We start from the raw sequence: 63,312 nt of genomic DNA, 5'->3' as shown, positions 1-63,312 counted from the left end.
GAACTGGTTGATGTGCAGTCCTCATTTACTTTAAAACAGCACTTGGGACTTCCTCTAAGATGGCTTATGGATAGGTTTAGTTTTTGGGCCACCCAAGTCTGTAAAAATAAACCCACCCGAGTTGAGAAACTCGACATACAAAGAATATAAACTTGGAACTGAGTGGATATCAAAGCGGTAAAAACACTAAAAACTGAAAGAAAAATCTGAACAGCCTACAATGTAGGAGGTCTCTGACCGTTGAGAAGGTAAGCATGAGACTATGGATCAGAATCAAACACTAAGAGCAGGGCTAGCTAGCATCAGCAATGACATACGAGACTTCAAGAAGGAGCTCCGCATTGGGTTGACAAAATTCAAGGATGAAATTAAAAGTGATACGAGTCAAGAGGTCGCTACTCTGTGGCAAGATATTGACCACAAACTCATAGAAAGTAACAAAGAACAGCAGGAGCAGAAGACGGCCATAACCAAAGCCCATGCCCGCATAGCGGAGTTTGAGGAATGCAACGCTGAGGCAAGCGACCTGCTCATGAACTGAACTAAACAGACACAGAATAAATGAACTGACCTTCAAGCGAGGTTCCGGATAGATAATGCCCGAGGACACAAAGGGAGGCTCCATTACAGGCTACCTGGACCAACTTCTTAAAATAGAGCTGGAATTACCTGAAGGAGCTGATCTATACATCCAACGTGCCAACAGAGCTCTAACAAGAAAATCAGGCCTAGGCGGTGCTCCGAGATCAATAGTGAATCTTCACAAGTTTGAAACCAAGGAAATGGTTTTACAAAGTCTGGCAGAAGAAGACGATACAGGTCGGTAACAAGAAAAATCTAATTTGACTATGACTATCCAAAAACATACCTTGATACCAAGAAGACGCTAAAAAGAAGGATTCATTTTCAGAGCCCTTACACGAAAATATGGATCCACTCGGGTGACGGCGGTAAGAGCTACGACAACACGAGGGATGCTACCCGGGATAAGAAAACAAGGGGATTAACCGTGGATGAACCGAGTGAGGACGCGGAGGTAGTGGAGGAGAGGATCTGCAGTGCACAGGGATGGCAGCGAGTGGCAGATCAAGGTATGAGCGTCTTGGTCAGAGCATAAAAATTTAAAAAGCTTGGTTTTAGAAATTCATATAACAGTACATACACACAAGGACGAAGAATGGGATCATATTAATTCCAAATTTAGCTACATTTGTTTGTGAAAAAGAAATTAGCGGTAAAGAGCGAAGATGCGTATTGAGGGGAAAATTGGAAAATGAATCTGTTATGTTGATAAATGTCTAAGATAAACCTTTAATACGTACCCCCAGAAAGTAATAAACACTTTAAAACGTTGTTTAATGTTATAGCAGCAGAGACAGGGTATTTTAAATTGTGGGGGGGGGGTTGAAGTTGTTCGAGGAAAGGTAAATGCTAAAACCACACAATTTAAAAATATAAGCTTATCTGAACCACTCTGCAATATTGCAAGAATTAGAGCAACAATACCAGAAGACAAACAATAGTAAATGAAGATAAATGAGATATTGGATGAATATGGAAAGACAAGTATTTGAAACAAAATTACTATGAGATTGGCCTCAGAGCAACAAAACTCTTAGCAAAACAGCAAGTAATAAGTACCATACAGAAAATCAGGGATCCACATACCAATTAAATAATACATGAACCGGATGGTATAGAGAAAAAATTTCAGAAGTTCTATGAAAATGTATACACACACACACACAACCGCTTTCTGCAAATGAGAAAGTAGTGAGAACTTTTTTTAAATCAACTACATTTACCACAAATTGGCATATCGCAAAATGAAAGACTGACGGCAGAAATTACAAGGGAGGAGATTATCAAAGCAATAAATTCATTTAAAAATCTCCAGGGAGCAATGGCTATCCTGCAGAATGGTACAAGGTGTTTAAGGAAGAGTTGTTACCAGTACTTCAGGCCTCTTAAAGAAAATCAGAAACCACCAATGTGGGCAGAAACTATTTTAATCACACCAAAACCAAGCAAAGATGTTAGGTATAGGCATATCTCGATAAATAGATTATAAAAAAAAAATTGTATACATCAATCATCTCCAAATGAATAAATACCTTTATAGCAAATGTAATAGATGAAGACCAAACTAGGTTCATATTGGGTCATAAAACAAAATAGTCGAATAACTCTACAAATAACTGGACAAGCGCGAACAGAGAAACATAGCACTATATTGGTATATTATGTTATACAGGCTGGGTTTTTCAGATACCCTGGTATTTTGGATTTCGAGTCGATTCTCTCCCAGACGAGGGGGATGGTGAGCAACCCATGTGAGTGTCTGTATTGAGGGGCCTTGCCATTCTTCATCTATCATCCTTACAGTGTGGTAAGACATTGGCCAAGGACTTCCAAGGACCATTGAAGTTGAATTATTTTTGGGGAAGCATTTTACTTTATTTTCGGGTGCACCCATCTTAAAAGACACGTACCTAGAACAAAACTGAATGCCGGCAGTATTTGTAAACAGTTTATTTTCTGTGTGTTTAATACAGTTGATTTGCTAAAACTTACCTGTGTGTTCTTTTTACTCATTGTGGTGTCCAATCCCTTCTCATTACTCCTACTTGTGAATCAAGGAAGTTCTGGTACAGTGCGCACTTACCTGCCAGGTTGGTTACATAAACGTCAAACATTAAATCGCTGCAAATGTGAAACTTTTTATGAACATTGTTCAGAATGATCTGACCTCCAGCACCGGTGGGTGTCTGGGCGGAGGAGTCTGTCACAGGTGACTGAAAAGAGAAGCAGGTTACACACAATATGACAAACCATCTAAAACTGAATGTAATATCTTCAGATATTTTTTTTATACCTTTATAAATGTGATGTGTCAACATCCACCTTCTTCCTCTTGGCAGCCTCAGCATGCCGTCCCTTACGAGGCATCCTGGCAGGTCCCAGCTTGCTGGAAAAAAGACAGGAACGTAAGTCATAAAAGCCCTAACCCCAACCCAGCCAAAAGTATGACCTACCTTTCTGCTGAATCAAAGTTGTCAGTGGTGTGTGTTAGTGTTAAAGAATGAATGAAGGCAGTCAGGTGATGTTACCTGTCAATGTGGTGTACAGATGAATATAAATCCTCAGGGTTGGGTCTCTCTGGATCAAAGTTTGCAGGAAAAACTGGAAACCAAAATCGCATAACATGATGCTAGGTGAAGTAGCTAAAGCTAGCTGCTTCTTGTTGAACACTGCCGATTAAAATCACCAAAAGTCGATGAAACCTCAGAAACCAAACGGTACGGTTATACCAGAGGATAAAAGGAGTTGGATAAAACAATAAGAAATAAACTTAACAGAATAAAGTAGGTCTGCTCACCTCAACCGGGAGTTCAGAGTGATGCTAGGATGGGGCGGGGGAAAGGTGCAGCGGACCAATCAGATGTCAGGGTGGGGGCGGGGACAGGTGCAGCGGACCAATCAGATGTTAGGATGAGTTTCCAGGTAATGACAGGTGGATTCATGTGATGGGGTGTCACTCCCGCATCAGCACCACCGGTGCCGGATGCATTTAAAATAAGACGGGAGTGAGCCCTCTTCTCAGTCATGCAGCCGCTTCCTTTGAGTGCAGCCACAGATTTAATAGTTATCAGGATCACCATTAGCTGGTACTAACATACCTCACTGATTCCTCCTGGGGTCCACACAAAAACATAAGTGAATGGAAATGAATGCATGTTAAGGTTTTTGGTATTCTTAACTGTAACTTTCAAAGTAAAACACCCAGTGGGAGGCGGTGCATTTCACACTTAGGCCTTCAGTGATGTCCAACTTAGTCAATAAATACCTTTCATTATGGAGCATTCATCACACCAGGACTGAAGTTAGAAACACACTTAAGCACTACTAGGCATTGCATCACCTCAGTTGTGTACAAAATGGGCTATTATCCTGCACATTTTAAAAATCGACAAACCTGCGTCAGCAATTAAAACATACCTGGTCAAACCTTAATAAAAGGGTCTTTAAAATGATCTTCCCAAAAAGTTTTAATGACTCAAGAATAAGCAAGCTTCAACAAGACTGTACTTTGTGAAAAGACTTTTTCATGCCAAACCGTGACGTATCACGGCTTTCTGCGAGATGTTGCTCGTGAGTGCAAACACACTGCTGCGCCAATTATTTACTTACACTGCAGAAGGGCAAGATTTGTTGTTCCATTTTCAGTACATTTGTCATTTCAGTTTGTTATTACTGATTTGATAACAAAATTAAACGTGAAAAAAAAAAGTGTTTGCATTTTTCAGAGAACTAAGGTATTTTGATTTGAAATTACTGAACTATTTGTGTGGAAATTGTCGACCACCATCTAGAGTAAAAGTAGACATTACTTTTTGAGCGTGTCTGGAGGTGAAGATGGGAAATCCCAAGTCCCTCCAGGCTGGAGGGTCTAGTGCAGTGGGATGTGCTGGTACCTGGTCCGGTGAGAGGAGGCTCGTCCTGGGTCTCTGCTGGTACCCGGTCCAGTGAGAGGAGGCTCGTCCCGGGTCTCTGCTGGTACCTGGTCCGGTGAGAGGAGGCTCGTCCCGGGTCTCTGGTGGAGGCTGGATCCAGCAGGCCGGACCGGGAGTCCGAGTCTACGGGGGAACAGTGTCTCCACCGGCTGCTCACACACTCCGGACGCATGCGCACCACGGGGGCTCCGTCTATTTATCCATTCTAAATAAAATGTAATAAAAAAATGGAGGTAAATGATTTCTCGTTGCATTTGATATTTCCTGAAAATTGTCTCCAAACCCCTCCGAGACTAAGCGTCTTTCTGCACTGGACCCTCTGCTGCCGTCACAGGTGTGGGAAGTTGGTCTGATGAGGGGGCGTGGTTAACAGGTAGAGCAGAGCAGTGATGACCAGACTGACAGCTGCCTCACCATCACATCTCAACGCTCATCTGAACGGATCCTTCTCAGCTCAGTTTAATGTCCCGCATCTCGAGCTGCTGGATCGGAGGAATGAGTGATGAATGTGGCAGTTAAAGAGTAACGTTGAACGTTTATGTTGGTAGCTGCAAAGTCAGACTAGATATCCCGGATATCTATAAACAGGAGATGGTTAGTAGCTGTGAACATGTTAGCAGCAATATTCTGATACCTATAAACAGGAGATGGTTAGTAACTGAACATGTTAGCAGCAATATTCTGATACCTATAAACAGGGTTAGGGTTAGTAGCTGTGAACATGTAAGCAGCAATATTCTGATACCTATAAACAGGAGATGGTTAGTAGCTGTGAACATGTAAGCAGCAATATTCTGATACCTATAAACAGGAGATGGTTAGTAACTGAACATGTAAGCAGCAATATTCTGATACCTATAAACAGGGTTAGGGTTAGTAGCTGTGAACATGTAAGCAGCAATATTCTGATCTCTATAAACAGGGTTAGTAGCTGTGAACATGTAAGCAGCATTATTCTGATACCTATAAACAGGAGATGGTTAGTAGCTGTGAACATGTAAGCAGCAATATTCTGATACCTATAAACAGGAGATGGTTAGTAGCTGTGAACATGTAAGCAGTAATATTCTGATACCTATAAACAGGGGAAGGTTAGTAGCTGTGAACATGTAAGGAGCAATATTCTGATCTCTCCAGGACTCTTACGCCCACAGCCTGTCCACACTGGCCAGGAAGAGAAGTTTGTTCTCTGGCTGACTGGAGCGACTGAGGCCATCACGTGAAGCTAAATATTGATCAGAAACTGCTGCTGTCCGCGGTGACCGTCTATTGTTCCCTTCCTGGATCCAAGTTGGAACTTCTTAAAGTCCTCCATCACCAGCTCTGGAGGAGGGAGAGAGGATTGAACATTGATTAAAGGGGCAAATGGGTTGTGCAAACAGAATAACCTACACTGAGAAATATTTAGGACCAATTTATTGGATTTATGCATTTCAAGTGCACATAAAATTTCCTTCCATGTGAATTACATAAAATCGTAAACAGGCTAATAAACTCAATGCGGTACATATTTATCATTTGAATGCAAATGAAACATGAGCTTTATGTAATGCCAATAAACTCAACGTTTTAAGTACAAAATGACAAAGTATTTTTCATTACATCCAATTTGTTCCGAACGCTTAAGAACCAGTCTGTTTTAATACGAATTATTCCTGTGTGTTTGAAATGCTTAAATACAGGTCTACGCACCAGTTCAAATTTAAATGAGTAAAATATATGTATTTGAAATGATAAACCCAATGCAATTTTTAGTCAGATATTTTTTCCCCAATCAGGCTGCACCTATATCTACAATTAAGCTACAGTATTTAAAATAATCATACCATTTTGTTTAACATTTTATTTATTAGGCTTCACACGGCAAGTTAAGGCATCGCAAAACTCAAAGACAGCGTCACATCACCACCTACATTCAGCAAAACTACAGCTAATTCACATGTTCAAAAGAAAAGGAAACAACCACATCTTGGCATGCAAAACGGATATAAATTTACTAATTTGTGCAAGTCAACATTGAGGAAGTCCTTTATTGTTAAATGGAACCCTTGCCAGAAAAATGGATAGCCTAATAAATGCAGACATTTAAACTCATTCAAGGGAACGTGGAACTTTGATGAACTATATTCTGAAGGCAACGTCAGTGCATCAGGCACGTTAGTCACATCTTAATGTTTAGTTTTTGGACTTTGGTCAAAGTGAGGTCCTTAAAATGACACAAATCAGTCCCAAGAACAACATCTTCACGTGCAGCACAAACATCTGCAGTAATCTTGTCTTTAGGACAGGCTCCCTCAACCCGAACGATGTCGATTCTCATTGAAATCCCTGAAACAGTCCAGGCACATTTGCTTTTATCATTTTAAATATTAAACATTTGCACACAAGACCTTGCTGGGGCAAAAACGAACTCTGTTTAACTGTGTGAATCTTTAGAAAGACGGGTAAACTAACAGGAATGACTGTAATGCTTACCGCCGCCACTGTCTCCCACCTGTACTGACCCTGAACGCTCCTGGGTTCAACTCCAGCCGGGTACCTTCCCCAGAAGGGGGGACTCCTCACCTCCAGCCAGGAACCTTCCCCAGAAGGGGGGACTCCTCACCTCCAGCCAGGAACCAGAAGGGGGACTCCTCACCTCCAGACAGGAACCTTCCCCAGAAGGGGGACTCCTCACCTCCAGACAGGAACCTTCCCCAGAAGGGGGACTCCTCACCTCCAGCCGGGAAACTTCCCCAGAAGGTCCCATACAGGACATAGTCTTCTCTGCCTCTCAGTGGGAGTTTTCCCAGAGAGTGGTGTGTTCCTCTGCTGGTCCATGCTGGTCTGCTCTGTCATCAGTGTGGAGGACAGGACCCAGATGCAGGAGACCAGGAGACAGGACTTCCATAAACACATGTTTATCTCCAACTTCATCAAAAAGCACTGCTGAGCAGGATTGCAAAAACCAGAACATGACAAAATCCAAAAACCAGACCTGAAACATGGAGGCAGGAACAGTACGCACCAGCAGGGATCAAGGGAAAGACAAGGGGGAAAGACCACACAGATATACACAGAAGGCCTGATGAGACACAGGTGTCGACAATCAGGGCAGATGGAACAAAGGAAGTCAAGACAGAACTGAAACACAAGGACACAGACTTTCAAAATAAAACAGGAACTAAACACCAAAACTATGACAGATGGTCCCGCCCATTTTATAAAGGATGCATCAAGCAGAGTCATTTATAAACTTCAGATGGCAAAGTAACCCATAATGCATTTCCTGCCCAACAAGGGAAAGTAATTGAGGAGGCAAGAGGAGTGAATATAAAGTTATAACTTTATTTTTGAGGACAAATCCGTGGATTTCTTCTTTATACATATATATATATATACACATACATACATATATATATATATATATATATATATATATATATATATATATATATATATATATATATATATATATATATATATACATACACATACATACATATATATATATATATATATATATATATATATATATATATATATATATATATATATATATATATATATATATATATATATATATATATATATATATACATACACAGTACGAACCAAAAGTTTGGACACGCCATCTCATTTATCTGTACTGTGTGTATGTGTATGTGTATGTGTATGTGTATGTGTGTATGTGTGTGTGTGTGTGTGTGTGTGTGTGTGTGTGTGTGTGTGTGTGTGTGTGTGTGTGTGTGTGTGTGTGTGTGTGTGTGTGTGTGTGTGTGTGTGTGTGTGTGTGTGTGTGTATATATATATATATATATATATATATATATATATATATATATATATATACATACACAGGGCTGCACATAATCATTTATTCTGGTCTGGTGCTCAGAGGAACCCTTGGATATGTGACTTGGGGCTCCAAAAACGCCGTGACCCGTCTCGCCGGATCGATAAAAGAGGGATGCAGGAATAAGTTATAGGCAAAACGATATTTATTCACTTATAAAGATGACGTGTTAGTCTGTAGAATCAGTAGTGTAGGACTGTAGGTGAGTGGATGTGTGTTAAGATGTGTCTGAGAGGGTGTTGGATGCAAAACAAAAAAACAAGAGCAAAATCAAATTACTGCTTTTCTCTTTAAGCCCCTATAGCAGGGGTAGGCAATTCCGGTCCTCGAGGGCCGGTGTCCTGCATGTCTTAGATGTTACCCTGCTTCAGCACACCGTGATAAAAGTACCTGTGTCACTAACAGAATTGTGCAGCCCTGGATGACAAGCTGATGAACATGATTAATTAGAATCAGGTGTGTTAAAGCAGGGAAACATCTAAAACATGCAGGACACCGGCCCTCGAGGACCGGAATTGCCTACCCCTGCCCTATAGAGTCTGTTCTTTAAACACCTGACCCGACTGCTCTTTAAGCTCAGTCTTTGGCTACAAGCTGTACATCATCATCACTGCTCTCCTGGCTACTGTCACCATGGCAGAAGATGCTGCAGGCCGACTCCTCTTCCCATGGTGGAGCTGCGATCAGCTGTTTGATCACAGTTCATCAGCTGTTTGCATCCACAGTTCATCAGCTGGCTTTGGGTCAAAAGTCTCTGTTGTCTTCTTAGACAGGTGGATGCGCATCAGGAATGACAGGCGAGAATCTCACAGGCTGGATCTGTACTGTTTTTTTATTATGTTGAGGTGTGAAAATCCTCTCTCGCATGCCGCACTTCTCAAGGGCAGTGTAAGGGACAACACAATGACTTTCTGAATGTTCGAGTACATCTCTGGATTGTTTGTTTTCACTATTTTGACCAAGTCATACACAGAGGAGGCTACTAAACGTTTTCCTGCTTGCTTTAAACGCATCCATTCTCTCAGAGTTAACTCTTTGTCGACAGACATGCTGCCCTCATAATTCTGTAGAATGCTACTGAGTGTTGTGTTGCCAAAACTGTGGATGTCTTTCATTTCCTGAGGCCAAGTTGAAAGGTCAAAAATTAGAAATGGGTTACATGCCTTTAGGGATTCAGAAACAGAAAGAAATAATCAGAAAGGGGGTTTATTGCCAAGTTTGTTAACACACACAAGGAATTTGTTGTGGTGATTGGTGCAATACAGTAAAAATAGAAATATAAAAGCAAACAAATATATGGAGATAAAATAAGAGATAGAATAAAGTAAAATGTATAAACAGAAATAAACAGAAATGTACAATATGAGGATTAAGAATTGCCAGATATGAGTCTTTACAAAAAGTGACGTAGGATGACAGATGACAGATAAAATGTATAAACAGAAATGAACAATATAAACAGAATTCATATCTGGCTTCAAACTCCTGCCTCCCCCCCTTCTGCAAATAAAAGCTTAGCAGCCTGACAACAGAACGATTAAAAGTCTCACAGTGCAGTACCATGTGATCAGCTGACTTGGCGCAGTTCTCCAGCGTGTGTGCTGTACACACAATGTGCACAAGGGAATCCCCGACGACCACCTTCTGACATAGTTTAGGAATGACGCCGTTGTATACTCCCACGTTGACAGCTGCCCCGTCTGCACACCGAGACAAACTTCCACTCATCCGCTAAACCACATTGCTGGAATAGCTGTACAAGTCCATCCACAATGTCCTGTGCTGATCAATTTGCCCCCAGATTAATTAACCCAAGGAAATCCGAGTTAAACTCTCCATTGCTAGACAGACACAATGTACACAATCTCTTGCTCCATTTTGTTTATGTCTTCTGATCCGTCAAACATCAGTCCCCAAAATTCAGCTGCTTTTAACTTTTCACACAGTTGAGAGCTGATTGTCTGTGCAATGGTCTGCATGATGCAGGACCCCCTTGGCGTGAATGATCGGCACTTCCAACATCAACTCCGAGTCTCTTGAACAGCGGAATGTCCTCTTCAAATCAACTCATAGGCCGTGCATGTTTCGCTTTATGAAAGGCCAACAGAAATAAATGACACAGTGCTTCACGCTGCTCTTCGTTTATTTTGTCCTTCCACCTGTCAAGTGGGCGACTCCGATCCTTATTTATTGTTTCAACTATGTTGACATGCTCTTTGCTTTTCTCGTGCTTATCAAATGTGGGTGACTGAAATTCCTTGTCCCTGTATAAAAGTTGCAGTTTTTGTCGGGCAGATTGGGATGCTTACGGCATATTTTGCACCACATCTTGCTGCGTTCATCATTAGTTTCTCGGCAAACACACGTTTTCTGTTCGGTTCGGGTAGTGGTTCAGTTATTCTCTGTAGTTGGTGGCGGTGGAACGCCAAAATAATTACTTAATGGCGCTTGCTTTTTGGACATTTTGACGAGACGTGTCGGGTTTGTTCAGTAAAGCTGCTTGTGATGATCGATCCTTACAATGAAACACTCTATCACACACTATCTCTTCCTGCCCAACCCACCGCAGCAACGAGCATGGAGGGGGAGTAAGGACGCGCTGTGATTGGCCAGTAGCAACTTTGAGTGGCAGTTCTGGGGAAATGCTCTCGCAATACATTTTTTAATACTATTATTCCGCTCTGGCCACAACCAATAATATGAGCCCCAGCTGTTGGTACGCAAAAGCGCTTCGCAGCACAAGATTGACAGCGCACTGTGGATTTTGACGGCACATGCACACTGGCGGCCCACTTATGTGCAGCCCTGATTATAATGTAAACTGTAATGTAAATGTTACCTGCGTGAGGAGTTGTATTATGGCTGCCAGTCTGCTTAATTATTTAATTATGTTTGTTTGTTTACTCTGCTGAAAGTAAGCGTTCATTTACTCATGAATTAATTCCTTTGTTTTGATTTAGTAGAACAAACTGCTTATTGAACTACAATGAGTAAAATGCTTGGTTTGTGTTAAAATTATTATGCATTGAAAAGGATTAACATGATGATGAAATGATTATGACTGGTGGACCCTAGTGGTCTGTAGAGGACCTGCAGGTCTGGATCTGGACCCTAGTGGTCTGTAGAGGACCTGCAGGTCTGGATCTGGACCCTAGTGGTCTGTAGAGGACCTGCAGGTCTGGATCTGGACCCTAGTGGTCTGTAGAGGACCTGCAGGTCTGGATCTGGACCCTAGTGGTCTGTAGAGGACCTGCAGGTCTGGATCTGGACCCTAGTGGTCTGTAGAGGACCTGCAGGTCTGGATCTGGACCCTAGTGGTCTGTAGAGGACCTGCAGGTCTGGATCTGGACCCTAGTGGTCTGTAGAGGACCTGCAGGTCTGGATCTGGACCCTAGTGGTCTGTAGAGGACCTGCAGGTCTGGATCTGGACCCTAGTGGTCTGTAGAGGACCTGCAGGTCTGGATCTGGACCCTAGTGGTCTGTAGAGGACCTGCAGGTCTGGATCTGGACCCTAGTGGTCTGTAGAGGACCTGCAGGTCTGGATCTGGACCCTAGTGGTCTGTAGAGGACCTGCAGGTCTGGATCTGGACCTGCAGGTTTCTGTAACCCCCCCCCAAATAAATAAATAAATAAAAACCAAAGGTCAGTTCTACATATGGTGCCTTTATTTATAAAATCTGGCTGTTACAAGAGCGACATCGTGGTGACGTCATCACGTCTAGACAGGTGCATCCACCTGTGTGAGGAGGGGGCGTGGCTAGTTGGAGGGGGGTGTGGCTAGTTGGCCTCTAGATATTTGGCAGTGGAATGCCTCTCTGTGATTGGCTGGTCCTGTGAAGCCACGCCTCCTGGAACCTTGGTATTTAAGAGGAATTGATCACCAATCACAATGATTAACAACAAGCATATTAGTCATTATTAGTTGACGAGGGGGGGGGTCGTTAGTCACGCGCCCCCGGGGGGGAGGAGTTACAGGGGGAGGAATGTCACCTGACCTCCAGGGGGGGGGGGGAGGAGTTACAGGGGGAGGAATGTCACCTGACCTCCAGGGGGGGAGGAGTTACAGGGGGAGGAATGTCACCTGACCTCCAGGGGGGGGGGGATGTCACCTGACCTCCGGGGGGGGAGGAGTTACAGGGGGAGGAATGTCACCTGACCTCCGGGGGGGGGGGGGATGTCACCTGACCTCCAGGGGGGGGGGGATGTCACCTGACCTCCGGGGGGGGAGGAGTTACAGGGGGAGGAATGTCACCTGACCTCCGGGGGGGGGGGGGAGGAGTTACAGGGGGAGGAATGTCACCTGACCTCCGGGGGGGGGGAGGAGTTACAGGGGGAGGAATGTCACCTGACCTCCGGGGGGGGGAGGAGTTACAGGGGGAGGAATGTCACCTGACCTCCGGGGGGGGGAGGAGTTACAGGGGGAGGAATGTCACCTGACCTCCGGGGGGGGGGGGGGAGGAGTTACAGGGGGAGGAATGTCACCTGACCTCCGGGGGGGGGGGGGGAGGAGTTACAGGGGGAGGAATGTCACCTGACCTCCGGGGGGGGGGGGAGTTACAGGGGGAGGAATGTCACCTGACCTCCAGGGGGGGGAGGAGTTACAGGGGGAGGAATGTCACCTGACCTCCGGGGGGGGGGGGGGGGGGAGGAATGTCACCTGACCTCCGGGGGGGGGGGGGGAGTTACAGGGGGAGGAATGTCACCTGACCTCCGGGGGGGGGGGGGGGGGGAGGAATGTCACCTGACCTCCGGGGGGGGGGGGGGAGTTACAGGGGGAGGAATGTCACCTGACCTCCGGGGGGGGGGGGGAGTTACAGGGGGAGGAATGTCACCTGACCTCCAGGGGGGGAGGAGTTACAGGGGGAGGAATGTCACCTGACCTCCGGGGGGGGGGGGGGAGTTACAGGGGGAGGAATGTCACCTGACCTCCAGGGGGGGGGGGGGGAGGAGTTACAGGGGGAGGAATGTCACCTGACCTCCGGGGGGGGAGGAGTTACAGGGGGAGGAATGTCACCTGACCTCCAGGGGGGGGGGGGGAGTTACAGGGGGAGGAATGTCACCTGACCTCCAGGGGGGGGGGGGGGGAGGAGTTACAGGGGGAGGAATGTCACCTGACCTCCGGGGGGGGGGGGGGAGTTACAGGGGGAGGAATGTCACCTGACCTCCAGGGGGGGGGGGGGAGTTACAGGGGGAGGAATGTCACCTGACCTCCAGGGGGGGGGGGGGAGTTACAGGGGGAGGAATGTCACCTGACCTCCGGGGGGGGAGGAGTTACAGGGGGAGGAATGTCACCTGACCTCCGGGGGGGGGGGGGGGGAGTTACAGGGGGAGGAATGTCACCTGACCTCCGGGGGGGGAGGAGTTACAGGGGGAGGAATGTCACCTGACCTCCGGGGGGGGGAGTTACAGGGGGAGGAATGTCACCTGACCTCCAGGGGGGGGGGGGGAGTTACAGGGGGAGGAATGTCACCTGACCTCCGGGGGGGGGGGAGTTACAGGGGGAGGAATGTCACCTGACCTCCGGGGGGGGGGGGGGGGGAGTTACAGGGGGAGGAATGTCACCTGACCTCCGGGGGGGGGGGGGGGGGGGTTACAGGGGGAGGAATGTCACCTGACCTCCGGGGGGGGGAGGAGTTACAGGGGGAGGAATGTCACCTGACCTCCAGGGGGGGAGGAGTTACAGGGGGAGGAATGTCACCTGACCTCCAGGGGGGGGGGGAGGAGTTACAGGGGGAGGAATGTCACCTGACCTCCGGGGGGGGGGGAGGAGTTACAGGGGGAGGAATGTCACCTGACCTCCAGGGGGGGAGGAGTTACAGGGGGAGGAATGTCACCTGACCTCCAGGGGGGGGGGGAGGAGTTACAGGGGGAGGAATGTCACCTGACCTCCGGGGGGGGGGGAGGAGTTACAGGGGGAGGAATGTCACCTGACCTCCGGGGGGGGGGGAGTTACAGGGGGAGGAATGTCACCTGACCTCCGGGGGGGGAGGAGTTACAGGGGGAGGAATGTCACCTGACCTCCAGGGGGGGGGGGGGAGTTACAGGGGGAGGAATGTCACCTGACCTCCAGGGGGGGAGGAGTTACAGGGGGAGGAATGTCACCTGACCTCCGGGGGGGGGAGGAATGTCACCTGACCTCCGGGGGGGGGGAGGAGTTACAGGGGGAGGAATGTCACCTGACCTCCAGGGGGGGGAGGAGTTACAGGGGGAGGAATGTCACCTGACCTCCGGGGGGGGAGGAGTTACAGGGGGAGGAATGTCACCTGACCTCCGGGGGGGGAGGAGTTACAGGGGGAGGAATGTCACCTGACCTCCAGGGGGGGGGGGGGAGTTACAGGGGGAGGAATGTCACCTGACCTCTGGGGGGGGAGGAGTTACAGGGGGAGGAATGTCACCTGACCTCCAGGGGGGGGGGGGGAGTTACAGGGGGAGGAATGTCACCTGACCTCCAGGGGGGGGGGGGGAGTTACAGGGGGAGGAATGTCACCTGACCTCCAGGGGGGGGGGGGGAGTTACAGGGGGAGGAATGTCACCTGACCTCCAGGGGGGGGGGGGGGAGTTACAGGGGGAGGAATGTCACCTGACCTCCAGGGGGGGGGGAGGAGTTACAGGGGGAGGAATGTCACCTGACCTCCAGGGGGGGGGGAGGAGTTACAGGGGGAGGAATGTCACCTGACCTCCAGGGGGGGAGGAGTTACAGGGGGAGGAATGTCACCTGACCTCCAGGGGGGGGGGGGGAGTTACAGGGGGAGGAATGTCACCTGACCTCCGGGGGGGGAGGAGTTACAGGGGGAGGAATGTCACCTGACCTCCAGGGGGGGAGGAGTTACAGGGGGAGGAATGTCACCTGACCTCCAGGGGGGGAGGAGTTACAGGGGGAGGAATGTCACCTGACCTCCGGGGGGGGAGGAGTTACAGGGGGAGGAATGTCACCTGACCTCCGGGGGGGAGGAGTTACAGGGGGAGGAGTTACAGGGGGAGGAATGTCACCTGACCTCCGGGGGGGGGGGGGGAGTTACAGGGGGAGGAATGTCACCTGACCTCCAGGGGGGGGGAGGAGTTACAGGGGGAGGAATGTCACCTGACCTCCGGGGGGGGGGGGGAGGAGTTACAGGGGGAGGAATGTCACCTGACCTCCAGGGGGGGGGAGGAGTTACAGGGGGAGGAATGTCACCTGACCTCCGGGGGGGGGGGGGGAGGAGTTACAGGGGGAGGAATGTCACCTGACCTCCAGGGGGGGGGGGGGAGTTACAGGGGGAGGAATGTCACCTGACCTCCAGGGGGGGGGGGGAGGAGTTACAGGGGGAGGAATGTCACCTGACCTCCAGGGGGGGGGGGAGGAGTTACAGGGGGAGGAATGTCACCTGACCTCCGGGGGGGGGGGGGAGGAGTTACAGGGGGAGGAATGTCACCTGACCTCCGGGGGGGGGGGGGAGGAGTTACAGGGGGAGGAATGTCACCTGACCTCCGGGGGGGGGGGGGAGGAGTTACAGGGGGAGGAATGTCACCTGACCTCCGGGGGGGGGGGGAGTTACAGGGGGAGGAATGTCACCTGACCTCCGGGGGGGGGGGGAGGAGTTACAGGGGGAGGAATGTCACCTGACCTCCGGGGGGGGAGGAGTTACAGGGGGAGGAATGTCACCTGACCTCCGGGGGGGGGGGAGGAGTTACAGGGGGAGGAATGTCACCTGACCTCCGGGGGGGGGGGGGGGGAGTTACAGGGGGAGGAATGTCACCTGACCTCCAGGGGGGGGGAGGAGTTACAGGGGGAGGAATGTCACCTGACCTCCGGGGGGGGGGGGGAGTTACAGGGGGAGGAATGTCACCTGACCTCCGGGGGGGGAGGAGTTACAGGGGGAGGAATGTCACCTGACCTCCGGGGGGGGAGGAGTTACAGGGGGAGGAATGTCACCTGACCTCCAGGGGGGGGGGGGGAGGAGTTACAGGGGGAGGAATGTCACCTGACCTCCGGGGGGGGGGGGAGTTACAGGGGGAGGAATGTCACCTGACCTCCGGGGGGGGAGGAGTTACAGGGGGAGGAATGTCACCTGACCTCCAGGGGGGGGGGGGGTGTCACCTGACCTCCGGGGGGGGAGGAGTTACAGGGGGAGGAATGTCACCTGACCTCCGGGGGGGGGGGGGAGGAGTTACAGGGGGAGGAATGTCACCTGACCTCCGGGGGGGGAGGAGTTACAGGGGGAGGAATGTCACCTGACCTCCGGGGGGGGGGAGGAGTTACAGGGGGAGGAATGTCACCTGACCTCCGGGGGGGGGGAGGAGTTACAGGGGGAGGAATGTCACCTGACCTCCGGGGGGGGTGGAGTTACAGGGGGTTTAATACAACAAAGTTCAAAGAAGGAATGTGACAAGGCCACGCCCATGACTCCCATCAGGGGAGGAGCCACAGTGCAAGAGGGGGGGGTCACCTGACCTCCAGGAGGGGGGGGGGGGGTATTAGAGGAGGGTCCAGGTCTGGTCCAGGTCTGGTCCAGGTTTGGTTCAGGTCTGGTCCAGGTCTGGTCCAGGTCTGGTTCAGGTCTGGTCCAGGTCTGGTCCAGGTCTGGTTCAGGTCTGGTTCTGGGGGGGTTAGAGTTCAGGGTCCAGGGTTCAGCAGGAGTTCAGTTCCTCCATGGTCTGGTTCAGCGTTGCCTGCAGCTCCATGTTGGCGTTTCTGGCTGAAGTCAGAGCATCTGCAGACACAAAAACAGTGGAGATGTTGAGAGAAAAGTCCCTGCTGGTACCATGTGGTACCATGTGGTACCACGTGGTACCACGTGGTACCACGTGGTACCACGTGGTACCACGTGGTACCAAGTGGTACCACGTGGTACCATGTGTTCAGGGATGAGGCATTGTGACACCGTGGCTGACCTGAATCTCCAGCACCTTGGAACTGGTTTCAACAAACACTTGAACCACGGGAATGAGTTCCTGACTGACTGATATGTTAATACCAACTCCATATGATGAAGTTCCTGACTGACTCATATGTTAATACCAACTCCATATGATGAAGTTCCTGACTGACTGATATGTTAATACCAACTCCATATGATGAAGTTCCTGACTGACTGATATGTTAATACCAACTCCATATGATGAAGTTCCTGACTGACTGATATGTTAATACCAACTCCATATGATGAAGTTCCTGACTGACTGATATGTTAATACCAACTCCATATGATGAAGTTCCTGACTGACTGATATGTTAATACCAACTCCATATGATGAAGTTCCTGACTGACTGATATGTTAATACCAACTCCATATGATGAAGTTCCTGACTGACTGATATGTTAATACCAACTCATTTGGCCACAGACTTGAATCACGAGAACTCCCTATGGGGTAATTTACAACTTAGTGACAGTCATGACAAATGCCCGATAACGGCATTTGGCCACAGACACATCTGACTGTAAATTGTTTTTTGTCTCTCACTTGGCTTGTTTATTCTTGCCTTTTGTGTTTTGAACTGACTTTATAAAAGTCATGATTCCAACCACTCTGGGTCAGCACACCAACCCAGACACGCTCTGTAGGTCTGCTCACCGCCGGCTACTGAATAAAACTCTCTACACCACAGACTAAAACTCTCTACACCACAGACTAAAACTCTCTACACCACAGACTAAAACTCTCTACACCACAGACTAAAACTAAATACACCACAGACTAAAACTCTCTACACCACAGACTAAAACTAAATACACCACAGACTAAAACTCTCTACACCACAGACTAAAACTCTCTACACCACAGCGGAATAAAACTATCTACACCACAGACTAAAACTCTCTACACCACAGACTAAAACTCTCTACACCACAGACTAAAACTCTCTACACCACAGACTAAAACTCTCTACACCACAGACTAAAACTCTCTACACCACAGACTAAAACTAAATACACCACAGACTAAAACTCTCTACACCACAGACTAAAACTCTCTACACCACAGACTAAAACTCTCTACACCACAGACTAAAACTCTCTACACCACAGACTAAAACTCTCTACACCACAGACTAAAACTCTCTACACCACAGACTAAAACTCTCTACACCACAGACTAAAACTCTCTACACCACAGACTAAAACTCTCTACACCACAGACTAAAACTCTCTACACCACAGACTAAAACTCTCTACCGATCACTGAGTATTGATCCGTGACGGCGTTAACAACAACAACTCTACCGATCACTGAGTATTGATCCGTGACGGCGTTAACAACAACTCTACCGATCACTGAGTATTGATCCGTGACAGCGACAACAACTCTACCGATCACTGAGTATTGATCCGTGACGGCGTTAACAACAACTCTACCGATCACTGAGTATTGATCCGTGACGGCGTTAACAACAACTCTACCGATCACTGAGTATTGATCCGTGACGGCGTTAACAACAACTCTACCGATCACTGAGTATTGATCCGTGACGGCGTTAACAACAACTCTACCGATCACTGAGTATTGATCCGTGACGGCGTCAACAACAACTCCACCAATCACTGAGTATTGATCCGTGAGGGCGTCAACAACAACTCTACCGATCACCGAGTATTGATCGGTGACGGCGTTAACAACAACTCTACCGATCACTGAGTATTGATCCGTGACGGCGTTAACAACAACTCTACCGATCACTGAGTATTGATCCGTGACGGCGTTAACAACAACTCTACCGATCACTGAGTATTGATCCGTGACGGCGTTAACAACAACTCTACCGATCACTGAGTATTGATCCGTGACGGCGTTAACAACAACTCTACCGATCACCGAGTATTGATCGGTGACGGCGTTAACAACAACTCTACCGATCACTGAGTATTGATCCGTGACGGCGTTAACAACAACTCTACCGATCACTGAGTATTGATCCGTGACGGCGTTAACAACAACTCTACCGATCACTGAGTATTGATCCGTGACGGCGTTAACAACAACTCCACCGATCACTGAGTATTGATCCGTGACAGCGACAACAACAACTCTACCGATCACTGAGTATTGATCCGTGACGGCGTTAACAACAACTCTACCGATCACTGAGTATTGATCCGTGACGGCGTTAACAACAACTCTACCGATCACTGAGTATTGATCCGTGACGGTTCTCACCTTCCAGTCCGTCCACCGTCTTCTCCAGCTTGGCCACGGTTCGCTCCGAGAACTCGGCTCTGGTCTCGGCCTGGAACAGGAAGTGAGAGGTGAGTCCAGGTGAGGTACAGGTGAGTCCAGGTGAGGTACAGGTGAGTCCAGGTGAGGTACAGGTGAGTCCAGGTGAGACCTGATCACCACCCGAGGGGCGGGAGACTCACCTCCTTCAGCTTGCTGCTCAGGCTCCTGATCTCCTCCTCGTACCGGTCCTCCTTGTGGGAGTACTGACACACAGACAGCAGCCAATCAGAGGCCGGGAGGTCACCTGTGCAGGTGTGTGCAGGTGTGTGCAGGTGTGTGCAGGTGTGTGCAGGTGTGTGCAGGTGTGTGCAGGTGTGTGGCTCCGCCTACCTTGTCGGCCTGGGCCTCCAGAGATTTGGCGCTGGCGAACACGGTCTTCAGCTCCTCCTCCATCACGCGGCCCTTGCTGGAGGAGAAAACATGATCGTCAGACCCCTGAAGTTCTCAGGTGTGTCTCAGGTGTGTCTCAGGTGTGCGTACTCTCAGGTGTGCGTACTCTCAGGTGTGCGTACCCTCAGGTGTGCGTACTCTCAGGTGTGCGTACCCTCAGGTGTGTGTACTTGTAACAGAGTTGGAAAATGCACTTTAATAATTTATGTTTTCAAATTTTATTCATCATTTATATATATAACATATATAACATATATATATATACATATATACATATATTTGAATTTTATCTCAATAAGTTGTTTTATTTTATTGTTATTTTTATTTGCGTCTCCTGAGGAAACTACCTTTTTGTCTGTCAGCTCTTTCTGTCCCTCATGGGCTTCCGTAGGTCGTCAGCATGTTACACTGATGAGGGTAAGTTGGTTAAGAACGGCTGCTGCTGCGATTTTTAACACGTTTTCTTTGAGAAACGATCCATTTATGTTGGCATTTTTGGCGCATATCGTGTAGTTTAAATGCCTCTGACATTACGTGGATGTTTTTGTTTTTGTGCCTTTTGTATAACGGCCGGCGGTGACGTGGTGTAAACCAGACGGCGCTGCAGAGACTCTCACTCTCATTTCTGTTTTGCTTGTTCAGGAGCAGAAAGTGCAGAAAGAGGGTCCACTTTACCCCACATATACAGTTAGTTTTGACCGTTGGCTGTTCCCATATTGGTTGTTATGGTTTGGTATTTATTTGTTAAAAACAAAGTGTTTTCCTGTCTGTTTTGGTAGCTTTTGTTTGGTAAAGTGTAAGAGTGCATTTCTCTCTCATTCTAAATGTGTTTGTGTCTTCTGCAGCAAATAAATGCAGAAAAACAACTCCTGACTCGTCGTTTGTCACAATTTAACCTGTTACATACTCTCCTTCCAGACCATCATTTCCTGTGTACTTCCTGTGTGGGCGTGTCTACCTGTGTGGGCGTGTCTACATCCTGTGTGGGCGTGTTTACTTCCAGTGTGGGCGTGTTTACTTCCTGTGTGGGCGTGTCTAATTCCTGTGGGGGCGTGTCTACATGTGTGGGCGTGTCTACTTCCTGTGTGGGCGTGTCTACTTCCTGTGGGGGCGTGTCTACATGTGTGGGCGTGTCTACTTCCTGTGTGGGCGTGTCTACTTCCTGTGTGGGCGTGTCCACTTCCTGTGTGGGCGTGTCCACTTCCTGTGTGGGCGTGTCCACTTCCTGTGTGGGCGTGTCTACCTGTGTGGGCGTGTTTACTTCCTGTGTGGGCGTGTCTACTACCTGTGGGGGCGTGTCTACCTGTGTGGGCGTGTTTACTTCCTGTGGGGGCGTGTCTACTTCCTGTGGGGGCGTGTCTACTTCCTGTGGGGGCGTGTCTACTTCCTGTGGGGGCGTGTCTACTTCCTGTGGGGGCGTGTCTACTTCCTGTGGGGGCGTATCTACCTGTGGGGGCGTGTCTACCTGTGGGGGCGTGTCTACTACCTGTGTGGGCGTGTCTACCTGTGTGGGCGTGTCTACTACCTGTGGGGGCGTGTCTACTACCTGTGAGGGCGTGTCTACTACCTGTGGGGGCGTGTCTACTACCTGTGAGGGCGTGTCTACCTGTGGGGGAGTGTCTACTACCTGTGTGGGCGTGTCTACTACCTGTGGGGGCGTGTCCCCCTGTGGGGGCGTGTCTACTACATGTGTGGGCGTGTCTACTACCTGTGTGGGCGTGTCTACCTGTGGGGGCGTGTCTCCCTGTGTGGGCGTGTCTACTTCCTGTGTGGGCGTGTCTACCTGTGGGGGCGTGTCTACCTGTGTGGGCGTGTCTACTACATGTGTGGGCGTGTCTACTCCCTGTGTGGGCGTGTCTACCTGTGGGGGCGTGTCTCCCTGTGTGGGCGTGTCTACTTCCTGTGTGGGCGTGTCTACCTGTGGGGGCGTGTCTACCTGTGTGGGCGTGTCTACTACATGTGTGGGCGTGTCTACTCCCTGTGTGGGCGTGTCTACCTGTGGGGGCGTGTCTACCTGTGTGGGCGTGTCTACTACATATGTGGGCGTGTCTACTTCCTGTGGGGGCGTGTCTCCCTGTGTGGGCGTGTCTACTACCTGTGTGGGAGTGTCTACTACCTGTGGGGGCGTGTCTACTACCTGTGGGGGCGTGTCTCCCTGTGTGGGCGTGTCTACTACCTGTGGGGGCGTGGCTCACCTCTCCGCCTGCTCCGCCCTCTCCTCGGCTCGCTCCAGCTCTCCCTCCACCATCACCAGCTTACGGGCCACCTGTCAATCAAACACCAGGTCAGGATTATTCTAAATAAAACAGTTTTTTCAGGTCCGTACAAGTTTAAATAGTTTAAATGTTTCAGGGACGTCGCTGATGTAAAACCTCCCAGCATCCTCCAGTCAGGCTGGAGCTGTAACCATGACAACCGGTATGTAACTGTAACCATGACAACCGGTCTAATGTGGGGGTGCGGTCTAAGGTGGGTGTGGCCTAATATGGGGGTGTGGTCTAATGTGGGGGTGTGGTCTAATGTTGGGGTGTGGCCTAATGTGGGGGTGGTCTAATGTGGGGGTGTGGTCTAATGTGGGGGTGTGGTCTAATGTGGGGGTGTGGTCTAATGTGGGGGTGTGGCCTAATGTGGGGGTGTGGCCTAATGTGGGGGTGTGGTCTAATGTGGGGGTGTGGTCTAATGTGGGGGTGTGGTCTAATGTGGGGGTGTGGTCTAATGTGGGGGTGTGGTCTAATGTGGGGGTGTGGTCTAATGTGGGGGTGTGGTCTAATGTGGGTGTGGCCTAATATGGGGGCGTGGCCTAATATGGGGGTGTGGTCTAATGTGGGGGTGTGGTCTAATGTGGGGGTGTGGTCTAATGTGGGGGTGTGGTCTAATGTGGGGGTGTGGTCTAATATGGGGGTGTGGTCTAATGTGGGGGTGTGGTCTAATGTGGGGGTGTGGTCTAATATGGGGGTGTGGTCTAATGTGGGGGTGTGGTCTAATGTGGGGGTGTGGTCTAATGTGGGGGTGTGGTCTAATGTGGGGGTGTGGTCTAATGTGGGGGTGCGGTCTAATGTGGGTGTGGCCTAAGGGAGCGTGGCCTAGGGAGCATGGTCCAGGGCCGGTACCTCCTCGTATTTGCGGTCCGCCTCCTCAGCGATCTGCTTGGCCTCCCGCAGATGAACCTCCAGCAGCTCCATCTTCTCCTCGTCCTTCAGAGCTCGGTTCTCAATCACCTTCATGCCCCTGGAACCAGAGACCGGTTACACCTGGACCAGGACCCTGCAGGACCCTCCAGGACCCTCCAGGACCCTCCAGGACCCTCCAGGACCCTCCAGGACCCTCCAGGACCCTGCAGGTCCCTGCAGGTCCCTCCAGGTCCCTGCAGGACCCTGCAGGACCCTCCAGGACCCTCCAGGACCCTCCAGGACCCTCCAGGACCCTGCAGGTCCCTGCAGGTCCCTCCAGGACCCTCCAGGACCCTCCAGGACCCTGCAGGTCCCTGCAGGACCCTCCAGGACCCTCCAGGACCCTCCAGGTTCCTCCAGGACCCTCCAGGACCCTGCAGGACCCTCCAGGACCCTGCAGGACCCTCCAAGTCCAGGTCCCCCCCCTCACCTCTCGCTCTCGTCCGCCACCTTCTCCACCTCGTCCAGCTTGTGCAGCGCTGCAGCCAGACGCTCCTGAGCTCGGTCCAGGTTCTCCTCGCTGAGCTGCAGCCGGCGGCCCAAAGCCGTCACCTCGGACTCCGCCTGCAAGACACGGACCAGGGATCAATAACAGAACTCAGCCTGCAAGACACGGACCAGGGATCAATAACAGAGCTCAGCCTGCAAGACACGGACCAGGGATCAATAACAGAGCTCAGCCTGCAAGACACGGACCAGGGATCAATAACAGAGCTCAGCCTGCAAGACATGGACCAGGGAATTATAACAGAGCTCAGCCTGCAAGACACGGACCAGGGATCAATAACAGAACTCAGCCTGCAAGACATGGACCAGGGATCAATAACAGAACTCAGCCTGCAAGACATGGACCAGGGTTTATAACAGAACTCAGCCTCAGGTGTATTCAGGTATGTGTCAGGTGTATTCAGGTGTAACCAGGTATGTGTCAGGTGTATCCAGATGTGTATTCAGGTGTGTGTCAGGTGTATCCAGAAGTGTATCCAGGTGTGTAGCACCACCCACCTCCTCCCTGGTCTTCTTCTCCTTCTCCGTCTCTCTCTGCAGCTTCTCAGCTCGTTCCTCGGCGTCCTCCGCCTGATCCTGCAGAACCTTGATCTTCTTCTTCACCGCCTCGATGCTGTTGATGCCCCCGCTCATCTTCACCTGGTGTACCTGCAACAACGGTTGGCATGGTAACAACAACGTAACAACGATGCTGTTGACGCCCCCGCTCATCTTCACCGGTGGTACCTGCAACACCGGGACAGCTGGTTGGCACGGTAACGCAACAACGGGACATGGTTGGCGCGGTAACGCAACAACGGGACACGGTTGGCACGGTAACGCAACAACGGGACACGGTTGGCACGGTAACGCAACAACGGGACACGGTTGGCACGGTAACGCAACAACGGGACATGGTTGGCGCGGTAACGCAACAACGGGACATGGTTGGCACGGTAACGCAACAACGGGACACGGTTGGCACGGTAACGCAACAACGGGACACGGTTGGCACGGTAACGCAACAACGGGACACGGTTGGCACGGTAACGCAACAACGGGACCCGAACTTGAAGGAACCTGAACTAAGGCCGCGTTCAGACTGCCAGCCAATATCCGATTTTTAGCCCATCCAGATTGAAACTGGATGACTCTTTTGAAGTCTGAACAGTCCCAAACCGCATGAGATCCCATTTTTGCAAACCAGATCAAACCAGATCAAACCAGATCAAACCAGATCAAACCAGATCAAACCAGATCAAACCACATCCGGGAGGTAGTTTCATATCCGATCGTTATCGCATTTGTGCAGATGCGTCTCAGTCTGAACATCCAAACACTCAGATGGGATATGACTGTCCCAGACGCTCCAAACCACCCGCCCATTTCCAGTTGTGGAGCTACTCATCCTTTCACAGAGAGCATGTACAATCTCTGATGTCACGTCAAAAACTATTATTTGTAGTTTAAGTGATGCAAATTCACATTACAAATCATGTTTTAATAGCAGAAAAAAAGACTGCATTTCCACGTAGGTGCGGGTCGCCGCGTACCCTACGCCGTAGGTCTGCGTTGGTGTAACGCAGAACCATAAATCAGCCTTCAGTCGCGCTGAGAGCCTGAACCTGCAGCCCGTCAGCTCATCAGGAGGAGGTTAAAGGTTAAAGGTTAAAGACGGGGCTGCCAGTTGTTCATTGCTGGTTCGCTTTGTTAACTCTGAGCTTTGTTGGTTGGTTTGTTAGTTTGCTGGTGGTTTTGTTCTCAACACTTTTCTCTGTTTCTCATTTTGCTGGGACGTCGGTCCCTCCGCCGAGACACAACTTTTGCGGTATGCGTTCATTGTTATACTAAAAATGATGCGCAGTGCCGACCCAATCAGAAACGGTACAGATATTCTGGGATTTTTTTATATATATAAAAAAATAAAATTATAAAAAAATAAAGGATCCCCATAACCTTTGATCGGGTGGGCAGGACGCACGTTTGGGTGGACACAGCCCTCCCCTGCCCCAAAACCAGCCTGGAGTTCCAGTAACAGCGGTCCGACGGGAGGATTAGAGTGAGATGGGGCAGTCTCAAACGATTTAAAATATTGCACAGTGTATGCCCAGCTTTACAGGTCTGGAACAGCATGGGAGCTGGCTCCATCTTGTTATTGTTTTTGATGTCGCAATTACATGACTTCACACAATACACGCGCTGGGTGACGCCTCCGCTCCAACGTCGTTGCTACGGCAACCCATCAGATCAGTCAGTGATGTGGCCCAGTCTGAACAGCCAGATCTGATTTGGACACTTGCTAAAAACAGTGTGGACAGTCAGCCCTGAAAATCGGATATGAGAAGGAATCAGATCTGAATCAGATCTGAATCAGATCTGAATCAGATCTGAATCAGATCTGAATCAGATCTGAATCAGATCTGAATCAGATCTGAATCAGATTTGAATCAGATCTGAATCAGATCTGAATCAGATATGAATCAGATTTGAATCAGATATGCCTGCAGTCTGAACGCGGCCTATAGGAACCTGAACTAAAGGAACCTGACATCTCTGAACGTCGGCGACGGGTCGACCCGCCGTGGGTCCCAACAGAACCTTTATGAGGTTTATCTCGGACCAGAACCAACAGAACCTTTATGAGGTTTATCTCGGACCAGAACCAACAGAACCTTTATGAGGTTTATCTCGGACCAGAACGGGTCTCAGAACCTTTATGAGGTTTATCTCGGACCAGAACGGGTCTCAGAACCTTTATGAGGTTTATCTCGGACCAGAACAGGTCCCAACAGAACCTTTATGAGGTTTATCTCGGACCAGAACGGGTCTCAGATAAACACAGTTCAGAATCAGTTCAGAAACCTAAACATTGGTTACGAGTCTGTCAGACGTTTCTCTGGTAACGTCAACTTCCTGTTGGTTAAACTAAATAAATCCAACCCCACAAACGTCACATGACCCTGTGACGTCACAGAACCCCGGAGTCCGAACGGAACACTGGAAATAACACCTCCCCAAGATTTGATTTAAAACGCGGCATCCAGCAGGGTTGTCCAGCCTCACCATATGTATTCCTTCTTTGTACACAACTCCTCACCTGTCATATTACAAATAGTACTTTACAAGGTATATCTATTGCAGGCAATAATCTTAATTAGTCAGCTTGCAGACGATACTACCTTATTTCTGAAGAATTCTAGTCAAGTACCCAGTGCTATTAAAACAATAGAATTATTTTCTGCAGCTTCTGGACTGTTTAAACTTGAACAAATGCGAGCTTTTTGGTATTAATGAGTGTAATGGACCTTATATCTGTAATATACCGGTTAAAGAAAAGATTACCTTTTTAGGGATTACTATAATGAAAGATCAGGTAACGAGATGTAATGAGAACTTTGATCCAATTGTTGATAAAACTAAGAAAAAACGTAATCAGTGGTTACGAAGAGATCTTTCCTTAAAAGGACGTACATTGCTGACGAAGGCGGAAGGATTATCTCGTCTCACATATGCAGCAATCTCCCCGTTTGTTAATAAGAAAACTTGTAATGCTATTGATAAGCTACTTTTTGATTTCCTTTGGAGAAACAAGACTCATTATGTTAAAAAGTCTGTTGTAATGAATAACTTTGAGGCTGGTGGCTTGAACTTCCTCCATTTCTCTACCCTGAATAATACCTTTAAAATTAATTGGATAAAACAATTTATGTGCAATCCCACATCCATTTGGAATTGTATACCTAATTATGTTTTCTCTGAGATTGGAGGTCTTAATTTTGTACTTTTATGTGACTATAAAATAGACAAAATTCCCTTATCTCTGTCCAACTTCCACAAACAAATGCTTTTAGCTTGGTCCTTCATTTATAAACATCATTTTTCCCCCCATAAATGTTTTATTTGGAATAGCCGACATATCTTATTTAAAAGGAAATCTTTATTCTACCCAAATTGGTTTAATAATAATATCATTTTGGTCAACCAGTTAATCAATGATAATGGACTATTATTGAATTATTCTGAATTTCTTAACAAATGTAGCTTCCCTGTTGTTTGCTACAGTCCTAGATGCTATTCCTTCTGGAATTCTGCTTCTTTAAAGGGGGCGGAAAGACCAGCCTGCTTAATCTGGACCCCAAGAAAACCTCAGTGGGCAAAGTTTGTCTAGTTACATCCACAAGGAGTAACAATCGTAATATACGTTCCCTGTTTCTAAATGATATAATGTTATTGCTTACTGGTCTGGTTTTGGTGATGACTTAAATGTGAAGAACATCTGGACTCTTCCATACAAATACCTTCTTACAAATAAAGTGAGGGAAATCTCTTTTAAAATGTTACATAAGTATTACCCTGCTAATCATTATCTTCTTAAATTCAAAAGAGATATTTGTGTTGACTGTTGGTTGTGGTAAATGTCCCTGAAACTCTGGTACACCTGTTTGTCCCTACACTAACAAACTCTGGAAAGATGTATCAGATTTATTATAGATAAAATAGACTCTGACTTCACTCTGTATTGGAAAAATGTATTGTTTGGTTTCATCAGTAATGAAAGAAACAAATCTAAAGAATCTTTTGTAATCAATTTAATAATTATTCTTGCAAAGTTTCATATTAATAAATCCAAATTCAGTCAATTCAAATTTTTTCAGCAGTGGGGGCATGCTTCCCGGGGGGGGGGGGGGGGGGGGCGGCGGCGGCGGCGTAAATGTACGGCATACACAAATGACCACTTGACAGCAAATGTAACTTTCAAAACCTATTTATTGGCTTTTATCCCTGAACTTTTGAAGAACAATCCCTGAACAATAAATAAATGTTACTTCAACTTCAACTCTAACCAGTTGAAAATGTAAAAAATAAATAAAAACAATAACATTAAATAAATAACATGTAAACATCAGCTAGATGAGGCTGTGTAGACTCAGTTTTTTACCCGGTCTCACCCGGTCTTACCTGGTTTTACCTGGTTTTACCAGGATGAGCTGCTCTGAGCAGGAGGGGCCCCTTAGAGCACCTTTATATTCAATTGTAGGTGCAGGGACTGCAATGTTTCATCCTCTTTACTTTGCATCACTTTCACTTATTGTTAGAAATATTACGTCATATAGTCTTGTTTGACTTTGTTTTGATGATAGTGATTTATTTCATGTGGCCACATTTAAGCAACACTAGGTGACGTTTGTCAGCTCTGGAAGAAAAAGCCTGAATTATGGTTCCGCGTTAAATCGACGTATAACTACGCCGTACCCTACGGCGTAGAGTAGGCCCTATACGGCGACGCGCGCTTACGCCGTAGCTCTGCGTTGCTGTAACGCGGAACCATAAATCAGCCTAAATGCCCGGCTGCGCGTGTCGCGCTGAGCGGCTCCTCAGCTCTCCGGAGCCGTGCGAGGACCAAACATCCCCTCCCGTCTTTACTAAACCGGTTAGCTTTGAAAAGAGTCGCGTAACAACCGCGCGGATGAGCTCACGGCGCAAACAGGCCGAGTTTGGTAAAGTTAAAGCGAGCGGCGGTGCCGGACAGCAGCGCCGACACCAGCAGCTGCTCGGGGGCCAATGATAATGCACACACGACAGCACGTGACTGACGTATGTGACTGGGTACGCTTGTTTTATGTCTCAGAGAAGGAGAGATGAGACGAGAGAGAGAGAAAAGCCTGTAATTTAATGCCCGCGGCTAAAAGCAAAATGCGTGAAAATTTATACTCGATAGGATCCCCCAAACACCCCACTCCCTCCCCTCCCCCCGCCGTTGCGCGCATCATCACACAGGCTGTGCTCTGAAGGTGGAGAGATGCGGCGATGGTGCATTTGCGACAAAAAAAAAGAAAATTATAAAAAAAAAAATTCAGGCGTGGCAGCTATGATTTAGCAGTGGCGGGCCGCCACTGCTGAATGAATGTAGAGGAAACACTGTGTTTAACTTGTCTTTCTTTTATATTTTTAGCCAGGGGACTGCCAATGGAAACTAGTTCTGTAGCTAAAATTGGGTGCATTTGCATTTTTAATTCTAAATGTATATGAATGTACACTGTCCCTTCCCAAATAAACAGAATTGAGTCATTCAAAACCCCTTTTTTTTATTTTTGAGAATGAAACCAAACAATACTTGAGTTCCATCTCTGACTCAAATAACAAAAAAGCTGTCAAAACTGTTAATTTATGCTCTCTATTTAATGTGTTTGTTTAAAAATCCCCCTGGCTCCTGTGTTGTTGTACTTTTATGTATTAATGACTGTTTTGTATGTCTGTCTGTTTATGTTTTTTGTAATATGAGAACTATTCAATAAAGCTTGTAAAAAAAAACACTGGAAATAACACAAATACAAATTACACAAAAATAAATAAATAAAAACCTAGAAACTTTGGAATAAAAAGGCCAAAGACAAGAAAAGATTTATATATTAAAAAAACAAGTAGAAGATTTAAAACAGACCATACATTTTGTACACAAAACAAACATAATTTAGAAACTAAATAAAAGTTTATCAGCTGTTTGTTTGTTTGCGGTTATTTGAATTATCTTTATTTAAACTGGTCAGAACCGCAGTTTTTACACTTTAAACCAAACCGGACCGAAAAACCCAGTTCGACTCCGGGGATTTTTTTTTTTTTTTAAACAAAACTCAAAGAGGATCATGGACAAATATCGATTTAAAAACAACATGAAAAAAATTTACTTAAATTTAAAATAATAGAAAAGGGGAATCTTGTAAGGAAAACAAGAATTAAAAGGTGCTTATGAATAACTAAATAAATAAATAAACAATTAATTAAGCTCCTTCATCGCCTCGGTGTTTGTTGTTTTGAACGAAGTTCGCGCATGCGCAGCTGCGAACCGGAAACAGCTGTTTGAACTTTGGCTCAAAACTCCAAAAGTTCGATCAGTTCAGGTCAATAAACCCTCAGAATCATCTCTGCTGCGGCCCTGACCGGGATCATCGATCACTGATCAGTCAGATCTGATCAGGGATCATCGATCCGTGATCAGAAATACATCAATAATCAAGTTAATCATCGATTAGCCGCTCTGGTAGCATGTTAGCTCCTGGCGCGGCCCTGCTGCTCACCTGTTCACCTGTCTGACCCACCTGTGTGAGCCCCGACCCCCCCCTCACCCTCTCACCCCCTCACCTGTCTGCTCAGGAGAATCCACACCTGCTGGAGCTGAACACGTGACCCGGTAGCGGCTTTAGCGGGATAAAGGTGTGCAGGTGAGACAGGTGAGTCGGCCAGGTGACGGTGACGGTGACGGTCCTGGTTCTGGTTCTGGTTCTGGTCCCGGTTCTGGTCCTGGTTCTGCTCCCGCTACTTCCTCTTCCACCCAACAGCCGAACAACGCCCGCTTCCGGGTTTGGTTCCCTCCACAGGAAGTGACGCCAAGTTAGGCGCCTCCAGAATAAAAGTCTCCTTATTTACATTTTAAAAATAGGGTGGTATTCTGCCAATTTCTGCTGCTTTGCCAAACAATGCTACATAATGGTTTTCTACCTTTGTGGAGCTACAATTTTACTGTGTTTTACTCCCTAAACCACTTCCTTTACTGTGTTTTACTCCCTAAACCACTTCCTTTACTGTGTTTTACTCCCTAAACCACTTCCTTTACTGTTTTTTACTCCCTAAACCACTTCCTTTACTGCGTTTTACTCCCTAAACCACTTCCTTTACTGCGTTTTACTCCCTAAACCACTTCCTTTACTGCGTTTTACTCCCTAAACCACTTCCTTTACTGTGTTTTACTCCCTAAACCGCTTCTTTTACTGTGTTTTACTGTGTTTTACTCCCTAAACCACTTCCTTTACTGCGTTTTACTGTGTTTTACTCCCTAAACCACTTCCTTTACTGTGTTTTACTGTGTTTTACTCCCTAAACCACTTCCTTTACTGTGTTTTACTCCCTAAACCACTTCCTTTACTGCGTTTTACTCCCTAAACCACTTCCTTTACTGTGTTTTACTCCCTAAACCACTTCCTTTACTGTGTTTTACTCCCTAAACCACTTCCTTTACTGTGTTTTACTGTGTTTTACTCCCTAAACCACTTCCTTTACTGCGTTTTACTCCCTAAACCACTTCCTTTACTGTGTTTTACTCCCTAAACCACTTCCTTTACTGTGTTTTACTCCCTAAACCAGTTCCTTTACTGTGTTTTACTCCCTAAACCACTTTTACTGTGTTTTACTCCCTAAACCACTTCCTTTACTGTGTTTTACTCCCTAAACCACTTCCTTTACTCCCTAAACCACTTCCTTTACTGCGTTTTACTCCCTAAACCACTTCCTTTACTGAGTTTTACTCCCTAAACCGCTTCCTTTACTGTGTTTTACTCCCTAAACCGCTTCCTTTACTGTGTTTTACTCCCTAAACCACTTCCTTTACTGTGTTTTACTCCCTAAACCACTTCCTTTACTGTGTTTTACTCCCTAAACCACTTCCTTTACTGTGTTTTACTCCCTAAACCGCTTCCTTTACTGCGTTTTACTCCCTAAACCACTTCCTTTACTGTGTTTTACTCCCTAAACCACTTCCTTTACTGCGTTTTACTCCCTAAACCACTTCCTTTACTGTGTTTTACTCCCTAAACCGCTTCCTTTACTGTGTTTTACTCCCTAAACCGCTTCCTTTACTGCGTTTTACTCCCTAAACCACTTCCTTTACTGTGTTTTACTCCCTAAACCACTTCTTTTACTGTGTTTTACTCCCTAAACCGCTTCCTTTACTGCGTTTTACTCCCTAAACCACTTCCTTTACTGCGTTTTACTGTGTTTTACTCCCTAAACCACTTCATTTACTGCGTTTTACTCCCTAAACCACTTCCTTTACTGTGTTTTACTCCCTAAACCACTTCCTTTACTGCGTTTTACTCCCTAAACCACTTCCTTTACTGTGTTTTACTGTGTTTTACTCCCTAAACCACTTCCTCTACTGCGTTTTACTCCCTAAACCACTTCCTTTACTGTGTTTTACTCCCTAAACCGCTTCCTTTACTGCGTTTTACTCCCTAAACCACTTCCTTTACTGCGTTTTACTCCCTAAACCACTTCCTTTACTGTGTTTTACTCCCTAAACCACTTCCTTTACTGTGTTTTACTCCCTAAACCACTTCCTTTACTGTGTTTTACTCCCTAAACCACTTCCTTTACTGTGTTTTACTCCCTAAACCACTTCCTTTACTGCGTTTTACTCCCTAAACCACTTCCTTTACTCCCTAAACCACTTCCTTTACTCCCTAAACCGCTTCCTTTACTGTGTTTTACTCCCTAAACCGCTTCCTTTACTGTGTTTTACTCCCTAAACCGCTTCCTTTACTGTGTTTTACTCCCTAAACCACTTCCTTTACTGTGTTTTACTCCCTAAACCACTTCCTTTACTGTGTTTTACTCCCTAAACCGCTTCCTTTACTGCGTTTTACTCCCTAAACCACTTCCTTTACTGCGTTTTACTCCCTAAACCACTTCCTTTACTGCGTTTTACTCCCTAAACCACTTCCTTTACTGTGTTTTACTCCCTAAACCACTTCCTTTACTGCGTTTTACTCCCTAAACCACTTCCTTTACTCCCTAAACCACTTCCTTTACTGCGTTTTACTCCCTAAACCACTTCCTTTACTCCCTAAACCGCTTCCTTTACTGTGTTTTACTCCCTAAACCGCTTCCTTTACTGTGTTTTACTCCCTAAACCACTTCCTTTACTGTGTTTTACTCCCTAAACCACTTCCTTTACTGCGTTTTACTCCCTTAACCACTTCCTTTACTGTGTTTTACTCCCTAAACCACTTCCTTTACTGTGTTTTACTCCCTAAACCACTTCCTTTACTGTGTTTTACTCCCTAAACCACTTCCTTTACTGTGTTTTACTCCCTAAACCACTTCCTTTACTGTGTTTTACTCCCTAAACCACTTCCTTTACTGTGTTTTACTCCCTAAACCACTTACTTTACTGTGTTTTAAGTGCAATGCAATTCATGTCAGGGGTCGTGTATTTTGAAGGATCAAATACTCAACATCTGTTTAGTAAAGCCTATAGTTAGTGTTTAGTAAACCTCTAGCTGGTGTTGGTAAATCTCTAGGTAGTGTAAACTCTAGTGTGTTAGAGTCAGTAGTCATAGTTGCAGCTATAGAACAAGACTATAATAGTTAGTCTCAAATATAGCTTGGTGGTAGATATGCTGCTATAGGCTTATGCTGCAGGGGGCACCGACATGATCCGCTGGGCGGTGCCTCTCACCCTTCTTCTCCTCTCCTCTTCCCTTCCTCTCTTCTCCATTACCATTTTTATTTATTATAAATATCTCATAGCTATCATTTTTGTCCATCGTTCCTGTAGTTTCTTGTGCCGGCCCCCCTTTTTTCTCTTTTGTGCATGTTTGCAGGCCGGAGCCTCTGGAGCTGCGTTCTGGCCTGTGTTCCCGGCCCTCCCCCCATCCCCGGTCATCCTGTTGCTGCTTCCACCTGCCTAAGTGGATGTCTGCTGTTGCTGCTTCCGCCTGCCTGCACCCCCCCACCCCCCCTCTGGTCATCCAGCTGCTGCTTCCACCTGCCTAAGTGGATGTCTGCTGTTGCTGCTTCCGCCTGCCTGCACCCCCCCACCCCCCCTCTGGTCATCCAGCTGCTGCTTCCACCTGCCTGCTGTGTGCTGCTGACACCCCCCCCCCCACCTCTGGTCATCCCGTTGCTGCTTCCACCTGCCTAAGTGGATGTCTGCTGTTGCTGCTTCCGCCTGCCTGCACCCCCCCCACCCCCCCTCTGGTCATCCCGCTGCTGCTTCCACCTGCCTGCTGTGCTGTTGCCGTCCCTGACCCACCAGTCTGGCCCTCGGCAGGAGGGTCCCCCCTTATGAGCCTGGTCCTGGTCCAGGTTTCTTCCCTCCTAAAGGGGAGTTTTTCTTGCCACTGTTTGGCTTAAGGTTTTTCTCCCACTATGGGAGTTTTTACCTGCCATTCAGGGGTTAATTTGTGCCGGATCCTGCCGGAACAAGATCCGGCACCTCTCGATTTTGCCCCCCCTGCGTTCCGGGACTTATTTGGGCAGATCCGGCACCTCTCGTATATATATAAAACAATAATAATATAAAAACGTTTTTTTTAATGTATAAAAAATAATAATATGCATAAATTCATTTACAGAACAAATCCCAAGCATTTCATGTTGTTTATAAAGATTTAACGTCATTTGAAAGAGTCGGAGATTTGTTGATGCAATGAAAAGATGGGCCAGCAAACCACGCCCCTGACCAAAAAAACTTTGGAAATTTGCTGGATCTGGGGAGCCAGCAGCGAGCAACGCAAACATGTCAAAAAGACAGTTGAATTTACTGTCTTTTTTCAAAAAGAAGGAAGAGTTGCATGATTCTTCAAAACGAATCAGAAAAGCAACAAGCGGCGATGAGCTGCAGCACAATCAGTGTGGTCCTTGCGCCGCGGACACATACACATGAATGGATGTGTGTCGGTTGCTGTGGATTATGTTCTCACTACAAATAAAAAAACGGGCTGAAGCCCCCCATAATTTGATCTCAGCCCCCCTAAAATTAAGAGGACATTTTTCCCTTTCCAACGATACCAATATTGTGTTTGTACAATTTAAAACGGCGTTATTTTGGGGCTGATGCAGCCGCATCTCTCTGCCTGAAGTCACTGCACTGTGTCCAGCATGTCCCGCCCACAGCACCATCTGATTGGTTACGGACAGAGACAGGCACGGGAAACAGCCAATCAGCGGTGAAGGCTGTCCATGCGCTGTACTCACAAAAACAGAGGGGATAATAAGTTTAGCCGGGTAGAGAAGCTCCGGAGAGGATATGTTTCCAAGGTAAGTTAAGGCAGCAGACACCCTATTATTGTTATTCTAGCTTTCCAAAGTGCACCAGATTGATGCATTTAAATGCATTATGCTCAAAAAATTTCCCGGGGGGGGACCCCCCCACGGACCCCCCCCGCCGGTACCCCCTCGATGTTCCGGGACCTCTTAATTGACAAATTAAGCACTGCTGCCATTGTTTATGTAATAACTGCTCGGGGGTTTATGTTTATGTTTATGTTCATGTTCTGGATCTCTGGAAAGCGTCTAGAGACATCTGTTGTATTAGACGCTATATAAATAAAATTGAATTGAATTGAATTGAACATCCCATATTATCAACTTTACATCGTGCAAGAAATGATGGGCGTGGCAATCAAACTTCAAACAGAACCACAAAGTAGCATTTCTCAGCAGTTAGCAAGGATTGGCAGAACACCGGCTTAAAATCTCTGTTAGGGTGTAATTTCACAGTTTCTAAATTACCAGCAAAGCTTTCAATGTTTCATCAACAAACATGAATTACTGTCATGGAAATTATGCTATGTTCACAATTTTTCACCGCATAAGAATATTATTTGGAACAATGGTAATATTACTGTTAATAAGAAAAGTTTATATAAAGAAAACTGGATTCAAAAAGATAAAAGAATTGTTTTATGAAAAGGGTGGTCTTTGTAGCTATGAAAACTTCATTAAAGCCAGGTCTTTTCCGATCACATACAAAGAATTTGCATCGGTTATAAAAGCTATGCCCATCCATGCTGTCGACGTCCCTGACTCCCCCAGTCTGGCCTTCGGCAGGAGGGTCCCCCCTTATGATCCTGGTCCTGGTCCAGGTTTCTTCCTCCTAAAGGGGAGTTTTTCTTGCCACTGTTTGGCTTAAGGTTTTTCTCCCACTAGGGGAGTTTTTACCTGCCATTGTTTATGTAATAATTGCTCGGGGGTTTATGTTTATGTTTATGTTTATGTTTATGTTCATGTTCTGGATCTCTGGAAAGCGTCTAGAGACAACATCTGTTGTATTAGACGCTATATAAATAAAATTGAATTGAATTGAATCCATCCGTCCATTATCTATAGCCGCTTTATCCTTTGCAGGGTCCATTCGGGGTCTAGACATTATACCATCTCACCACTAGATGGCGCCAGATATCTTTAATTGCTGAATTTAAATGGGACCTATTATGAAAAACACGTTTTTTCTTGTTTTAACATATATAAAGTGGTCTCCCCTCACCCTGCCAGCACAGGGGAGACAAAATACCATGAATTTCTGCAAGGTCTCTGACCCCCGCCGGACAGGGTCCCCCAGTGTCACATGTTTTTTTTTGAGCAGATTAGAATCTGCTCCCGTTGTGACGTCACGACGGGAGCAGATTTCCATAGGTTCAGCCTCCGCTGCTGAAACCACGCCCACAACCAGCTCTGTCCGCAGGCTGGAGCGGTTCTTCCTTCAGCCAGTCGGACGCGGCGGAGCGGATCCGGGTTAAATCATCCAGGTTCCCGGGTGGTTTGGGAGCTGGGTCCTCGGGGGTCCGTCCCAGGTCGGATCAGCTTCACCCTCCGAGATTTTCAGCGAAATCTGTCGGTTTGATCACTGGAAACGGGCAATGCGCCCCGGGGCCATGCGCCGGGCGCCTGGCGTGGCTCCGGGACCAGCGTTCAGCATCCGCCGGGCAGATCCGGCTGAAATAGTGCATAAATGTTATTTATATACAAATCATATTTTATTTTTTTAACAATAAAGTTGCCATTTGTGAAAATTCAGTGTTGTATTTATTTACAGGCTCGGGCTGCTCTGGCGGAGCGAGGTTTATTCTCCTCCCCTGCTACACGTCATTCAGGGAGCCAATCAGCACTGAGCCTCATTATCATACCCCCCCCCCCTTCCCTTAGAATGGAGCACAGAAAAAGAGGTTAGAAGCGGTAAAACTAGAGACATGGCCCACAGGCTGGATTTCTGATTTATGTAGAAAAAACAAGCTTTAGATTGTTTTTAAGACATTCAAGGCCTGTTTAAAATATACATTACATGCCATAATAGGTCACCTTTAACTCTCCAGGACAAAGCAAACCCCTGTCACCAAGAAGAAAAATAAAAAATAGGAGAAAAGTGGGTGGAAGATCGGCAGGTGAACCGGCAGCTGAGGAGAAGTTATGATGCAAACTTCAACATGATGATTTGGATGAGGCAAAATAACACGCTTTTTCTCTCCAATATATTGTTATAATCATTTGTTTCAGATGCACTGTAATTATATTCTGTATATACATATCCCCATACCTATTTGTTTGAATGAGAAGGCGTGTCCAAACTTTTGGTCTGTACTGTGTATATATATGTCAGGGTTTGACATTTCCTGATTTATTTTGAAGTCCATGTTCCGGTGTTTAAGTTCCTGTTTAGACCTTCCTGTTTCCATCTGCCCTAATTGTCTGCCCCTGTGTCTCATTATCCCTTCTGTATATCTAGTCTTGTCTTTCCCTGCTAGTCCGGACTGTTTCCTTCCTCCATTCAGGTTTTTTTAGTCACGTTAAAGTTCTGGTTTTGTTTTATGCTCAGCAGCGTTTTTGGTTTAGTTTAAGTTAAATAAATCACAGTTTTTGAGAACTCCTGCCTCCTGCTCTCCTGCATCAGCTCCTGTTCCGTCGGTAGTCCCGGACACATCAGTTCCAGTTCCTGTTCCAGCGGTGGTCCCGGACACATCAGTTCCTGTTCCTGTTCCTTGTTCCGGCGGTGGTCCCGGACGCATCAGTTCCTGTTCCGGCGGTGGTCCCGGACACATCAGTTCCTGTTCCTGTTCCGGCGGTGGTCCCGGACACATCAGTTCGTGTTCCTGTTCCGGCGGTGGTCCCGGACACATCAGTTCCTGTTCCTGTTCCGGCGGTGGTCCCGGACACATCAGTTCCTGTTCCAGCGGTGGTCCCGGACGCATCAGTTCCTGTTCCGGCGGTGGTCCCGGACACATCAGTTCCTGTTCCTGTTCCGGCGGTGGTCCCGGACACATCAGTTCCTGTTCCTGTTCCGGCGGTGGTCCCGGACGCATCAGTTCCTGTTCCTGTTCCGGCGGTGGTCCCGGACGCATCAGTTCCTGTTCCGGCGGTGGTCCCGGACACATCAGTTCCTGTTCCGGTGGTGGTCCCGGACACATCAGTTCCTGTTCCGGCGGTGGTCCCGGACACATCAGTTCCTGTTCCAGTTCCGGCGGTGGTCCCGGACACATCAGTTCCTGTTCCTGTTCCGGCGGTGGTCCCGGACACATCAGTTCCTGTTCCTGTTCCGGCGGTGGTCCCGGACACATCAGTTCCTGTTCCGGCGGTGGTCCCGGACACATCAGTTCCTGTTCCTGTTCCGGCGGTGGTCCCGGACACATCAGTTCCTGTTCCTGTTCCGGCGGTGGTCCCGGACACATCAGTTCCTGTACCGGCGGTGGTCCCGGACACATCAGTTCCTGTTCCGGTGGTGGTCCCGGACACATCAGTTCCTGTTCCGGTGGTGGTCCCGGACACATCAGTTCCTGTTCCGGTGGTGGTCCCGGACACATCAGTTCCTGTTCCGGCGGTGGTCCCGGACACATCAGTTCCTGTTCCTGTTCCGGCGGTGGTCCCGGACACATCAGTTCCTGTTCCTGTTCCGGCGGTGGTCCCGGACACATCAGTTCCTGTACCGGCGGTGGTCCCGGACACATCAGTTCCTGTTCCGGTGGTGGTCCCGGACACATCAGTTCCTGTTCCGGTGGTGGTCCCGGACACATCAGTTCCTGTTCCGGCGGTGGTCCCGGACACGTCAGTTCCTGTTCCGGCGGTGGTCCCGGACACGTCAGTTCCTGTTCCAGCGGTGGTCCCGGACACGTCAGTTCCTGTTCCGGCGGTGGTCCCGGACACATCAGTTCCTGTTCCTGTTCCGGCGGTGGTCCCGGACACATCAGTTCCTGTTCCTGTTCCAGCGGTGGTCCCGGACACATCAGTTCCTGTTCCAGCGGTGGTCCCGGACACATCAGTTCCTGTTCCGGCGGTTTGTGTGTGTATCTGTGTGTGTATCCATGTGTGTGTGTATCTATGTGTGTGTGTGTGTGTGTGTGTGTGTGTGTGTGTGTGTGTGTGTGTGTGTGTGTGTGTGTATCTGTGTGTGTGTGTGTGTGTGTATCCATGTGTGTGTGTATCTATGTGTGTGTGTGTGTGTGTGTGTGTGTGTGTGTGTGTGTGTGTGTGTGTATCTATGTGTGTGTGTGTGTGTGTGTGTGTGTGTGTGTGTGTGTGTGTGTGTGTGTGTGTGTGTGTGTGTGTGTGTGTGTGTGTGTGTGTATCCATGTGTGTGTGTATCTATGTGTGTGTGTGTGTGTGTGTGTGTGTGTGTGTGTGTGTGTGTGTGTGTGTGTGTGTGTGTGTGTGTATCCATGTGTGTGTGTATCTATGTGTGTGTGTGTGTGTGTGTGTGTGTGTGTGTGTGTGTGTGTGTTTTAGTGACAGATGGTTCCCACCAGTCAGCAGGTTCTGGTTCCTTCAGGATCCACATGATGTTTAATTCATCAGTGATGCTGCTGATGCTGCACTGATGGGTGTGTGTGTGTGTGTGTGTGTGTGTGTGTGTGTGTGTGTGTGTGTGTGTGTGTGTGTGTGGGGGGGGGGGGGTTCTTCATCATCATCTTCATCATCATCATCATCATCTTCATCAGGTGAGTTAACAAGGTTTTGCACATTTTCTCACCAGAACATTGATGACAATGAGATGAAATTAAGAATAAAAACAACTGCTGGAACCTGATTGGTTGATTTATTGGTGATCAGTTCATGTTCCATGTTCAGAGGGCTGTTAAACAGGGAACACACACATATACGTCACACACTCATATACGTCACACACACATATACACACACTCATACACACACTCATATACACACACTCATACACACACTCATATACACTCACACACTCATACACACACACACTCATACACACACACACACACACTCACACACACACTCATATACACTCACACACTCACACACACACTCATATACACACACTCACACACTCACACACACACACACACACACACACACCCTCTCTCCCTCTCCCGGCTGAGGCTCCTCCTCCTCCTCCTCCTCCTGCTGCTGCTGCTGCAGTTTCCCTCCAGGTTTACGTTTCACTGTTTTCAGACCAGACACAGCTCAAGACCTGGACCTGGACCTGGACCTGGACCCTGTTGGACCTGGACTGATCCTAAACCTGGACTGATCCTGAACCTGGACTGATCCTGGACCTGGACCCTGTTGGACCTGGACCTGGACCTGGACCCTGTTGATCCTGGACTGATCCTGGACCTGGACCCTGTTGATCCTGGACTGAACCTGGACCAATCCAGGCAGATTCTGGGGTTCTCCTGAGGGTCCTGGTCTGGATCCGGGGTCCTGGTCTGGATCCAGACTGATGTGACACCAGGAGACCAAGGACCATGATCTGAGGAGGAAATCAGAGCAGGTAAAGATCTGACTTTTTCACAATAAAAACCTGTGTCAGACCTGGGACAGACCTGGATCAGACCCGGATCAGACCCGGATCAGACCTGGGACAGACCCAGATCAGACCCGGGTCAGACCTGGGACAGACCCGGATCAGACCCAGATCAGACCTGGGTCAGACCCAGATCAGACCCGGATCAGACCCGGATCAGACCTGGGACAGACCCAGATCAGACCCGGATCAGACCTGGGACGGGGGGGCGTGATGGAATGCTGCTGATCCAGGTTCCTCCAGACCTGGTACTGGTTTTCCTCCAGTCCAGGGCACCAGGTCTCTGGTTTTGATCTGGTTCCGTCAGAACGGAGGAAGCAGCCCGGGCTTCACGGATTGTAACGAAAGTAATCCATTTCAAACTCCGCTTGTCAGCTGATCGGCCGGTGCGGCTGATCGGCCGGTGCGGCTGATCGGCCGGTGCGGCTGATCGGCCGGTGCGGCTGATCGGCCGGTGCGGCTGATCTCCCGGTGCGGCCGATCGCCCGGTGCGGCTGATCGCCCGGTGCGGCTCGGTTCCAGTCAAGCGGCACCGCATCAGATCCAGCTCGATCCAATTGCAGCAGTCTCCTCAGTAGCGCTGCTTCTCCATTCACAACTGTCCCATTGACAAATCTCACGCGCTTCTTCTTAGCGAGTTTGTGACTCTTTGTTATGACGATTGCTACTCAAAAGTCCTTCAGGGACTGCTTTACCGAGACATAGAAGTTTGGACGCGTGAACTAAAATACACATGACTGTTTATTCCAGTATAAACATGATCCAAGGAAAGTGTGCATGGCTACACGGTCACAAACTGTGTGCTCATCCCGGTCTCAATCACCTGCAATCAGTTACACCTGCACTCGTGAGCGCACCTGAATCACCTCTTGCACCCAAACACCACCTAGCGTTCAATATGTGACAACAAACTATTAATGATCAAGCATGTATAATGGCTGCAACACCCTGGTTGTGGGTAAACTATCGATCCAACAGGATTTTAATTGATCCATAAAATCCTCCAGGTGTTTGAAGTTGATCGGCTAAAACTTTATCATTTTTTTGATATTGATGACTGATTTGATATTGATGACTGATTTGATATTGATGACTGATTTGATATTGACGACTGATTTGATATTGATGACTGATTTGATATTGATGACTGATTTGATATTGATGACTGATTTGATATTGATGAACCGACTGGTTCTCCTTTTTCCTGGTAAAGTGAATAAAACTAGAGCCACAAACGAGTGAACCCAAGAAAACAGAAGAAAACAAACCCTTCATCCTTCACCCCTTCATCCTCCACCCTTCACCCTTGACCCTTAGCCCCCCCCCTTCATCCTCCACCCCTTCATCCTTCATCCTTCATCCTTCACCCTTCACCCTTGACCCTTAGCCCCCCCCCTTCATCCTTCACCCCTTCATCCTCCACCCCTCCACCCCTTCATCCTTCATCCTTCACCCTTCACCCTTCACCCTTAGCCCCCCCCTTCATCCTTCACCCCTTCATCCTCCACCCCTCCACCCCTTCATCCTTCATCCTTCACCCCTTCACCCTTCACCCCTCCACCCCTTCATCCTTCACCCTTCACCCCTTCATCCTTCACCCTTCATCCCTTCACCCCTTCATCCTTCACCCTTCATCCTTGACTCCTTCATCCTCAGCTTTGCTTGTGTTTTTCTGAACCACGATGCCCCGCCCATCAGGCAGAGCTGCAGCCAATCAGCTGAAGCGGGTGGGGCTCTGCAGGATCTGCAGGATCTGCAGGATCTGCAGGATCTGCAGGTTCTGCAGGTTCTGCAGGTTCTGCAGGATCTGCAGGATCTGCAGGCTCTGCAGGATCTGCAGGTTCTGCAGGATCTGCAGGCTTATGGACGCAGGTTGCCAAGGTGACAGCTCTAATGTATACACACCACACACACACACACACACACACACACACACACACACACACACACACACACACACACACACACACACACACACACACACACACACACACACACACACACACACTCGCACCCTGCACCTAAAAATAGCTGCAGGCTGCAACCAAACCCCCGTGAGTGTGTGTGTGTGTGTGTGTGTGTGTGTGTGTGTGTGTGTGTGTGTGTGTGTGTGTGTGTGTGTGTGTGTGTGTGTGTGTGTGTGTGTGTGTGTGTGTGTGTGTTGGGGGTTAAATCACATTTATAGACAGAGTTAAGTTGTGATGGATGGTGGTGGGAGTGAAGGGACACCTGGAGATCAGGTGCTGCACTGCTGCATCCCACCAACCAGATCTGGAGGTTAAAAACAAAACTCTTATTCTGTTCAGTTACAAGGAAACAGAAAAGACTATTTCTGATGCATAAAAGGAAAAAAAAAACAGAATCCACTAATTTTCATAAACCGAACATAGAAAATACTGCCCTGATCATCCATCCATCATCTATCCATTCATCCAACAGTACTACTACTAACGGTACTACTACTAACGGTACTACTACTAACGGTACTACTACTAACGGTACTACTACTACTAATGGTACTACTACTAATGGTACTGCTACTAACGGTACTGCTACTAACGGTACTACTACTAACGGTACTACTACTAACTGTACTACTACTAACAGTACTACTACTAACGGTACTGCTACTAACGGTACTGCTACTAACGGTACTACTACTAACGGTACTACTACTAATGGTACTACTACTAATGGTACTGCTACTAACGGTACTGCTACTAACGGTACTACTACTAACGGTACTACTACTAACTGTACTACTACTAACAGTACTACTACTAACGGTACTGCTACTAACGGTACTGCTACTAACGGTACTACTACTAACTGTACTACTACTAATGGTACTGCTACTAACGGTACTGCTACTAACGGTACTACTACTAACTGTACTACTACTAACAGTACTACTACTAACGGTACTACTACTAACAGTACTACTACTAACGGTACTGCTACTAACGGTACTACTACTAACGGTACTGCTACTAACGGTACTGCTACTAACAGTACTACTACTAACGGTACTACTACTAACGGTACTACTACTAAAGGTACTACTACTAACGGTACTACTACTACTAATGGTACTACTACTAACGGTACTGCTACTAACTCTACTACTACTAACGGTACTACTACTAACGGTACTACTACTAACGGTACTACTACTAACGGTACTACTACTAACGGTACTTCTACTAATGGTACTGCTACTAACGGTACTACTACTACTAATGGTACTACTACTAACGGTACTACTACTAACGGTACTACTGCTAACGGTACTACTACTAATGGTACTGCTACTAATGGTACTGCTACTAACGGTACTATTGTATCTGTAATTATAAAATCTAGCATCAGTTTTATTTACATTGGCGACACCGTAGTAATATTCATTTATAAAATAAGGAACATGGTACAGAACATACCTACTGCGTTCTACTGCGTTCTATGGACCTTCAAGGGTTTGTTTCCTGGTTTTAATGTGGCAGAAGTTTGCAGTGTTTGAGTGTGGACCTTCTTCATGAGGCTCCAGATGTTTCCAGTTGTTCTAAATTGGAGTTAGACCGGTCCTGGACTAATGAAGCGTCTGTGAGATGAAGATTCAACCTGCTGCTGTGAAACCTGCTTCAGTGTTGATGTTTAACTTCAGGTCTTCTGAGCTTCTCAAGGCTTTAATCATTGATTATTATTATTATTAATGCCCCTCCATGTCGTCAGAGGTGCAGGACGGTCCACCGGTCCTCAGGGTGGAGGACATGGTGTCCCTGGTGTCTAAAGCGTGTTCCACTTCATTTAAACCGATGTTTTCCTGAGAAGATGATGGTGTTTCTGGTTCTTGGTGCCAGATGTTTCGTGTCTGAGAATGGAAGGATGGACGAGGTTTAGTTTCTAATTAAAACTCTGTCCCTGGTCTCGTCCGTGACTCGTCCTTGAGCCGGTGACACCTTCCTCCTCCTCCGGGTCTGAGTCACCAGCCTCCTCTTCAGACCTTCCATCTGTTGCCATGGAAACACCTCCAGCTCCCATTCAGCCTTTTGTTCTTCACCCAGACGTATCTGTGATCCTTAGCAAGCCCTGATAGACAGGAAGTCCCCGCCACAATAAGAGCTGATGGGCTGCTGGCTGCTAGATAAGATGGTGAATGGACAGGTGGACTAGAGCAGCCAATCAGAGTCCAGCAGGTGGACCCTAGTGGTCTGTAGAGGACCTGCAGGTCTGGATCCGGACCCTAGTGGTCTGTAGAGGACCTGCAGGTCTGGATCTGGACCCTAGTGGTCTGTAGAGGACCTGCAGGTCTGGATCTGGACCCTAGTGGTCTGTAGAGGACCTGCAGGTCTGGATCTGGACCCTAGTGGTCTGTAGAGGACCTGCAGGTCTGGATCTGGACCCTAGTGGTCTGTAGAGGACCTGCAGGTCTGGATCTGGACCCTAGTGGTCTGTAGAGGACCTGCAGGTCTGGATCTGGACCCTAGTGGTCTGTAGAGGACCTGGATCTGGACCCTAGTGGTCTGTAGAGGACCTGCAGGTCTGGATCTGGACCCTAGTGGTCTGTAGAGGACCTGGATCTGGACCCTAGTGGTCTGTAGAGGACCCGCAGGTTCAATTCAATTTTATTTATATAGCGTCTAATACAACAGATGTTATCTCTAGACGCTTTCCAGAGATCCAGAACATGAACATAAACATAAACATAAACATGAACATAATCCCCCGAGCAATTATTATATAAACAATGGCAGGTAAAAACTCCCCTAGTGGGAGAAAAACCTTAAGCCAAACAGTGGCAAGAAAAACTCCCCTTTATGAGGAAAGAAACCTTGAGCAGGACCAGGCTCATAAGGGGGGACCCTCCTGCTGAAGGCCAGACTGGGGGAGTCGGGGACGTCAGCAGCACACAGCAGACATCCACACAGGCAGGTGGAATCAGCAACGGGATGACCGGGGATGGGGGGGGGGCCGGGAACACAGGCCAGAACGCAGCTCCCGAGGCTCCAGCCTGCAAACATGCACAAAAGAGAAAAAAGGGGGGCCGGCACAAGAAACTACAGGAACGATGGACAAAAATGATAGCTATGAGATATTTATAATAAATAAAAATGGAAATGGAGAAGAGAGGAAGGGACAAGGAGAGGAGAAGAAGGGTGAGAGGCACCGCCCAGCGGATCATGTCGGTCCCCCCTGCAGCATAAGCCTATAGCAGCATATCTACCACCAAGCTATATTTGAGACTAACTATTATAGTCTTGTTCTATAGCTGCAAATATGACTACTGACTCTAACACACTAGAGTTTACACTACCTAGAGATTTACCAACACCAGCTAGAGGTTTACTAAACACTAAATATAAGCTTTACTAAACAGAAAGGTTTTAAGTTTAGTTTTAAAGGTGGAGGTGGTGTCAGCTTCCTTAACCCAGATTGGAAGTTGGTCCCATAGTAATGGTGCCTGATAGCAGAACGCCCGCCCTCCAAATCTACATTTAGATACTCTAGGAACTACGAGTAAACCTGCACTCTGAGAACAGAGAGCTCTGCCAGGAACATAAGGCTCTATCAGGTCTTGTAAATACTGCGGAGCTAAGCCGTTTTGGGCTTTATACGCAAGTAATAACATTTTAAATTGGATTCTGAATTTTACGGGTAGCCAATGGAGCGACGCTAACACTGGAGAGACGTGGTCTCTCCTGCTAATTCCTGTCAGTACTCGTGCTGCTGCATTTTGGATCAGCTGGAGCCTATTCAGCAAATTACTTGGACATCCTGCTAACAACACATTACAGTAATCCAGTCTAGAAGATACAAACGCATGAACTAGTTTTTCTGCATCACTCTGCGAGAGGATTTTCCTAATCTTTGCAATATTACGGAGATGGAAAAAGGCTATTTTACAAACCTGATTGACATATGGTTTAAACGACAAATCCTGATGGAAAATAACACCAAGGTTTCTCACAGTTGCACTGGAAGCCATCGCAACACCATCTAATCCCTTCCTAAGATGCTCTGGACCAAGAATGATAACCTCTGTTTTATCTGAATTTAGAAGCAAGACATTTCTGGACATCCAGTCCTTGATGTCCCTAAGACATGCCTGAAGTTTAACTAACGGTTCTGTCTCATCCGGCTTCATAGACAAATAGAGCTGTGTATCATCAGCATAACAATGAAAGTGTATGCCGTGATTCTGGATTATACTTCCCAACGGCTGCATGTATAAACTGAACAAGATTGGCCCTAGCACTGAACCCTGCGGAACACCATAACAGACCCTTGACTGTTCTGAAGAAACCTCATGTACATGAACAAACTGGAACCTGTCAGATAGATATGATTTAAACCAACGTAGAGCTGTCCCTTTAATCCCAACAAGGCACAGGTAATCCTAACCTGTGCAGTAAAATGCTGATCTACAGTGTCAAAAAGCTCTGGATCTGGACCGTAGTGGTCTGTAGAGGATCTGCAGGTCTGGATCTGGACCCTAGTGGTCTGTAGAGGACCTGCAGGTCTGGATGTTTACTGCTTGACATCATTCTTCTTCTCTCCTGCAGGATGTCGGGTAACGTGTCATCGCTGGCTCCGCCCCCCAGCTCCGTGGCCCCGCCCCCTCCCAACATCTCCCAGCATGCACCGCTCCCGGACTGGGACCCCCCCAGCTTCAACATCTCCCAGCATGCACCTCTCCCGGACTGGGACCCCCCCAGCTTCACCCGGGCCGCCCAGGTCCGGGTCGGCGCCACCGCCCTGCTCTTCCTGTTCGCCGCCGTCAGCAACGCCGCCCTATTGGCCAGCGTGTGGAGGGGGCGTGGCCGGCGGCTGGCGTCGCACCTGCGGCCGCTGATGCTGAGCCTGGCGGCGGCCGACCTGATGATGGCCCTGGTGGTGATGCCGCTGGACGCGGCATGGAACGTGACGGTGCAGTGGCGCGGCGGCGACGCCCTGTGCCGGTTGCTGAGCTTCCTGAAACTGCTGGCGCTGCAGGCGTCGGCCTCGGTGCTGGTCGTCATCAGCCTGGACCGCCACCACGCCATCCTGCACCCGCTGGACGCCCTGAGCGCCCACCGCCGCAACCGCCGCATGCTGCTGGCGGCCTGGAGCGGGAGCCTGCTGCTGGCCGCGCCGCAGGTACTGATCAATCAACCAATCAATCAATCAATCAATCAATCAATCAATGGTATCTAAATGCTGCTGCTGGCCGCGCTGCAGGTACCGATCAATCAATCAATCAATCAATCAATCAATCAATCAATCAATCAATCAATCAATCAATCAAAGGTATCTAAATGCTGCTGCTGCCCGCGCCGCAGGTATCGATCAATCAGTCAATCAATCAATCAATCAATCAATCAATCAATCAATCAATCAATCAATCAATCAATCAATCAATCAATCAATCAAGGTTTCTAAATGCTGCTGCTGGCCGCGCCACAGGTACCAATCAATCAATCAATCAATCAATCAATCAATCAATCAATCAAAGGTTTCTAAATGCTGCTGCTGGCCGCGCCGCAGGTACCAATCAATCAATTAATCAATCAATCAATCAAGGTTTATAAATGCTGCTGCTGGCCGCACCGCAGGAATCAATCAATCAATCAATCAATCAATCAATCAATCAATCAATCAATCAATCAATCAATCAATCAATCAATCAATCAATCAAAGGTATCTAAATGCCCCTGGTACCATCAGGTTCATGAGCAGTTTATAGAAGCATCATTTAACTGGAGAACGTTCTCCTACATCCATGTTTGGATTCTGGTCTCCTGGTTAGGGTTAGGAGATGGTTAGGGTTAGGGTTAGGAGATGGTTAGGGTTAGGGTTAGGAGATGGTTAGGGTTAGGGTTAGGAGATGGTTAGGGTTAGGGTTAGGAGATGGTTAGGGTTAGGGTTAGGAGATGGTTAGGGTTAGGAGATGGTTAGGGTTAGGGTTAGGAGATGGTTAGGGTTAGGGTTAGGAGATGGTTAGGGTTAGGGTTAGGAGATGGTTAGGGTTAGGAGATGGTTAGGGTTAGGGTTAGTTAGGGTTAGGGTTAGGGTTAGTTAGGGTTAGGAGATGGTTAGGGTTAGGGTTAGGAGATGGTTAGGGTTAGGGTTAGGAGATGGTTAGGGTTAGGAGATGGTTAGGGTTAGGGTTAGGAGATGGTTAGGGTTAGGAGATGGTTAGGGTTAGGAGATGGTTAGGGTTAGGGTTAGGAGATGGTTAGGGTTAGGAGATGGTTAGGGTTAGGAGATGGTTAGGGTTAGGGTTAGGAGATGGTTAGGGTTAGGGTTAGGAGATGGTTGTGTAGACGTGTGTGTCGTCTGCATCGTTATGGTAACACGTTATCCTAGAGATGGTTGTGTAAACGTGTAAATCTATATATATATGTGTAGACGTGTGTGTCGTCTGCATCGTTACGGTAACACATTATCCTAGAGATGGTTGTGTAAACGTGTAAATCTATATATATATGTGTAGACGTGTGTGTCGTCTGCATCGTTACGGTAACACGTTATCCTAGAGATGGTTGTGTAGATCTATATATATATGTGTAGACGTGTGTGTCGTCTGCATCTTTATGGTAACACGTTAAGTTCTTTAACTTGGGAATATATAAATGTTAAACATCAGAAGCCCCAGAACTGAACCTTGAGGAACTCCAGCAGGACCAGGACTGAGGTGTTCTGGTCCCCTGAGATCCAGTAGGACCAGGACTGAGATCCAGTAGGACCAGGACTGAGATCCAGTAGGACCAGGACTGAGTTCCAGTAGGACCAGGACTGAGATCCAGCAGGACCAGGACTGAGATGTTCTGGTCCCCTGAGATCCAGTAGGACCAGGACTGAGATCCAGTAGGACCAGGACTGAGATCCAGTAGGACCAGGACTGAGATCCAGCAGGACCAGGACTGAGATCCAGTAGGACCAGGACTGAGATCCAGTAGGACCAGGACTGAGATCCAGTAGGACCAGGACTGAGATCCAGCAGGACCAGGACTGAGGTGTTCTGATCCCCTGAGATCCAGTAGGACCAGGACTGAGATGTTCTGGTCCCCTGAGATCCAGTAGGACCAGGACTGAGATCCAGTAGGACCAGGACTGAGATCCAGCAGGACCAGGACTGAGGTGTTCTTGTCCCCTGAGATCCAGTAGGACCAGGACTGAGATGTTCTGGTCCCCTGAGATCCAGTAGGACCAGGACTGAGTTCCAGTAGGACCAGGACTGAGATCCAGCAGGACCAGGACTGAGGTGTTCTGGTCCCCTGAGATCCAGTAGGACCAGGACTGAGATCCAGTAGGACCAGGACTGAGTTCCAGTAGGACCAGGACTGAGATCCAGCAGGACCAGGACTGAGGTGTTCTGGTCCCCTGAGATCCAGTAGGACCAGGACTGAACCGTGAGGAACTCCACATGTTACTTTTAGCTCTGATTTGTACCTGAAAACACAAAATAGTCCCTGACTTTTCGATCGGACTCCAACCAGACAAGTGCTGCACCAAAAAGTCCTAACCGGTTCTTCAACCCGGTCCATCGAGGTGTTCTGGTCCCCTGAGATCCAGTAGGACCAGGACTGAGATGTTCTGGTCCCCTGAGATCCAGTAGGACCAGGACTGAGATGTTCTGGTCCCCTGAGATCCAGTAGGACCAGGACTGAGATGTTCTGGTCCCCTGAGATCCAGTAGGTCCTGGCCCTGTACCTGGTCCTGGTCCTGGTCCTGGTCCTGGACCTGGTCCTGGTCCTGGCCCTGTACCAGGTCCAGGTCCTGGTCCTTGTCCTGGTCCTGTACCTGTACCTGTACCTGGTCCTGGTCCTGGACCTGGTCCTGGTCCTGGTCCTGGTCCTGGTCCTGGACCTGGTCCTGGTCCTGGTCCTGGTCCTGGTCCTGGTCCTGGTCCTGGACCTGTACCTGGTCCTGGTCCTGGTCCTGGTCCTGGTCCTGTACCTGTACCTGTACCTGGTCCTGGTCCTGGTCCTGGACCTGGTCCTGGTCCTGGTCCTGGTCCTGGTCCTGGACCTGGTCCTGGTCCTGGTCCTGGTCCTGGTCCTGGACCTGGTCCTGGTCCTGGTCCAGGCTGCTGCAGCAGAGCTGGCGGTAATCCTGCAGGAATGTTCTGCTGGAGGATTAGCTGACCTGGCGTCCTGCTGCTAGCTTAGCCTGACTGCTCCCTGTGGTCTCTCTGAGGAATGCTACCATGCTAAACAAGCAAAGCGGGCTTAGCCTGCAGAACCTCTGCGGTCCGTCGGAGCAGAACCGCTAACAGACGCCATAGAAACCATATAGACCAGTATTCTGGGATGTCATCCAGAGGTTTGGACAAGGAACAGTTGGGGTGTTTCAGCTTTCAGTTTATTTTTATTTGTTAGAGAGGGACAACGTACATTACGAAACATTTTATAAAATAAAATGTAAATGTTCCCAATTGTAGCCAAAAGGCTAGTTTACATTGGCAGTCCCCCTGCCAGAAATAATAGGCTAGTACCTAGAAAAAAAAGATTAAAACACAAGTAGAAACACATTAGCAATAACATATAATTCAACCCTTACAATATACACAGTTCATCCCCACATCGATAGTATACACATCAATGTTCACATCTTTGATTATCGATCAACCAATTCCTAAGATTATATTTGAAGACATTGTATGAAATGGACTCTCTAATGTTCTGTGGGATGTTATTCCACTCAGGTGCTGTTTTATAAGAGAAAACTGATTGCCCAAATGCGCTCTTTCTAAAGGGGATTTAGCAGTCTCCTCTGGCTGTCCCTCTGGTAACTCTGGCTTCCCCTCCAGTAACTCTGGCTGTCCCTCTGGTAACTCTGGCTTCCCCTCCAGTAACTCTGGCTGTCCCTCTGGTAACTCTGGCTTCCCCTCCAGTAACTCTGGCCGTCCCTCTGGTAACTCTGGCTTCCCCTCCAGTAACTCTGGCCGTCCCTCTGGTAACTCTGGCTGTCCCTCTGGTAACTCTGGCTGTCCCTCCAGTAACTCTGGCTGTCCCTCTGGTAACTCTGGCTTCCTCTCCAGTAACTCTGGCTTCCCCTCCAGTAACTCTGGCTGTCCCTCCAGTAACTCTGGCTGTCCCTCCAGTAACTCTGGCTGTCCCTCTGGTAACTCTGGCTTCCCCTCCAGTAACTCTGGCTGTCCCTCCAGTAACTCTGGCTGTCCCTCCAGTAACTCTGGCTGTCCCTCTGGTAACTCTGGCTGTCCCTCCAGTAGCTCTGGCTGTCCCTCTGGTAACTCTGGCCGTCCCTCTGGTAACCCTGGCTTCCCCTCCAGTAACTCTGGCTGTCCCTCTGGTAACTCTGGCTTCCCCTCCAGTAACTCTGGCTTCCCCTCCAGTAACTCTGGCTTCCCCTCCAGTAACTCTGGCTGTCCCTCTGGTAACTCTGGCTTCCCCTCCAGTAACTCTGGCTGTCCCTCCAGTAACTCTGGCTGTCCCTCTGGTAACTCTGGCTTCCCCTCCAGTAACTCTGGCTGTCCCTCTGGTAACTCTGGCTGCCCCTCCAGTAACTCTGGCTGTCCCTCTGGTAACTCTGGCTTCCCCTCCAGTAACTCTGGCTGTCCCTCTGGTAACTCTGGCTGCCCCTCTGGTAACTAAGGCTGTCCCTCTGGTAACTCTGGCTGTCCCTCTGGTAACTCTGGCTTCCCCTCCAGTAGCACCAGTTACAGAGGAGCGGAAATGGACTTGATTGCAGAGTGGGGGTGGTGCCAAGTTATTTAGAATTTTATACATTAGGCAGCAGTTTTTAAAAAGAACAAGGTTTTCCCAACTTAATAGTCTATATTTTTGTAAAATTGCACAATGATGAGAAAATCTTGTTTTTGTATCTAGTATTTTGAGTGCTGGTTTGTATAGAGAAATAACCGGTGTTGTTGTGGTGATGTTAGCAATAGACCAGGTGGGTAGACAGTAGTTTATGTAGGATAGTATGAGAGAAAACATGTACATTTTCGCTGCCTCTGTGGACATCTGGTTCCTGAGATGCCGGAAATTTGCCAGAGTGAACTTGAGATTTTTACAGATCTTTGAAATATGATTTTTGAATGTGAGGTGACTATTTGGATCCTCTGACCTGCAATAAAGACATCCTCTCTGTGCACTTTGTTTGTTTTTGCAAAGAGCATTGCAACCGTTTTAGTGTTGTTGAGGTGTAAACAGCAGTTATGTAACCAATCAGATATTTTAACCATGGCTCTCGTCAGTTGTGCAGCTGCATCATCTTTACCTTTCACAAAAATTACGGTGTCATCGGCATACATAATTACTTCACAGTCTTGACATGCATATGGTAGATCGTTTATGTATAGACTGAAGAGGATTGGCCCCAGGACCGAGCCTTGGGGTACCCCTGTACTAAGGTCTTTGAATGTAGAGATTGAGTTACGGCTTTTGACACACTGAGTTTGAGAAGAAAGATATGATTTGAACCAGACAGATGAAAACTCAGAAAAGTTCAATTGACTAAATTTAGATTGCAAAATATTGTGATTGACTGTATCAAAAGCTTTTCGTAAATCCAAGAAAACAGCACCAACAACTCCACCCCTGTCCATTAGAGTCTTAATCCTTTCTATGAAGTAGACAGTTGCAGTTTCTGTAGAATGATTGGCCCTGAAACCGTGTTGCATTGGATGTAGAAGCTGATTAGTATTTAGATGAGAAATTAATTGTTCGGCCACCAGTTTTTCAATAATCTTAGATATGATGGGTAGTATACTTATGGGTCTATAATTTGATGTAGATGCAGGGTCACCACTTTTGTAAATGGGCACAACAACAGCAGGTTTCCAATGTTCTGGGAAACTTCCTTCAATCCTGGAGAATGAAATATTAGTAATGTGAGCAATCGGTTTTGTCAGTAGACAGCCAAGATCTTTAACAAGAGCAACGGTGGTGGTGGTACCCTGGAATACATGGGGGTGTAACGGTGGTAGCCTGGAATACATGGAGGTGTAACGGTGGTGCTGGTACCCTGGAATACATGGGGGTGTAACGGTGGTACCCTGGAATACATGGGGGTGTAACGGTGGTACTGGTACCCTGGAATACATGGAGGTGTAACGGTGGTACCCTGGAATACATGGGGGTGTAACGGTGGTACCCTGGAATACATGGAGGTGTAACGGTGGTACCCTGGAATACATGGAGGTGTAACGGTGGTACCCTGGAATACATGGGGGTGTAACGGTGGTACCCTGGAATACATGGAGGTGTAACGGTGGTGCTGGTACCCTGGAATACATGGGGGTGTAACGGTGGTGCTGGTACCCTGGAAAAACATGGGGTTGTAACAGTGGTGCTGGTACCCTGGAATACATGGGGGTGTAACGGTGGTGCTGGTACCCTGGAAAAACATGGGGTTGTAACAGTGGTGCTGGTACCCTGGAATACATGGGGGTGTAACGGTGGTACCCTGGAATACATGGAGGTGTAACGGTGGTACCCTGGAATACATGGGGGTGTAACGGTGGTACCCTGGAATACATGGGGGTGTAACGGTGGTACCCTGGAATACATGGGGGTGTAACGGTGGTACCCTGGAATACATGGAGGTGTAACGGTGGTACCCTGGAATACATGGGGGTGTAACGGTGGTACCCTGGAATACATGGGGGTGTAACGGTGGTACCCTGGAATACATGGAGGTGTAACGGTGGTAACCTGGAATACATGGGGGTGTAACGGTGGTGCTGGTACTCTGGAATACATGGGGGTGTAACGGTGGTGCTGGTACCCTGGAATACATGGGGGTGTAACAGTGGTGCTGGTACCCTGGAATACATGGGGGTGTAACAGTGGTGCTGGTACCCTGGAATACATGGAGGTGTAACGGTGGTGCTGGTACCCTGGAATACATGGGGGTGTAACGGTGGTACTGGTACCCTGGAATACATGGAGGTGTAACGGTGGTACCCTGGAATACATGGAGGTGTAACGGTGGTACCCTGGAATACATGGAGGTGTAACGGTGGTACCCTGGAATACATGGAGGTGTAACGGTGGTACCCTGGAATACATGGGGGTGTAACGGTGGTACCCTGGAATACATGGGGGTGTAACGGTGGTACCCTGGAATACATGGAGGTGTAACGGTGGTACCCTGGAATACATGGAGGTGTAACGGTGGTACCCTGGAATACATGGAGGTGTAACGGTGGTACCCTGGAATACATGGAGGTGTAACGGTGGTACCCTGGAATACATGGAGGTGTAACGGTGGTACCCTGGAATACATGGAGGTGTAACGGTGGTACCCTGGAATACATGGAGGTGTAACGGTGGTACCCTGGAATACATGGAGGTGTAACGGTGGTACCCTGGAATACATGGGGGTGTAACGGTGGTACCCTGGAATACATGGAGGTGTAACGGTGGTACCCTGGAATACATGGGGGTGTAACGGTGGTGCTGGTACCCTGGAATACATGGAGGTGTAACAGTGGTACCCTGGAATACATGGGGGTGTAACGGTGGTACCCTGGAATACATGGGGGTGTAACGGTGGTACCCTGGAATACATGGGGGTGTAACGGTGGTACCCTGGAATACATGGAGGTGTAACGGTGGTACCCTGGAATACATGGGGGTGTAACGGTGGTACCCTGGAATACATGGGGGTGTAACGGTGGTACCCTGGAATACATGGAGGTGTAACGGTGGTGCTGGTACCCTGGAATACATGGGGGTGTAACGGTGGTACCCTGGAATACATGGAGGTGTAACAGTGGTACCCTGGAATACATGGGGGTGTAACGGTGGTACCCTGGAATACATGGAGGTGTAACGGTGGTACCCTGGAATACATGGGGGTGTAACGGTGGTGCTGGTACCCTGGAATACATGGGGGTGTAACGGTGGTGCTGGTACCCTGGAATACATGGGGGTGTAACGGTGGTAACCTGGAATACATGGGGGTGTAACGGTGGTACCCTGGAATACATGGGGGTGTAACGGTGGTACCCTGGAATACATGGAGGTGTAACGGTGGTACCCTGGAATACATGGGGGTGTAACGGTTGTACCCTGGAATACATGGGGGTGTAACGGTGGTGCTGGTACCCTGGAATACATGGAGGTGTAACGGTGGTACCCTGGAATACATGGGGGTGTAACGGTGGTACCCTGGAATACATGGGGGTGTAACGGTGGTACCCTGGAATACATGGAGGTGTAACGGTGGTGCTGGTACCCTGGAATACATGGGGGTGTAACGGTGGTACCCTGGAATACATGGGGGTGTAACGGTGGTACCCTGGAATACATGGGGGTGTAACGGTGGTACCCTGGAATGCATGGGGGTGTAACTGAATTGTCCTTTGTTCTGATTTGGATTCAGAAAGTTAAGCAGAACCTCCCGGTTCTACCTGTACCTCATGTACCTGTACCTCTTTTTTTTTCTTTTTTTTACCTTTATTTTACCAGGTTAGTCCCATTGAGATCTAAGATCTCTTTTTCAAGGGAGACCTGGCCAAAAATGTCAGCTTTAAAAGTTACAGACAAAACAACATCAACAACAACAGAAATAGAAGGACAATGCAAGATAGTTCACAAAACAGTGCCAGTAAATAAGTTACAATACTTAAAAACAGTGACAAGTACCAACAGAGTCATTTAAAAATGTATTTGTAAGAGCTTTAAAATCAGACAATGAGACTAATGTGTTTAGCTTCAGGTCTTTTTTGAGGCTATTCCAAGCTAGTGGGGCAGAACAGCTGAAGGCTTTCTTCCCTAGATTGGTCCTCGCACTTGAAATGGACAGCAGGATTATTGATCTCTGATTGGTCCTTGAAATGGACAGCAGGGTTATAGCATAATTTGATCTCAGGCTGTAACTACTGATGGCTTTCAACTTGATCAACGAACAAATGTAAAATGGAAGATAACCTAATATAGCTTTGTATATGAACAGGTACCAATGACTAAAGCCTCTGCCATGTCAGTGAAGGTAAGCCAGCCTTGGAGTACAGAAATCAATGATGAGTTAGAGGTTTATACTTTGTAAGAAAGGCAGTCATCAAGCCAGATACCAAGATACTTATAACTAGATACTACTTCTATTTTGTTTCCCTGAGCAGTAGTAATGTCTAAGGTATTCACTGGCTTCTTCCTAGCATTTGAGAACGGCATAACTTTTGTTTTATCAGCATTTAAAATTAGCTTTAGTTGCGAGAGCTGAGTCTGGAGAACATTAAAAACAGCCTGCAACTTAGCAAGAGCCTCTGGAATGGAGGGCTCATGTACCTGTACCACGTTTACCTCGTGTACCTGTATCTCGTCCTCGTGTCTCTGCAGCTGTTCGTGTTCGGAACCATCCGGCTCTACCTGTACCTTATGTACCTTTACCTGAGACTGTGTCCTTGTCTCTGCAGCTGTTCATGTTCGGAACCATCCGGCTCTACCTGTACCTCATGTACCTGTACCACCTGTACCTGTACCTGAGACCATGTCCTTGTCTCTGCAGCTGTTCGTGTTTGGAACCATCCGGCTCTACCTGTACCACCTGTACCTGTACCTGAGACCGTGTCCTTGTCTCTGCAGCTGTTCGTGTTCGGAACCATCCGGCTGGAGGCGGCCGACTTTACCCAGTGCGCGTCTCATGGCAGCTTCAGCCGCCGCTGGCAGGAAACCGTCTACAACATGTTCCACTTCGTCACGCTGTACGTCGTCCCCCTGCTGGTGATGAGCTGCTGCTACAGCCGCATCCTGCTGCACATCCACCGGCAGCACCTGCGGGACAAAGGTACCTGCACCTGTACAGTACACCTGGAGCCCAGTACACCTGGAACCCAGTACACCTGGAACCCAGTACACCTGGAACCCAGTACACCTGGAACCCAGTAAACCTGGAACCCAGTAAACCTGGAACCCAGTACACCTGGAGCCCAGTAAACCTGGAACCCAGTACACCTGTACAGTACACCTGGAACCCAGTAAACCTGGAACCCAGTGGAGCCCATATCTCAAAAGCTGTAAACAACAGCCTAATGACACCTCAGTACGTTGTAGTCCACATCGTCCACATCGTCCACATCGTCCACATCGTCCACATCGTCCACATCGTCTACATCGTCCACATTGTCTACATCGTCCACATCGTCCACATCGTCCCAAGTCTTTTAACGTTGGATCAATGTCTCTGCGATATCGATATCGATCCAAATTTCCATTAGCATCAAAATTAGAATAGTTAAATTGACAATTTTAAAAATTGAGAGTTAAATATCGCAAAAAACGTAATAACTGGCATAATGAGGTTGTACGGTCCTTTAGTGTCCGGCCCGAGTCTTTGAAAATTTGAATAATGTCTCTACGATAAAGTTCGGCAAAAAGCACCGCAATTTTAGCTCTTTTTTTTTGCTTTTTGGCATCTAGCGTTGCCACGGTAACACTTTTGACTGAGAAAAGTAATACACCTGTAACCCATTTATGTTGTATATGTATATTATTTATAATTGTTCTGGTATATAATTTATTTATAATGCTCAGGTAAAATATTTATAATGCTCAGGTATAATATTGTAATTAAGTGCTGTGATATTTTTATAATGTAATAATAGGTATGAAGGGCATGAAGGTTTATTTCTTTTTGGATTTTGTTTAATGACTGTTTATTTGTATAGTTTTTTTTGTGTTTATAATTATTTTATGCTCAAAATAAAGATTTCAATTCAATTGAATTGAATGAGTGTCGTGCTCTCCCAGCAGGTGAGTCTCACCTGCGGCGCAGCGGCACCGACGTGATCCCGAAGGCGCGTCTGAAGACGCTGAGGATGACGGTGGTGATCGTGCTGTCCTTCGCCGTGTGCTGGACGCCGTACTACCTGCTGGGGATCTGGTACTGGTTCCAGCCCGACATGCTGCGGGTCACGCCCGAGTCCGTCCACCACGCCCTGTTCGTGTTCGGCAACCTCAACACCTGCTGCGACCCCGTCATCTACGGCTTCTACACGCCGTCCTTCCGGGCCGACCTGGCGGCCTGCTGCCGCCGCCGCCGCCACGGGGGGCCGGGCGACGCCTCGCCGCCGTCGGGGGCCCGGCAGGGGCCCCACAGCGACGCCTCGCCGCCGTCCCTGGACCGGCCGTCCCTGGACCGGCCGTCCCTGGACCGGCAGGGGCCCCATAGTGAGGAGCACAAGCCTCCGCCGGGCGGCCGGGCCGGTGGGGACCCTCCCTGACCGACCAGGGACCCTCCCTGACCGACCAGGGGGTGGCCGGGCCGGCGGGGACCCTCCCTGACCGACCAGGGGGGCAGCCAGGCCGGCGGGGACCCTCCCTGACCAACCAGGGGGTGGCCGGGCCGGCGGGGACCCTCCCTGACCGACCAGGGGGTGGCCGGGCCGGCGGGGACCCTCCCTGACCGACCAGGGACCCTCACTGACCGACCGGGGGGGCAGCCGGGCCGGCGGGGACCCTCCCTGACGGGCAGCAGCGTCAACGAGGCGCCTCAGCAGCTGTCGGGTGTAAATTACTGTTTTCTGGACAAGTCGGAAGTTTCAGCTGGTTTTTAACCCCAAAAACCTGAATAAAGTTGTTTGTCTGAGCTGAACGTCTTCGTTTCTGACCGAACTGTATGTAAACATGTGTAAACATTACAGTCATGACGTCCACTATGATGAATTTATCTGTACTGATCAATAAACCAGATAGGAAATCTGAAAACTCAGACAGAAACAGCCGGTACACTAACATACTCTTCCTCTTGTAGCCAAGTTTCTGTTGAACAGAAAATATCCCTCCTGATCTCTGTAATTAGATCGTTGGACCTTGGATCTTAACAATCGTATATTTAGTAATCTGCATCTAATTTCTTGGTCTTAAATTGTTATTAAATGCGGATCGGTTTTAATTTTTACAAGGTTATTTTGAGTTTAACCTGGAAAGAAGAAAAAACAAGGAAACTACAGAAGAGAGCAATATTTTATAACCTCACAAAACCAACACAACACTTAAATGTTCATATTTGTGTTTTCTGCTTGTGTTCGTAGAAACTAAGTTAAACTTAATTGTGATGCAATAACGTGGATTATAAAGGTTTACGATTATTGAACCAGGCATGTTATTACAACTTATTAAGTTTTTCCAAAAGGTGCAAACTCCCAAGTTTCTTTTTTCAAATTCATCAAAAACATCAAATATTCACACGTCGTCCGAAAACGAGATTATGAGTGACAGATGTGACAGGAAATGAGTGGGAACGCTCCGTTTATGGATTAATATTAATAATAAAGAACTGAATGTAGATAAAGTAAGAAATTGTTGAGGTCTAAGCTCAAACATGTGAAGTACTACTGGTGTATTTTACTGCAGTATGATTAATAAATGTCCCCTTTATTAAGTTTTTACGTCATTAATCCTGAGGAAGAAACAAACAAAACACACTGGAACACAGAAGTGATGATGAGATACTTTTACTGAGGAATTATAAAAACAGAAACTCCTTTTCAGATATAAACGTTTATAAAGTTTTCATCATCAAACTGATTTAAGAAAACAAGCAGATTAAACTTCACAATAAAGGCTTTCAAACTATGTTTGATGAAAAACTTCTTCAGAAAGAGTCACTACTGATCTGAAAGACGCTAAATATAAAAATTCTCAAACAACAGATCATTTTATTAACATTTTATTATCTTTTTCTGTTTTATTTATTGAAAATAAAGTTTTTATGAAATGAAACTGAAACATTGAGCAGACCGGTGGATGATGACGCCTGGGGCCGAGTCACCCCCAGAACCGGGGCCTCCCGGCCGGGTGGAAACCCTCCCCGGACCGGGCCGGTCCCCCCTCGGACCCGGGCGGGAGGCTGAACACGGACCCGCCCGCCTCCACCGTGAAGATGAAGTAGAAGTTTGCCGCCATCATGGCGACGCTGGGCAGGAAGGACAGGCCGAACCCGAAGCCGCGGACGCTGCTGCCGTACGCCGCCGCCACCCAGTAGGACAACCTGGGGGAGAAAACAAACGCACCTGAAACAAACGCACCTGAAACCTGGAGGACGAAACTAACGCACCCTGAAACCTGCTGTCACCCAGTAGGACAACCTGGGGGACGAAACAAACGCACCCTGAAACCCGGAGGACGAAACAAACGCACCTGAAACAAACGCACCTGAAACCTGCAGCACGAAACAAACGCACCTGAAACCCGGAGGACGAAACAAACACACCCTGAAACAAACGCACCCTGAAACCTGCAGCACGAAACAAACGCACCTGAAACCCGGAGGACGAAACAAACACACCCTGAAACAAACGCACCCTGAAACCTGCAGCACGAAACAAACGCACCTGAAACAAACGCACCCTGAAACCTGCAGCACGAAACAAACGCACCTGAAACAAACGCACCTGAAACCTGCTGCCAACCTGCAGCACGAAAACAAGAAAGTTTCATCTCATCTTAAACACATTTTTGTCGTCACTAGTTCGACTTTAACGACATTCCTGACTCTAAACTCTAAGCTTTTATTGTGAAAAACCACTCCTTCCTTCTGTCGTCGTCGTCATGGAGACGTTTGCTCCTTCGTCGTCGTGGAGATGTTTGCCTCATCGTCGTCATGGAGATGTTTGCCTCATCGTCGTCATGGAGATGTTTGCCTCGTCGTCGTTGTCGTGGAGACGTTTGCTCCGTCGTTGTCGTGGAGACGTTTGCTCCGTCGTCGTCGTGGAGGCGTTTGCTCCGTCGTCGTCGTGGAGGCGTTTGCTCCGTCGTCGTCGTGGAGGCGTTTGCTCCGTCGTCGTCGTGGAGACGTTTGCTCCGTCGTCGTCGTGGAGGTGTTTGCTCCGTCGTTGTCGTGGAGACGTTTGCTCCGTCGTCGTCGTGGAGGCGTTTGCTCCGTCGTCGTCGTGGAGACGCTTGCTCCGTCGTCGTCGTGGAGACGTTTGCTCCGTCGTCGTCGTGGAGACGTTTGCTCCGTCGTCGTCGTGGAGACGTTTGCTCCGTCGTTGTCGTGGAGACACTGCCCCGAAACTTGTTAGTGCCACGGCTGCGGCAAGAGGCTCCTCCTCCACAGCTATGCCATAGCAATGGAGGAGGAGTGCAGGATAACAATAGTCCCTCTGGTGCAGCCGGAGGAACTATTGTTATCCTGCGCGTTTATTATTAATTTTCCGGACAGATTTCGGTTCGCTACTCCTCCTACAGATTTCGGAGGACCCAGGCGAATCATATATCAAAACGTGTGTCTTGATCGGGAATAGTGTGCTATGACTTTTGGTGTTGAAATTCCCATTTTTCCCAAAGTTATTCCCAAAAAACCGGCCAAAAAAACCCATTCAAAGCAGATGGGAAAAAGTAAAAAAAAAAAAGCCAAAATTCATGTCTTTTTTCTGAGTCACCTAACTTTCTCATACATGCACTTAGAAATTTCATTCAAACTTCAAAACGGAGGAGAACTTCTCTTCTCTCTCCAAACCCAAACAGTTTTTTCCTAAGATGTACACTTTTCCAGATATGAGCACTCAAGCGAGGACTGGAAATGACTTTTTTGTCAAATCTAGAGTGCGGGTGTCGGTTGCTAGAGTGGGAGAAACAGTGAAAAAAAAAATGAATTTTTATTTGTAACTCGAGCTCACGGCCAAACCGTAAAAGCTAGACAAATCATTTTTGGTCAGAATGTAGACATAGGTGTTGGGATTAATAAAATGTGACTTTGACAGGGGGGGGGTATGCACAAAATTTAAACAGGGGGGGATAAAGCGGCGCCAATACCTGCCTCGGTCCCCATTGACTGTAATGTAATCAAAAGTTTTCTTCAAAAAAATCTCACTCTGTCTTCGCACTGATCTTACTCACTCATTTTAAGGAATATCTGAATAAAATTAAGATTGTCAGAATCTGCCGGGTTCTGTGTCTCTCACAATGTTTTTGTTTTTCTGCTAGGAGCTACGGTTTTCTCACAAATCGGAGTGATTTGAGACCTTATCAGAAGCCAAAATCTGGGTTTTTCTCACAGCCAAACCGGAAGGTTCTGAAGTCGAGGTTCTTGTTGCCGGGGCAACCAGCAGTCAGCTGCTGACTCATTCAGCCAGAACTGGTCACATGATTCAAATCTGAACCCTGACCTTTGACCTTAGCCGACCCCCAGTCCTGCAGCCTCAGCTGGTAAATACCACCCCCCCACAAATGCAGCAATGTACACAGATGGGCAGCAGCCCACCGTGGCACTCTCGAAATTTCTGCGAGGAAATTTTCTAGTTTACTTTGTTGTTGTTGTTTTTCTATTTACGTTCTTTGTAAATTGATTTCTTGGGAAAAAGGGGGCAGATTAAATAAGATTCTTCTTCTTTCTGTTCCCTTTCATTCAGAATTTAGGAACGTTTGTGTTTGTATTCAATTGTTTGTTGTTTTATTTTATCAATGAATGAAATAAAGAATAAATAAATAAGAACTCACCGTCCGAAGG

At 47.9% G+C, this 63,312-nt stretch overlaps 4 protein-coding genes across 6 annotated transcripts in view; 1 reads left to right on the top strand and 3 right to left on the bottom strand.

Moving 5' to 3' along the window:
- The window catches only part of LOC133440799 (calcium-transporting ATPase type 2C member 1-like), a 25,798-nt gene extending 25,542 nt beyond the window's left edge, over positions 1 to 256 (bottom strand). Inside the window, exon 1 of the mRNA XM_061718120.1 lies at positions 239 to 256. Coding sequence (XP_061574104.1) covers positions 239 to 256 — 18 coding nt within the window. The remainder of the gene's footprint in view (positions 1 to 238) is intronic.
- Positions 257 to 16,339: 16,083 nt separating this feature from the next.
- On the bottom strand, positions 16,340 to 30,949 carry LOC133440560 (tropomyosin alpha-4 chain-like). Of its 2 annotated transcripts, XR_009782356.1 has the most exons (10): positions 30,732 to 30,949; positions 24,111 to 24,260; positions 23,536 to 23,669; positions 23,046 to 23,163; positions 22,131 to 22,201; positions 19,876 to 19,951; positions 19,686 to 19,748; positions 19,486 to 19,555; positions 16,656 to 17,039; positions 16,340 to 16,402 (listed from the first exon to the last, which is right to left on the bottom strand). XR_009782356.1 is itself a non-coding variant. In XM_061717875.1 (9 exons), exons 2-9 carry the CDS (start codon positions 24,243 to 24,245, stop codon positions 16,957 to 16,959), a joined length of 750 nt encoding a protein of 249 aa, XP_061573859.1. In that variant the 5' UTR covers positions 24,246 to 24,260; positions 30,732 to 30,949; the 3' UTR covers positions 16,578 to 16,956. The 2 variants fall into 2 exon arrangements, 1 of the variants encoding a protein (XP_061573859.1); XM_061717875.1 differs by lacking the exon at positions 16,340 to 16,402 and having other exon boundaries at positions 16,578 to 17,039.
- A 9,629-nt stretch (positions 30,950 to 40,578) lies between these two features.
- LOC133440552 (gonadotropin-releasing hormone II receptor-like) lies at positions 40,579 to 59,170 on the top strand. 2 transcript variants are annotated; one of them, XM_061717861.1, is made up of 4 exons: positions 40,579 to 40,878; positions 47,472 to 48,045; positions 57,447 to 57,648; positions 58,614 to 59,170. In XM_061717861.1, the coding sequence occupies exons 2-4, from the start codon at positions 47,473 to 47,475 to the stop codon at positions 59,081 to 59,083; spliced, it is 1,245 nt and encodes a 414-aa protein (XP_061573845.1). In that variant the 5' UTR covers positions 40,579 to 40,878; position 47,472; the 3' UTR covers positions 59,084 to 59,170. The 2 variants fall into 2 exon arrangements, with proteins under 2 accessions (XP_061573845.1, XP_061573844.1); XM_061717860.1 differs by having other exon boundaries at positions 58,611 to 59,170.
- Positions 59,171 to 60,344: 1,174 nt separating this feature from the next.
- Positions 60,345 to 63,312, bottom strand: part of LOC133440553 (transmembrane protein 79-like) — a 10,717-nt gene continuing 7,749 nt past the window's right edge. The window contains exons 4-5 of the mRNA XM_061717862.1: positions 63,303 to 63,312; positions 60,345 to 60,852 (exon numbers count right to left, since the gene is read on the bottom strand). The exon at positions 63,303 to 63,312 is cut by the window's right edge and continues 222 nt beyond it. Of these exons, the coding sequence (XP_061573846.1) occupies positions 60,630 to 60,852; positions 63,303 to 63,312 (233 nt within the window). The 3' untranslated portion in view covers positions 60,345 to 60,629. The remainder of the gene's footprint in view (positions 60,853 to 63,302) is intronic.

Source organism: Cololabis saira, chromosome 3 (genome assembly GCF_033807715.1).
Source record: "Cololabis saira isolate AMF1-May2022 chromosome 3, fColSai1.1, whole genome shotgun sequence".
In the NCBI taxonomy this organism is placed as follows: domain Eukaryota; kingdom Metazoa; phylum Chordata; class Actinopteri; order Beloniformes; family Belonidae; genus Cololabis; species Cololabis saira.
The sequence above is the reverse complement of the archived record's forward strand: the minus strand, read 5'-3'. Positions and strand labels throughout refer to the sequence as shown.

Excerpts from the sequence above, each read along its gene's own strand:
- LOC133440560 (XM_061717875.1), bottom strand. The coding sequence starts at position 24,245 with ATGAGCGGGGGCATCAACAGCATCGAGGCGGTGAAGAAGAAGATCAAG. Across the intron at positions 23,164-23,535 it reads GTGGCGGACGAGAGCGAGAG|GGGCATGAAGGTGATTGAGA; the intron begins GTGAGGGGGGGG and ends CTCTGGTTCCAG. Across the intron at positions 19,556-19,685 it reads TGAGCAGCAAGCTGAAGGAG|GCCGAGACCAGAGCCGAGTT; the intron begins GTGAGTCTCCCG and ends TTCCTGTTCCAG.
- LOC133440552 (XM_061717860.1), top strand. The coding sequence starts at position 47,473 with ATGTCGGGTAACGTGTCATCGCTGGCTCCGCCCCCCAGCTCCGTGGCC. Across the intron at positions 48,046-57,446 it reads TGCTGCTGGCCGCGCCGCAG|CTGTTCGTGTTCGGAACCAT; the intron begins GTACTGATCAAT and ends TTGTCTCTGCAG. Across the intron at positions 57,649-58,610 it reads GCAGCACCTGCGGGACAAAG|CAGGTGAGTCTCACCTGCGG; the intron begins GTACCTGCACCT and ends GTGCTCTCCCAG.